Source organism: Petaurus breviceps, unplaced genomic scaffold (genome assembly GCF_028583685.1).
Source record: "Petaurus breviceps papuanus isolate PSGF00001 unplaced genomic scaffold, PetGlider_PUasm1.0 79, whole genome shotgun sequence".
In the NCBI taxonomy this organism is placed as follows: domain Eukaryota; kingdom Metazoa; phylum Chordata; class Mammalia; order Diprotodontia; family Petauridae; genus Petaurus; species Petaurus breviceps.
In genome coordinates, this window is record NW_027186523.1 from 12,223,674 (window position 1) to 12,295,762 (window position 72,089).

Genomic DNA, 72,089 nt, shown 5'->3' on the forward strand with positions numbered 1-72,089 from the left:
TTCCTTTATGCATGATCTCTTTGAGATACAGACCTAGTAGTGGTATTGCTGGATGAAACGGTATGCACATTTTGCATAGTTCCCAACTGTTCTCCAGAATGATTGAATCAGTTCAGAATTCCACCAACAGTGTATTAGTTTTCTCATTTTCCCACATCCACTACAACACTTATCATTTTACTTTTTTGTCATATTAGCCAATCTGGTAGGTATGAGGTGTTACCTCAGAGCTGTTTAAATTTGCATTTCTCCAATTAATAGTGATTTAGAGCATTTTTATATGACTATAGATAGCTTTGATTTCTTTGTCTGAAAACAAACTTGTTCATATCCTTTGACCATTTGTCAACTGGGGAATGACATGATCTATCTTCATGATCTAACTCCTTATAGAGGTTCAGGGACAAAGTTATCTCTTCTGCAGTTAAGCTGTGCACTAGGCTTGTTCAATAGCTTCATTTTGGAGATGCTCTCTCCTTTAAGGCTCAAATGGATTTGAGATGAAAATGGTCCTGTCCTGTCATAGCAAAGAGCTCCTTCTTTGAATCATTCACATGGTTCACCAATATGTCCCCTTCTAAAATCTTTGATGCTGAGAAAAAAAAGTATATTCCTTACTGTTCTCATTCAGTTTTCTCCAAAGGTCTGTCATACCTAAATTTTCTAATATACTATTAAGATCATTAATTTCTTTCTCGCTTATTTTTGGCTTGATTTATTAAATTCTGGAAAGCAACAGTTGAGGTCACCCACTGGTATAGTTTTTGCTGTGTATTTCTTCCTGTAACTCACTTAACTTCTTTAGGAATATAGATTTTAGGGAAACAAGATGGTGGAGAGAAGCCAGGAAGTTGCCTGAGCTTTCCCCAGTTACCCTAAGAAATGTTAAGTCAAGTCTATAAATTGATTCTGGAGTAAAAGAATCACAGAGACAGAGTGATTTTTTTTTTCTATCTTAAGATAACTTAGAAGGATGACAGGAAATGTCTGTCTTACTAGGCCAAAAAGGGAGCACAGCCTAGCCAGATGATGTCCAGGTGAAATACCTGGGGACCTTAGATACAGAACTGATTAGAAACTGAGGCACCTCTGTTCTGGCTAAACAGGCCAGCAGGGAGGCCTTGAGTCCCAGGGCAAAAAATAAATTGCAAGCCCTGAACCCAGACACAACAGGTATGACTAGGCCAGTTCAGTGAGCAAGTTACAATCACCTGAGGCCCCAGAGTAGCTCCCAGCATAGGAGGCTTGGGACAGTTTCCCCTATGCCAGAAGCAGGGCACAACTTTAAAAGTCATGCAATAGGCTTAAAAATGAGTAAGAAACAGAAGACAGGCCTATCTACATAAATCCTCAGCATTCCTATATATTTCTAACAAAGTTCAACAACAAGAAATAGAAAGCAAAATTCCATTTAAAGTTACTGTAGACAACATAAAATATTTGGGAATCTACCTGCCAAAATAAATCCAGGAATATGAACACAATTACAAACTACTCTTCACACAAATAAAGTCAGATCTAACTAATTGGAAAAACATCAGTTGCTCATGGCTGGGTAGAGCTAATATAATAAAAATGACAATTTTATAGAAATTAAATTACATATTTACTGCCATACCAATCAATCCACCAAAAAATTATAGAGCTAGAAAAAATAGTAACAAAATTCATTTGGAAGAACAAAAGATCCAGAATGTCAAGGAAATTAATGAAAAGAAATTCTAGGGAAGGTAGCCTAGCCATACCAGATTTTATAATTTGTATTATAAAGCAGCAGTCATCAAAACCACTTGGTACTAGCTGAGGAGTAGAGAACAGGATCAGTGGAATAGATTGGGAGCACAAGATTCAGCAGTCAAAGACCATACTAACCTACTGTTTGATAAACCCAAAGACCCCAGTTTTAGGGATAAGAACTCACTATTTGACAAAAACTACTGGGAAAACAGGAATATAGTATGGCAGAATCTAGGCATAGACCAATATCTAACACCGTATACCAAAATAAAGTCTAAATGTGTGGTGATCAAATATGACAGATTTAGCACTTCTCAGTAATAAAATGATCCAAAATAATTCCAAAAGACTCACAATGGAAAATGCTAACCACATGCAGAGAAAGAACTGTGGGAGTCTTAATGTAGAATCAAACATGTTATTTTCCGCTTTTTTTTCTTTCTCATGGTTTTTCCCTTTTGTTATGAATTTTCTTTCATTCCATGACTAATGTGGAAATATATTTAACATAATTATGTAGGTATAACCTATATCAGATTCCTTCCTGTCCTGGGGAGTGGGTAGGGAAGGGAGAGATTAAGAAAAAGTTGGAACTCAAAATCTTAAGAAAATGCATGTTGTAAACTATCTTTACATGAAGTTGGAAAAAAATAAAATACTGTTAAGAAAAATGTAATACAGGTAAAAAAATAATATGTATCCATATGTAGAGTAGACAGAAAGATAGACAGACAGACAGAAAGACAGACAGACAGAAAGACAGACAGACAGACAGATAGATAGATAGATAGATAGATAGATAGATAGATAGATAGATAGACAGATAGACAGATAGATAGTTACATAGATAGATTTGTGCATACATGCTTAGTATTGATATCATTTCATTGTCTATGATAGCAGGAAAATATATTTAGAAAGATGTAGACTTTTTAAAATTATATCTATTTTTGCTTTAGCTTTGTTTGAGATCAGGATTGCTGTACCTGATTTTTTTTTTTAAACTTCAGCTGAAGTATAATAGATTCTGATCGAGTTCCTTACTTTTACTCTCTGTGGGTCTCTCTGCTTCAAGTGTGGTTCTTGTAAACACCATATTGTAGGATTCTGATTTTTGATGCAGTCTGCTATACACTTCCATTTTACTGGAAAGTCCATCTCATTCACATTCACCATTATGATTACTATGTATTTCCTTCCATTATTTTTTTTTCCTCCTCCCAGTACACTTCCCCTCCTCACCTGTATTTTGCTTCTGTATATATTTTTTCTATTTTTCAAATGCTTTATTAATTTCTGATTTACATAATTCATTTACACCAGATTTTGAGTTACAAATTTTCTCCCCATATTTCCCCTACCCACCAAACCAAAATAGCAGTCCGACAGGCTTACCCTCCTCCAATCTTCTCTCTCCCATATTTTCTCCAATACCCTTTTCGACTTTTCCAGTACAGCATGGTGAGTCTCTATGCTCTAGTGCCTGTATATCTTATTTCCCAATTACATGTAAAATAGTATTAATAATAGTATATATGTAGGCATATATATATTTAAATATATAATTTGAAAATTTTGAATTCCAGATTCATTCCCTTTCTCCCTTGTCACCCACCCTTACTGGGAAGGTAAGCAGTTCAGTATAGGTTGTACATGTGTAGCTAATGCAAAACAGTAACATAGTAGATATATGGTAAAAGACTGACTATATTTCCCTCCCTTCCATCCCATCTCCCACTTAATTCTATTCTCTACTTTGATCCCATCCCTTTTCTAAAGTGGGTGCTTCCAACTTCCCTCCCCCCCAGCCTGCCCTCACTTCCATCATCCCCCCTCTTATCCCTTCACCCCTATTCTCTTGTAGGGTGACATACTCTATTTAGTGTGTATGTCCTTCCCTCCCCAAGCGAAATTCAATGAGAATAAGGTTGACCCATTCCCTTTTGCATTCCTATTCTTCCACTCCATTGTAAAAATTTTCCCTTGCTCCTTCTATATGAGATAGTTTACCTCATTCTGTCTCTCCCCTCTCATTACATTTCTCTCTCACCTCTTAATTTCACCTTTTAAGTATCATCCCTTCCTATTAACTTGGTCCTGTGCCCTCTATCTATGTGTACCTGTAAACATATATACCCACATTCACATATGTTCTTATAAGCCTGTATGCCCTCATATATAAACATATATATGTGTGTGTGTGTATGTATTCATATTCCCTTCAGCTATTTTCATACTGAGAAAAGTTTCATAAATTACAATTATTGTTTTTCCATGTGGGAATGTAAATAGTTCAACGTTGATGAGTCCCTTATGATTTCTTTTCCCTGTTTACCTTCTCATTCTTCTCTTGCTTCTTGTATCTGAATGTCAAGTTTTCTACGCAACTCTGGGTTTTTCATCAAGAATGCTTAAGTCCTCTATTCCACTGAATGACCATATTTTCCCCCAAAACAATACTCAGTTTTGCTGGGTAGGTGATTCTTGGTTTTAATCCCAGCTTCTTTGACCTCCGGAATATCATATTTGAAGCCTTTCGATCCCTCAGCATAGAAGCTGCCACATCCTGGGCTATCCTGATTGTGTTTCCACAATATTCAAATTGTTTCTTCCTGGCTGCTTGTAATATTCTCTCCTTAATCTGTAAATTTTGGAACCCGGCTAAAATATTCCTAGGAGTTTGCTTTTTGGGATCTTTTTCAGGAGGTGATCTGTAGATTCTTTCAATCTCTATTTTGCCCTATGGTTCCAAAACATCAGGGCAGTTCTCTTTGAGAACTTCCTGGAGGATGATTTCTAGGTTCTTACTTTGATTGTGGCTTTCAGGTAGTCCAATAATTTTTAAATGATCTCTCCTTGATCTATTTTCCAGATCAGTGGTTTTTCCCATGAGATATTTCACATTGTCTTCTATTCTTTCATTTGTTTGGATCTGTTTAACAGCATCTTGATTTCTCATAAAGTCATTAGCTTCCATTTGCTCCAATCTAATTCTGAAGCAATGATTCTCCTCATTGAGCTTTAGAGATTCTTTTTCTATCTGGCAAATTCGGCTTTTGAAGGTATTCTCCTCATTGCCTTTTTGAGCCTCTTTAGCCATTTGAGTTAGTCTATTTTTAAGGTTTTATTTTCCTCAGTCAGGCTGTTGACTCTCATTTCTTAATTTTCTCGAATCTTTCTCATTTCTCTTCCCAATTTTTCCTCCACTTCTCTTATCTGCTTCTTAAGGCCCTCTATGGCCTGTAACCAGCTTGTATTTTCCTTTGAAGTTTTTGGTGCAGGAGTTCTGACTTCCCTGTCTTCCTCCTGTTCCATGCTTTGCTCCTTTTTGTCCCCAAAATAGGAGTCTAATGTTGGAATCTTCTGTCTGCTTTGTTTCCTTTGCCTGGTCACGTTGCCCCTCAGTCACTTGACCCCTGGGCTTTTTGCCACAGTAGGACTCTGCCACCACACAGGGGATCTTTTCTCCCAAACACTGGGGTTTTCTCAGCTGCCATAAGTATTAGATGGGTTCCCATTCTGAGGCCTCCACACGCTCTGGCAAACTGGCAAACACCCCAGGACCTCCACCCTAGACTGCAATCCAGATCCAAGCAGTTAAAGCAAGAGAAATTACCCCCTCAGCTGGTTGCTTGGTCCCCCTACACCCTGCAGGCCAGGAGCTGAAGCTACCACATGTTTCTGGCTGTGCCAGGCATCTCAGCGGCTTCTTGCCCAGGGGGCAAAAGCTGATGCACTCCCACTTTCTGGGTCCCAAAATCCAGACTGCAATGACCTCTCACTTTGTCCTTAGCATCTTTGTGTTGATAAGTCTGGAAACAGCCACAGCTGCTGCTGATCTGGAGGCCCTCTGGCTGGTTGGCTAGTCAGGCCCACCAAGGGTCTAAAACTTCTGGCTCACACGGGCCTTGGCTTGGCTCCCAGAGCACTGTGTTGGCCATTTCATGCTGGCCTGCCGGGCTATCCTCAGTGGGAGCTTAGCTTCTCTGTGTCATTTTGTGGGTTCTGCAGCTTCAAATTTTGTTCAGAGTCCCCTTTTTACATTGATTGAGGAAAATGGAAGCCGTAGCCTCTAAGAGGTCCTGTTCCTACTCTGCCATGTTGATTCTGCACTGGCTTCTGAATATTGACTCTCCCATCTGCCTTCTCTTCTGTCAGTACCAACCCCATCCCTTTTATTTAATCCTCACTCCACCATGAACTTCTTTTCAGGTATACTAGATGACTTTATTCAATTTATTGCATACATTATTCACTCGTTAAGCCAATACCGATGAGAGTAAGGTTCAAGTGATTCTGATATCCCATCCTCTCATATTGCCTCCCACTGTAACAGGTTTTTATGCCTCTTCTGGTGAAATAATATACCTCCTTTCTAACTCTCCCTTCTTTCTGAACCCAGTATACACCTCTTACATTAATATTTTTGTCATTCCTTCAAATTCCAGGATTTGTTTGGGGGCAATATTTTGTGGTTGGAGGTGACTATGGGAAAGCTAGACTGATGTACTGTTTACTCTGCCGTATTGGCCCATGGAAGTCAAGTTTTCTCATTTTTAAAGCAATACTCAAAGGGTAGAGCCAAGATTGTGGCATGGAAGCAGGAAAACTCCCTGCTCTCCCTCCATAACCACCTCAAATACCTATAAAAATGATTCTAAACAAACTTTAGGGCTTCAGAACCCACAAAGTGACAGAGAGAAACATACTTCCTGCTTAGGCAACCCGGCAGATGTACAGGAAGGGTTTAACGCAGCAGAGCAGAGCCCTGTGCAGTTTTAGTCTCAGGGCTGCTGACCCTGGAGCACACTTTAGGAGAGCGAATCACTGGCAGCCATGGCGGTTTACAAAATTATCAACCCATGAATGCCAAAGACAAAGTGAGAGGTCAGAATGGACTTTGGGAAAAGGGAGTCCGGGAGTATGGTCTGGCCTCTGCTCCCTGAGGGAGAGGAAGCTGAGGTGTGGTGGCCGCCATTGTGTGGGTGCTTCAGAACTCCTGGCTTGCAGATTGTAGGGGGACCCAGAAACACTTCTGAGGTGTAGTTGCTCTTGCTTTAACCTGCTTGGATCTGGATTGCTTTCTAGGTTGGATGTCCTGGGGTGTGTGAACAGTGAGACAGAGCCAGTGGAGGCTTCAGAGAGGGCAGCAAAGTAATAACTCTGGCAGCTGTGAAAACCCCAGCAATTTAGAACAAAGCTTTCCTCTCTGGAAGCAGAGTTCTACTGAGGCAAAAAAAAAAAAAAGCTCAAGTCAAGTAATTGAGTGGCAACATGAGCAAGCAAAGGAAGTAAAGCAAGCACAACAATCTGACTTTGGATTCAGTATTGGGGACAAAAAGGATCAAAGCGTAGAACAGGAAGAAGACAACAAAGTCAGAACTCCTGCACCAAAAGCTTCCAAAAAAAGTATGAACTGTTTACAGGCCATAGAGGAGCTTAAGAAGGATTTTGAAAACCAAATAAGAGAAGTGGAGGAAAAATTGGGAAGAGAAATGAGATTGATGGAAGAAAATCATGAAAAGAGAGTCAGTAACCTGAATGAAGAAAATACCACCTTAAAAAACAGAGTAATGATTATTCTTTAGGGGGGTGGAGTCAAGATGGCAGAGTAGAAGCAGGACCTCCCCGCTTCTCCAGGTTCCACCTTCCCCAATCCATGTGAAAAAGGGACTCTAAACAAACTTTGGAGCTGCAGAACCCACAAAATGACACAGAGAAGCTAACCTCCCGCTGAGGACAGCCCACCAGGCTGGCAGGAATCAGCCAGTGCAGTGATCTGGGAGCCAAGACCAGCCACCTGCCAGAGGGACTCCAGATCAGCAGCAGCTGTGGCCAAGTACAGATTTATCAACACAGAGATGCTAAGGACAAAGTGAGAGGGCAGTGCCGTCTGGACCTTGGGACCTAGTAAGTGGGAGTGAGTGGCTTTTGCCCCCAGGGTGAATGGCCGCAGAGACGCTGGCACAGCCAGGCTGTACCATGTGTCAGCTTAAGCTCCTGGCTTTCAGAGTATAGGGGGACTAAGCACCAGTCTGAGGGGTAATTTCTCTTGCTTTAACTGCTTGGATCTGGATTGCAATCTAGGGTGGAGGTCCTGGGGTGTTTGTCCAGCTTGCCAGAGCGTGGGGAGGGCTCAGAAAGGGCAACCATCTAATACCTACAGCAGCTGAGAAAACCCCAGTGTTTGGGACAAAAGATCCCCTGTGTGATGGCAGAGTCCTACTGTGGCAAAAAGCCCAGGGGTCAAGTGACTGTGGGGCAACGTGACCAGGCAAAGGAAACAAAGCAGACAGAAGATTCCAACATTAGACTCCTATTTTGGGGACAAAAAGGAGCAAAGCATGGAACAGGAGGAAGACAGGAAAGTCAGAACTCCTGCACCAAAAACTTCAAAGGAAAATACGAGCTGGTTACAGGCCATAGAGAACCTCTAGAAGCAGATAAGAGAAGTGGAGGAAAAAATGGGAAGAGAAATGAGAACGATTCGAGAAAATTAAGAAAGGAGAGTCAACAACCTGACTGAGGAAAATACAACTTAAAAAATAGACTAACACATATGGCTAAAGAGGCTCAAAAAAGTAATGAGGAGAATGCCTTCAAAAGCCGAATTTGCCAGATAGAAAAAGAATCTCAAAAGCTCAATGAGGAGAATCTTTTCTTCAGAATTACATAGGAGCAAATGTAAGCTAATGACTTTATGAGAATTCAAGATGCTGTTAAACAGATCCAAACAAATGAAAGAATAGAAGGCAATGTGAAATATTGTATGGGAAAAACCACTGACCTGGAAAATAGATCCAGGAGAGATCATTTTAAAATTATTGTACTACCTGAAAGCCATGATCAAAGTAAGAACCTAGAAATTATCCGCCAGGAAGTTCTCAAAGAGAACTGCCCTGATGTTTTAGAACCATAGGTCAAAATAGAGATTGAAAGAATCTACAGATCACCTCCTGAAAAAGATCCCAAAAAGAAAACTCCTAGGAATATTATACTCAGGTTCTGGAATTCCCAGATTAAGGAGATAATAGTACAAGCAGCCAAGAAGAAACAATTTGATTATGGTAGAAACACAATCAAGAAAACCCAGGATCTGGCAGCTTCTACACTGAGGGATCAAAGGGCTTAGAATATGATATTCCAGAGGTCAAAGAAGCTGGGATTAAAACCAAGAGTCACCTACCCATCAAAACTGACTATCATGTTTCAGGGGAAAATATGGTCATTCAGTGGAATAGAGGACTTTCTTTTTTTAAATTTTTTTTTAATTTAAAAGCAATCGGGGTTAAGTAACTTGCTCAAGGTTACATGGCCAGTTATTTCTGGGTGTGGTGCTGAGTATCTGAGCCCGGATTTGATCCAGGTCATCCTGACACTGGAGCCGGTGCTCTTACTCACTTATCCACCTGGCCTCCCCTAAGCAATTGGGGTTAAGTAACTTGCTCAATGTTACAGGGCCAGGTGTTTCTGGGTGGGTGCTAAGTTTCTGAGCCTGGGATTCGATCTCCAGGTCGTTCTGACACTGGAGCCTGTGCCCTTACTCGCTGTGCTACCTGGCCGCCCCAAGAATAGAGGACTTTCAAGCATTCTTGATGAAAAAACCAGAGTTGCCTAGAAAACTTGACATTCAGATACAAGAAGCAAGACAAGCATGAGAAGGTAAACAGGGAAAAGAAATCACAAGGAATTTATCAAAGTTGAACTATTAACAAGCCTACATGAAAAAGCAATAATTGTAACTTATGAAACTTTTCTCAGTAGTTGAAGGGAATATATATGAGGGTATATGGGTATATGAATACATATGTGAACGTGTGTATATATGTTTACAGGTATATATATATAGAGGACACATGATCAATTTAACAGGAAGGGATGATAGTTAAAAGGTGAAATTAAGAGGTGAAAGGAATATAATGAGAGGAGATGGGGACAGACAGAATGGGGTAAACTCTCTCATATAGAAGAGTCAAGGGAAAATGGTTACAATGGAGGGGAAGAATAGGAAGGCAAAAGGTAAAGGGTCAAAATTATTCCCATTGAATTTGGCTTGAAGAGGGAATGAAATACACACTAAATAGGGTATGTCACCCTACAGGAGAATAGGGGTGAAGAGGATGAGAAGGGAGATGATGGAAGTGAGGGCAGGCTGGCGGGGGAGGGAAGTTGGAAGCACCCACTTTTGAAAAGGGATGGGATCAAAGTAGAGAACAGAACAAGTGGGAGGTAGGATAGGAGGGAGGGAAATATAGTCAGTCCTTTATAATATATCTACTGTTTTGTTGTTTTGCATTCGCCACACATGTACAACCTATACTGAACTGCTTTCTTATCTTCCCAGTAAGGGTGGGTGACAAGGGAGGAAGGGAATGCAATATGGAATTCAAAATTTTTAAATCAAATATTCAAATATATATATATACACACACACATATATGTATGTATATATATATATACATCCATACATATTATTAATACTATTTTACATGTATTTGGGAAATAAGATATACAGGCCCTGGAGAATAGATATCCACTGGAAAAGTCAAAAGGGGTAATGGAGAAAATATGGGAGAGAGCAGATTGGAGGAGGTGATATCCTGTGGGACTGCTATTTTGGAGCAGTGGGTAGGGGAAAAATGGGGAGAAAATTTGTAACTCAATATCTGGAGGAAATGAATGATGTAAATCAGAAGTTAATAAATCATTAAAAAAAAACATAGAAACTCAAATGGCAAAAGAGCCTCAAAAAGCCAATGAGGAGAAGAATGACTTAAAAAGCTGAATCTGCCAGATGGAGAAAGAATCTCAAAAGCTCACTGAAGAGGATCATTCCTTCAGAATTAGATTGGAGCAAATGGAAGCTAGGGACTTTATGAGAAATGAAGATACTATCAGAAAGATCTAAACAAATGAAAAAATAGAATGAAATGTGAAGTATCTCACTGGAAACACTACTGACCTGGAAAATACATCCAGGAGAGATAATTTTAAAATTATTGGACTACCTGAAAGCCATGATCAAAAAAAGAACCTAGAAGCCATCCTTCAAAAAATTCTAAAATAAAATTGCCCCAATGTTTTAGAACCTGATGGCAAAATAGATGTTGAAAGAATTCACTGATCTCCTCTTGAAAAAGATCCCAAAAACAAAACACCTAGGAATATGATAGTCAGCTTCCAGAGTTCCCAGATCAAGGAAAAAATATTACAAGCAACAAAGAAGAAACAATTTTTATATTGTGGAAACACTACCAGGATAACACAGGATCTGGAAGCTTCTGCATTGAGGGATCGAAGGACTTGGAATATGATATTCCAGAGGTCAAAGGAGCTGGGTTTAAAACCAAAACTCATCTACCCAGTAAAACTGAGTATCATTTTTCAGAGGAAAATATGGTCATTCAATGAAATAGAGGACTTTCAAGCATTCTTGATGAAAATACCAGAGTTGAATAGAAAATCTGACATTCAGATAAAAGAAGCAAGAGAAGCATGAGAAGGTAAACAGGGAATAGAAATCATAAATGACTTACCAAATTTGAACTATTTACATTCCTACATGGAAAAATGATAATTTTAACTAATGAAACTTTTCTCAGTATGAGAATAGTTGAAGGGAATATAAATGTATATATATATATGTGTGTGTGTGTGTGTGTGTGTGTGTGTATACTTACATAAATGTCTATATAGGAGGGTATATGGGCATATGAATACATATGTGAGTGTGTGTATATATGTGTACATGTATACATAAATAGAGGGCACAGGACCAATTGAATAGGAAAGTATGATATTTGAAAGGTGAAATTGAGAGGTGAGAGAGGAATATAATAAGAGGAGATGGGGAGAGGCCGAATGGGGTAAATTTTCTCATATAGAAGAGGCAAGGGGAAAATGTTACAATGCAGGGGAAGAACAGGAAGGTAAAAGTGAATGGGTCTACCTTACTCTCATTCAATTTGGCTTAGGGAGGGAATTACATACACACTAAATAGGGTATCTCTCTCTACAACAGAGTAGAGGGGAAGGAGATGAGAGGGCGGATGATCAGGGAGGATAAGCCGGGTGGCAGAAAAGTTAGAAGCACACACTTTTGAAAAGGTACAGGGTCAAAGTAGAGAATAGAACAAGTAAGAGGTGGGATGGGACGGAGGGAAATATAGTCAGTCTTTCACAATATATCCACATTTGGAATGTTTTGTGTAGCTACACATGTACAACCTGTATTGAACTGCCTATGTTCCCAGTAAGGGTGGGTGACAAGGGAGGAAGGGAAAGAATTTGGTATTCAAAGTTGTAAAATCCAGTGTTAAAAACAATTATTATTATTTACATGCAACTGGGAAATAAAATATACAGGCGCTGGGGTATGGGGGAAGATATAGGAGAGACCAGATTGGGGGAGGCGCTATACATTGAGATTGCTGTTTTGGGATAGAGGGTAGGGAATAGACGGAAAGAAAATTTGTAACTCAAAATCTTGAGGAAATGAATGATGTCAACTAAAATTAAACATAAAATTTTTTATTAAAAAAACAAAAAATAAAAAAAAGCATGGCTTCTATCCATTATTCCATGCTAACTCTTGAGGAATTGGAAGAAAGAAAAATTGAAGAAATTATCCCAAGGAAAGTTGGTAAGATGAAAAGGGTATTTCATTTGGAGTCAGAAGACCATTTTCAGAATGGCAGCTCGCCACTTTCTACTTGTATAAACATGTAAATATCACTTAACCGCTTTGAACTCTTCAGATTCCTCACCTGAAAAAATGGGAAAGGTCAGAATAGATAGGTTCTATGATCCCTTTCATATATAAATCCATAATCTTATGATTTTTCTTATTATCCTTTTTTCCGTTTCTATTATTCTTTGTGACCTTTCTCCCTTCCAAGACAAAACATTATGCCTTTGTCCATAATTCCATCTTCTGATTTTTCCCTTGGGAATTTTCCCCAACAATTATTCCATTGCTTTAATTTACAACTTCTTCATATCTACACTCTATCAAAGTTATGAACAAACCCAGATTTCCCCAATCCTTAAAAAATCCTTTATTTAGGAAATAGCTTCAGGAAAAAAAAGAAAAAAAAACATGGGGAAGTATATATTGATTGATGAAAAGTCAAGTGAGGGAAACCAGGAGAAAAATCTACACAGCAACAGCAATATTGTAAGCATAATCAACTGTGAAAGACCTAATAACTCTGATAAATATGATAGAATGATCCAGAAGAATTTGAAAGAACTAATGAGCAAAACTTCTATGTACCTCAAGGTAGAGAAGGGACTGATAGCCTCAGAGTTCTGATTAAAACTTTTTTTTCTCAATTTTCTTCATTTATCTTTTCTTTCTTTTTTATTTTCTTTTTTCTGGAACACAGATAATGTCAGAATGTTTCCCATGACTTTACATACATAAGGCTCACTTTATTTCCTGCTTTCTCAATGGGTTAGGGAGAAGGTGAGGGGAAGGAGAGACTTTGAAACTGAATGAAAAAATTATATTGAATTTAAATCAAGAAAAATTATTTTACTTGACCCTGTCGTTTTCTCAAGCTACCATCCTATTCTATATTTCTTTCTCCTCTAACTAACAATCTCTTCTCATTCTGACTCCACCAGCTGGACACAACACAGTGCCTAGTAAATTAGCTTCCAATCTTAACATACTTCCAAAATTTCTTTCTGAAAGTAGCAGATGATCTCTTAACTGCTAAATTGGAATTTTTTCCCCTCAGTACTTCTTTTTGTTCTTTTTGAAGCTAATTACCACTCTTTCTTCCTCGAAAAAAAAAAAAAACTTACTCCTATAGCTTCTATGACACTGCTTTTTACCACTGTATGTCTCCTTCTGTATTCATGATGATCTCCAAGACAAAGAACTAGACCCTATTCTTCTCTCTCTCTTCCCCCTCCCCTCTTTATATATTTTCCCTTGGTGTTCTCATATGGCAGCAAAGTTTCACTCTCAAATCAATATATCTAGCCATAATTTCACTACTGAATACTATTGCTATGTCAGTTATTGTCTGCTGGGCATTTCCACCCCCATGTCCCATTGACACCTGAGTCTATAAGCTTAACGTGGAAGTCATTGTCTAATGCCACCCCAGCCACTGTGAGTAGATCTTTCCTTCAAATGTTTTTATTTCTCGTGGGGGACCATCATCCTCTCGGTCATCCAGATTCACAAGTTCAGAGTTATCATTAGTTTTTCTCTTTTTTTCACTGCTTGTACATATATAAACTAATCGAGTCTTGTAGATATCACCTTACATAACAATTGCTTCAATTATCTCCTCTCTACTTAATACAGACTTTACCAACAGTTTTTTTTTTTACTGATTCTTTCCTGAGCTTTTATAATAGCCTCACATTTTGTGCCTCTGGTCCTAGTCTCTTCCTCTTCTAATTCACTATGTACACAGAGCTTCAATTATTTTTCTTTAAGTAAATATGATTATGACACTTGCTTCCTCCAAAACCTACTCTGGCTCCCTGTTGCAACTACAATAAAATATAAATTCCTCAGCTTAGATTTTAAGACTCTCCATAATGTGGTTCCAATTTACCACTGTAGTCATTTCATAGAACATACTTTATGTTTCAGTCAAATTGAACCACTGTTCATTCTTCCTCAAACTTCACTGTCCATATCCCACCTGAGATCATTCATATAAACCACCCTCCTGAAGTGTACTCCCTATTCATCTTTAGCCTTCAGAATCTGTGTTTTTTCAAGGATTAACTGAAATGTAACACCAATCTTTAGGAAGCACTCTTAACCTTACCACCTTGTTAATATGCTTTGCCTCCCCAAATTACCTTAAATTTATTTATGTAAATGCATAAAACTACCACTAAGACCTCCTTACTGTTGCAAGATTTAAGGAATTCTGTTGGAAGAGTGAAAGGATTACGAAATCCCCATTTTACTAGATATCAGAACTATTAACTAAATGTTTTCAAGCACCCATGGTACCATTGCTACCCTTGTGCTGAATATTACAAATTTGTCACTAAAAAACTTCCTCCTCTGTCCTTTTGATTGTATCTCTTCATATTTTGTTTCACTGTTACTATAAATGTTAATTGGGAATTGCTTTAGGCAGAGCTCACATGACTGTCAGGGGAAACTCTGAAGGCTTATGTCTCTCCCTGCAATTGCTTGTCCCTCTAATTGCTTGTATCATGAATAAAATGCCTTTGACAGACTTTAACTAAACTACTGAGTGAAGCATGTTTTCTTCTATTCTTAACTGTATGCAATTTGTATGCTCCCAATCAAATATAATCTGTATGTCTGGTGCTTTGTACAGTCCCTAGTACCTAGTAGATGTTTAGTATATGGCTTTAAAATTCAATCAAATTGAACTGAATTGAGTACAGTGATTGTAGGCACTCTTCAATATCATGAATAATAAGTGGGGCTGCTAGGAGTTCATAATGGTTTCACCACCTTCAGTTTCTATACAGTCTGCAGACTTTGAAGGCATAAAATATTGTTGCTTCATGGAGTACAGAAGAGAATTGGAGTGAGAAAGGGAGAAAGATTTGTGAAGAAAGGAATTTGATTCAATATATGGTCATTTTATAAAATCAGAGATATTTACTTAATAAGTAAAAATTACCTAGGTAGTCAGGCCAGCAGAGTTCACATGAGAGCTTAAACAATGGATGAAGAAAGAAGTTTACTATATATATAATCCAATTTTCATTGTCAATATCTTAGAGAAAATGAAAAACAATGTATTAATATTAGTTAGAACTAGTGAAAACTTGATTCACAAGGAAGAAATTCAGTGAAGACTATTTGATCTATGGGAGAAGAATCAGAAGTAGAATAAGTGAGAGTGACTGGTGAATGAAAGAATTTGACCTCTTGTTTATGATGACCTCTGAGGGAAGGTTAAGCAGACCATAATGAGTTCCCAGGATCATAGGATTGTATATTTATAGTTGGATGACACTCTAGAAATCATCTAGCATCTCTAATTAAGAAACAAAAAAACTGAGGCCAAAATACAAGAGTGACTTTTCCATATAGCTAGCACATAGCACCACCATTATACATCATTTAAAAAAAAATTGTTGACACCTTTTATATTTTGGTCTGATTCTGTGGGACCATTGACTTCATTGACACAGGTGACTACTGGGTAAGAAACCTCCTCTACAAGTATAGATAGGCAACTACCATTGAAAAAAGAACATTGGATCAGTTAGGTAATTTGCTTAAGGTGATGGAGCCAATACCCATCAAAGGCTGACCTTAAACCCAAATCTGTCTCTGAGGCCATCTTTCTAGCCACTACCCAGTGATTATTCTCTCTTAGTTTTAAATGACAATTACTTCTAGATAGAGAGAATACACAATGTAGTGGTTTGAGAGCTCACCTTAGAGCCAAGAAGAAATGGATATTAAGTCTTACCTCTGGTACATTTTAGTTCATGACCCTAGGCAAATCATTTAAACTTGCAGGACCCTAGGCAACTCTCTAAGATTATAAATTGTTTAGAATGTGCTAACGTATTCAAAATGGGAATTTCTTTATCCAGGAACTCAGAAATCACAAGTGCAATCCCTATCCTAGCTTCTAGACATTAAACCCATCCCAAATTGAACTGTCCTATAACAAAGAAAAATTGTTAAGCCAAAATGACCAAATTTGACAACCTCCAGAACAGAGAAATGTATTTGTGTTGTTGTTGTTTTCTGAGGTCACAAAAATTGCTTATTGCAGTTATTCATTTAGGCTTCCTTTTGGTCCTTTTCATTACTGTAGCTTTGCATTACTATAGCAATTGTCTATATCACTCCAAGTAGCACAGATTTAGAGTGATTTTGATTGAAATTTTTAGTTAAATTGACTCTTGATTGTCAGTGATACTAAAGGAAATTGTACATTAGGAAAAATGAAAATTAAATTCACGTGAAGTCCTCAAATTTCATCTCAGCCTAGAGTTTCTACCTATTGTTCCACCAAATTTTAGAGGAAGGCTATAACTATTAGTATACAAAATAGATTTTTGCTCCTCCATACCTTGAGTAGAGGCTTAAAAGAAATGAAATAGGTTAAGAAGCAGAGAAGTATAAGAAATATTAGCAAAGTTTATGAGAAATACACAAAATAAGTAATACATTACCAGCATGGTTGAATTCAGGTCAAGTCTAACATTTATAACTATATGCAATGTAGGCTCAGCTCCTTCTGATTGGAGATTTTGAAGGGATTTGCTGAAAGCCGTGAAAAGGCTGGTTCAGGTAATATATAACTCCTGTGTGGCAGTATGGGGTCCCTTCAAGCCAGCTTTCTCTTATGATTTGATGAAACCCCTTATTTTTTTTTGACCTCTAAGCAATGTAAAACCAAGTTGTTCACCTGCTGAATACAAAGTTTCACCTGCCTACAGATCTCTGAAGAGAAGCCTGTTGGGGCCTTTGAATCCTTTCAGGATGTACGGAGACCTTTTATAATAAATTGTGTTTTTCATGTTAAAAGAAAACTTCAAAAGAAGGTTTAATATAATTGAGGTATGATAAGTTTGACAGTAAGTGTCATTATCAGAGTTCCACTGGCAGGTTTTTAAAGTCAAGAAAAAGTCTTCCTACATAGAAATGATAACTCTTACAATATTCAAACAATTCCAACAATATACTTTAATATTCTACTCCTGCCCCCTTCATTCTGCAGGTTATCCAAGTGAAATAGCATTCATGTTATTTGGATTTATGACTTATTGAGCAGAGATGGGATGTTTTATTCTATTCAACATAAACAAAGGACATTGGCCCTGAAATGTCAAACATGTTTGTTAAAACAAGACAAAGTTGACGGTTGGACAGTAATCTGAAACAACCTTTCCCCATCACTACCACCAAAAAAGCATTATCTTCAGTTGCTAATGTATTTCTTTGATAATTTGATAGAATACATATCGATCAGAACACTGAAGCAATTCAGCTAAAAGCAAAGTTGAGGGATTTTTTTTCCCCTTGCCTGAATCATCTACTACCTCTGTTGACATTTTTTTGAGTCTATTCTAATTAAGAAACTCACCATTTCTACTACTCAAAGGGCTTGTTTTCAGATGTGAATGTTCTGGAATGTTTTCTTTACTTTTTTCCCATATTCCTTCATGCTTACTTTTTATTTCTTAAAGTATTCATCTTTTTTTTCTTTATTCTCTCTCTCTCTTTTTTTTTTTTTTTTTGCTTTTTAGAGGGGGGAAGGCAGGGCAATTGGGGTTAAATGACTAGCCCAAGGTCACATGGCTATTAAGTGTTAAGTGTCTAAGGCTCCATTTGAATTCAGGTCCTTCAGACTCCAGGGCCAGTGCTGTATTTAGTGCACCACCTAGCTGCCCTGCTTTATTCTCTTTTATTAAAGAAATTATCCATTTCCAGTCTCAAGGAAGCAAGAAGTAAATTGAACAACCCGGTTTAGAGGTTATTTGAAAGAATAGGGAAGAAGAAACTTAATGACAGACAAAGACAAATGAAAGGAAGCTGTGGGGCATTGAAGCAAAAGAAAGATATAGATGATTTTCAGATCTCTAACCTTCCTTCGACTGGTAGCATATTCATCTGGAACTCTCTCTGCCCCACCACCTTTACTTCCTAGTTTCCACATTCTGCAAGAAGCCTTTCCCAATCCTCCTTAATCTTACTATTTTCTTTCTGAGAGTATTTATAATTTGCCCTCTACATACCATTTTTATGGGTAATAGTTTGCATATTGCTTCCCTGATTAAAGTGAGAGTTCCTTCAGAACAGGGTCTTTTTTTCCCTATCTTTCTTTGTATTCTTAGAACTTAGCACAGTGCCTAACACATAGAAGGCACTTAAAAAATGCTAGTTGACTGATAACTAGAAACAGAAAGACTGTTTGAGGGGAAGATAATCAGGCAGAGAGAAAGGAAAGGAAACTATTAATATTAAATATCGATAAATGTCATCTTTTATAATATGGCATTCAAAATTTGATCCATTATGTTAACTCACATAAATTTTCCCAGGAAATCTTCTGATTCAGCAAGAAAAAATAAATTGAATTAGCTTCTGCATAATTTTAGAAGTAAGTGAGAATATCATCATTTAGTTTACATTTATTTTCTGATTTCTGAATGGGATTATCTTTATTTCATTTTCAAGAAAACTTATTTTGTACTATCTTTGTAGAGATTGCTGATATGCCTATGAATTTGACTAATATGATTGTGGCTCATCTCTAGGACACCCTAAAAAGTTAGTATTTTCTATATTTTTATAACTATTATGCATTTTTCAGATAATTGGCATTGACTTCAGTCTCTGGTTGTTTTTCAGTGTAGGAAACAAACTGCACTAGAACCTAAAAATTGTGAACTTTATTCACCTTATCCTTCATGTACATATTTAAGCTGTATGTCAGGTCCAGATTTCTGACAAAATAAAGATCAAATTTTGGATCTTCCTATAACTAAACTCTATGGCTCATATCCCATGCCTAAGATCTCTATTGTGAGCATCAGAACTGGCTTAGGTCTCTCAAAAAGTCCCTGTGTGTCCTAGAAGAACTCAGAATAACAAAGCCATTATAAACATGCTGCACTTAAGACAATAAAGAACATAAAATAGATTACCATGTTTTATGGAAGCTAAAATTCTGAACTTTCCTTGAGAAAAAGTTAACAGGACAAGAAGTAAAAATAAACTACTGTGTTACCAAAAAATTAGGAAAGTTATCCCAATGAGATATTTTTCTTCCCTGAAGGATTTGGTTCACAGTTCTTACAAACAGATAGCACCAATTTGTGAAGTCCTTGAATGTGAGGGTATATCATATCCCCATTGCTAATATAGTTTCATTACCTCCGTTAGCCTCTGCTGAGTCTTCATGGTTCCAGTGAACAGTGACAACTCTTGCTCTCAATATGTGCAGATCCCTTAGTTTCATCTCAGTCCCATACACTTTCCTTTTTTTTTAAGCAATTGGGGTTAAGTAACTTGCTCAAGGTTACAGGGCCAGTTATTTCTGGGGGTGGTGTTGAGTGTCTGAGCCCGGGATTCGATCTCCAGGTCATCCCAACACTGGAGCCGGTGCTCTTACTCGCTGAGCCACCTGGCCACCCCTCTTCCCATACACTTTCAACATGACTGTCAAAGTCTACAGAGAACATTCACCCATCCCATTGAATACTCCCAGTTCCTCATTTGACAATGTGAGTGGAGTCCTGAAAATCTGATCAGTGCTTTCTATGTATCCCTCATGTTTTCCTTCTGCTCCTTACAAGGTAGAGAGAGGTGGCATCAACTTAATTTCTCTACATTTTCTCCCCACTTAAAAATAAATATTCCTGTATATTAAACTGAATGTAAATATTCAATCTTAGGCTTCTATAATTTCTTCCTACTCTTTTTGGATCAGATATGTGATATCATTGACAGAGAGAACTCCAATAGTAAGAACTTCCTTCACCAATGAAGATTAACAATTTGTTTATACATTATAAACTTTAAGAATTTCTGGGAACACCAAGAATTAACCATGGTTACTAGGATGTGTCAAATACAACATTCCAATTCAGGCCTTACTTACTTAAAGGGTGGCCCTCTGTCCAAACTGCTTAGAGACTTCAGTCTGAATCTCACTTCAAAGATTTATTATTTATGTCACATTGGGCAAATTACTTAACCTTTCTGAGCCTTATCATCTATAAAAAGAAGAATAGTAGCTACAAGGATCAAATGAGAAAATGATGCAAAATGACATTGTAAAATTTACAAAAAGAGTTATATAAATGTAAGCAATAGGTTGAGGTAAAAAGAGAAGGATTCATTCAGGTATCTACAAGTTGCACATATACCAAATATTTCCAATAAAACCTAAAGCACTCATTTTGAAAATTTACATAAACATAAACTGTATTTTTGATCTTAGCCCCATTTTTGCAGGGTCATATAAACATCAATTCTGTATTGGCTCTTCTCTTTTTCAGGGTAATCTTTGAGAATTTAGCTTTCTTTATTTCAAAGAATTGCTTATTTTGTCATTGTCCTTAATAATGACTTTTAAATTATGCTAATCCCAAATATTGGTTTAATTTTAGTAGCCTCATAATATATTTTTCAACCACCTTGGAGTTTGCCTGGAGGCCATAACAACATGAGAGTTTACTGAGCAAGAATTTAAGTGAAAGGAAATTTTTTTCTGGGCCTTTAGAAATATAGCCAAGAGAACAGCAACCATTTTCCTTCTCAATGGGAATTTTCCAAATGAACAGATGCTGTCTTTCCTGATGATGTCAATGCCAAACTTCTTGGGGATTTTTATGTTGCAGATGATTATACCATTCTGACACTATTGGCAATAATGAAATGGAAGACCAGAAATGGTTCAGGTAAAATGTTCATTTCTCCTGAACGTATTTCCAGGCCCTTTGCAAAATAAAGATAGAGGTATGTGAAAGAATATTTTTGGATGAATATATATGTATATGTTCTATAATTTTATATCAATTTAAAGTGTATCCATCATTCATTTCAATGAATGCAATAATCTTATACTTATTGGCTAGACTTGCAAAATGGAAACAGAAAAACTGAATTCATTATTGAAAACTGACTACTGAATATAGCAAAAATATAAGCCTAAGATTGTTTTAAAATAATTTTTAAAATATTCTTTGTAAGATAAATGGACTATGACCCACATATATGAGATATATAATCAATATTTGTTACACTTTGTGTACATAGCCATCCATTTTAATTAGAACATATTTAATAGTGCATTGTTCTGTACTGGAATAAATTTTTAAAAATTATCTTGCTGCTCTTTACCATCAAAAATTAAAGATTCATACATAGTTTCCAGAGAGAAAAGCACCAACATCGGAGTTTACAAAGCCAGGTGGCTCCTTAAGAGCTACCCAGAGTCTCATCTGGATACATCACTGAAGGAGTAACCCCAAAGCAAAATTCTAACCTTAGTGTGTGTCTATACATACTTCATCAGATTCAGAGGGCAACACAACCCTCATGACCCACTGCCTAATTACAAAGTAACCAAAGGTGTGTGCCTTCCTGAACAACAAGCCTTCTCTATTCAAGTTTCTCTTGTTGGGCTCCATGTGAGGCCTATTAATGGGTTGGGAAGATCTTTAACTCCCATTAACATTAAACTAACCTATTTGCAAACCTCTCCCTCAATCTTCACACTGATCTTGGGTCAGAGGCAAAGTTAACTCTTGGGTTCCCTGTGCTTGAAAATCTATAATCCCCATGTTCTCTTGAGAGCAGTGCTGAATGACCAACAGAGATATGCCAACTTGTCAAGCAACCAGAACAACACACATGGCCTTTGGTTGAACAGAGACAGAACCTTGTCATTGAGTGCCAGGATGACATGCTTATTGGGGGAGCCCTAGGAAATCAGGTTGGTGGTTTATTCCTGGGGCAAATGTTTGTATTATCTAAAATATAATATAAATTGTTTGTATGCATTTGTTTTATAGAGTTTTATCACTGGTACTGAGAATTTTGAGTGTAATTAGTATTTCCATCATACTAGTTAATATAAGTTATAAATCAATTTCATGTGAGCATTATATATTAGACAAGGGACACCTCTACAGGATCATCCCTAAGCATGCTACATCAAGTATGTTCCAATATAACTCCTGTTACCTCTGTATTTTTGGAAGATTCCACTCAAAAACAAAATTTTTAAGGAGTAGTTCTTTAGAAGCAATTTATAGTGTGCAAAGTCATTTAGAATTCTCTTGCTTCAGAATACGTTCCATTGTTTAAAGTAAATTTTAAATGTAATTAAGCACCACGAATGTAAATTTGAATGCAATGAAGTGTAGGGAATTCCTTATTTTTAAAATAATCTTATCAATGCAAATTGGGGACTATTTAGCAACTCATAATCTTAGAGTGCTGCCTGAGTCCACTGAGACTAGTCCAAGTTTGGATGACTGGAATGTGTCAGATATAGGACTTGAACCCACTACTTTCTACCTTACAGAAAACAACATTAGTATGTTTAGCTCTTTAAAGTTTCAGAACACAAGTTCATACATGTCATTTATTGAGGACAGGGGAATCTTACTGGGAGAAATTATTAGGATCAAATTTCCCAGAAGAGTCTGCACAGTGATTTAGTTAGGAAACTAAGCAGTAGTGGATGTTTAGAAATTCCTGTCAGATTCACACAAAAGGATCTAATATCTCAGGGTGGAAACCTGGGCAGAAGAAATATGTGTGGAAAGGAGATAGAAGAAGATGAAAGAGTAGCAACACAGAGAAAAAGCAACTGACATGGATTTGGTGCCTTGAACTTAGGCATCCCATAAGGACTGTGATTATGGCTGTTAGAACATCACCATGATTTTTCAGTGATGTAGGTTTACTATTCAATTTGCCACACCAAGCCTAAAGGGCAAGGTAAGTAGGTAGAGAATCTTTGGACTCTAAAATTAAAAGACAATGGAATGTGTTACATCTAACTTCGTGTATCTCTCCTGCTATTTTGGGGACATAGAGAAGTTAAATAGGGATTGGAGAAGCACTTCCCTATTAGAGCCATTTATGTATAGGTAGAGGAAACATTTATTATCTAATTCAATGTAATATTTCCTTTGCTATTTTATTTTAATTAAATGCTATTTGCCTTTGTATGTGGCTAGATAGACAGATAGATAGAAAAAATATATGAATAGATAGACATTTGTGTGTATCAGCAGGCCATTGCAATTGATCAGATATAAAGGGTTTGCACCAGGGTGGTGGCAGTATTAGAGGACAGAAGGAGTCATATTCAAGAGATGTTAACCATGCCTGAAATATACTTTCTCTTTATCTCTGACTCTGAGAAGCCTTAACTCCATCCTGACTCAGCTACTCCTTTTGCATAGTCAATTGAGGATAATTTTTATTGGTTTATTTCATGAAAACAGAATACTCTCTGTAGCCCATCATTGTATTAATTATTATGTACTTTACTGTTCTTAAAATTACTACTACAGAGGGTGCAAGATGCATGTTTTCTTTCAACAAGGGAATATATAAGCATAAGAAAAGCCAATGAAGAGAAAGTAGGTAGATGAAAACAAATGTGTGCATGCATGTGTATATATATATATATATGTATGTAAATATATGTATATATGTATATCTTATATGGTATGGACTGTGACATAGAGTTGTACTGATGCAGTTGAACAATGCTATCGAATAGTGATAACCCAAACAGTACTCTCTACCAACATCATGTTAAGGGATTTCCACATCTCCTGATTCTGCCCTGGTTACTTATGATTTTTAAAAATGCAATTCAACATTTTACTTCTGATCCAGAAAACCCATTATGTTTAGGGTCATGCTGATTTTAAAGTTGATCTCTTCCCTTCAGCACTATATTTTGTTTACATCTTGAATAGATTCCCAAATACAGTCTTTTTTTTTTTTAAAGCAATTGGGGTTAAGTAACTTGCTCAGGGTTACACAGCCAGTTATTTCTGGGTGTGGTGCTAAGTGTCTGAGCCCGGATTTGATCCAGGTCATCCCAACACTGGAGCCGGTGCTCTTACTCACTGAGCCACCTGGCTGCCCCTAAGCAATTGGGGTTAAGTAACTTGTTCAAGGTTACACGGCCAGGTGTTTCTGGTGGGTGCTAAGTGTCTGAGGCTGAGATTCGATCTCCAGGTCTTCTCAACACTGGAGCCAGTGCTCTTACTTGCTGTGCTACCTGGCCGCCCCCAAATACAGTCTTGAAACTGGACGGAAGACATTTTTTTATAGGGATTTACTTTCTTCAACAAACCTTGGTACAACCAGATATGGTTTTCGTGATCTTTAGGACACACCATCAGTTACATATTTTTGCAGGCTAAGTGAAGAAGGTTGTCTTTATTCTATACTTTTTTCCCCCTAAGGTTTGGTTTTATTTGAAAATAATTTTAAAAATTTTAAATGCTTTCAGTAAAATTATGCTAGTTCTAAATGTAATATAGTAATCTATATTTATTCTTCCTTTTCAAAGTTATTAAAAACAATTACAAAGTATTCTTGTTTATATTATGATTGTTGGGTATTTTGGTCTGGTCTAATGGTGTAAGGAAGTAAATTTTTTTTATCAATTTAAATTAGGTGAATTATATTATTAAAACATTGTCTCTTTTGCTAGCTACCAGGCTTTTGACAATTGAGAAAGCGCTTCCTGTGCCAGAGTAGCCATTAGCACTTTGATTTCCACAATGCCTTTTTTTATTTAATAGGCCTGAAATATTGATTAACATTTACAGATCCAATTCTGAGCATTTTACAGAGGTTAGGGAAAGCCAAAGTGAGATGCTTGTGCCAGTCAAATTCTAAGGTGTAATGAAACCACCTACTGTGTCTGTCAGCTTATCCAGTGTACAGGTCATTTCCCACAAGTTCTCTGGTATTGAAAGAAGTCATTTCCACTTCAAATATTTCATAGACAATGGAAAAAATATGATACAATTCTAATATTGTGCTTTTCCCCCACTGTGGGGAATTGAATAGGCTCCATTATGTGGGTGATGCTCTTTTTAAAAAGAAAAGATTTGGATCTGAAGGGATTCTGTGAAGTCATAGGAATGGCATTTCATATGGACAAAAGTATATGTTACTGTTTTCCTGCTAGTGCAAATTCTTTTTGTTTTTTTTTTTTGCTTTTCAGAGGGAAATTGGCATTAAGTGACTTGTCCTAGGTCACATGGCTAGTTGTGTGTGTGTTGTGTGTGTGTGTGTGTATGTGTTAAGTGTCTGAGCCTGGATTTGAACTCAGGTCCTCCTGACTCCAGGGCTGGTGTTCTATTCACTGCACCACCTAGCCACCCCTAGTCCAAATTCTTAAGGCATCGGGATTAAGGTTGCACTGGACTAGATTAATCTGTCTAGACCAGACTGGTCTGGATAGATCTGTATTGGGTTTGAGATGCTACGGTGGGGTAGTGAGGGGGGGAAGAGAGAAAAAGGGAAAGGAAAGGTCAGCCTCATTTAGTGGAAGAGTTATGACCTCACAGGACAAAACCTTTGAGATCTGATTGGTTGACTAAAGAAAGCTGACTTACAAGCAAGGTACTGCAGCCTCATACAGACCGGTGGTGGGTCTCTGCTGAGAGCAACTAGCTCAAAGAAGTCCAAGCCTTATACACAATAGAGACTCATTAGAATGCTAGTATTCAAGAGGTACTTGTTAACTGATTGATCCTTTACTAATCAACCAATCAATCAGCAAGTGTTTATTAAGTAACCTCTTATGTTCCAAGCTTTGTGATAGTGCTAAGTGGTACTAAGTCAAAAATGGAATAACTCTGTCCTCAAGGAGCTTACACTTTATTTGGAGAGATGATGTATACAAAAATACATAGAGAACTCATTCCAGAAGAATACAAGGTAAATTTTATGGGGAAGACACTATGAACTGGAAATTCAGAAGATTTCATATAAAAGGTAGCCCTTGACCAGTTTTACAGAAAACAGGGATTCTAAGAGTTACAGGTCAAGAAGGAGTACATTACAGGCATAGCGGAATAGGAAGCTGCCATGAAGAAAGGCAGGTGTCAGAGAGGTACTGTAATTATCTTTGTTACTTATTAGGGAAAACTAATCTCTTTGCAGGGGAAGGACCAAGGTAAATACTGATTCATTTATATACTCCATTCTTCCCATGGTTGCAAGGATATCCTAAATCAGTGGTATCAGAACGAAATAGAAATGGATCCTTTTGGCAGCATATTGACTTAGAAAACCACAAATTATCATTATCTATGTTGTAGTATATTTTTATTTATTTTGTTAAACATTTCCCAATTGCATTTTAATCTGTTTTGGCCACATTCTGGAATTTTGTATATTGGGTGAAACTTTAATACCTCTCTTCTAGAGAACTTTCACCATTTAAATGCTTTCAGGGTTTTTAATGGATACTTAGGCATACGCAATACTAATAATAAAAGAGAAATATGATTTCATTACATTCCACCCCGAAAGAGACACCACAAAGAAAAATGAAGAAAAATAATGGGAAGAAGAAAAGTCAAAAATCCTATGCTTTTCCTCCTCCATTCAGAAAACCTGGGTCTCAGGTCTCTATACGCTGATACATGTGATGCTATATCTTTGAAGTTCGTCTGATGAATTAAAGCAGAATCAGGAATAGAAGAGACAGAAGAAATGATGACACTTCTGGTATAGTGAACATGTATCAGTGTCATCAGTAGTAAAGAGGCTAAAGGCTCATAAGCCTTTTCCATTAAACTTGTCCTAAGAACTAAATTGATACAATACCCTTACCCACTCAATATTTCCTGGGTCACCCACCAAACCTCCCCCTAACCTGTGAATCAAATCAGGGGAAAGACAGGAAATATTTGTCTTTTCTGGGCCCTTTTGTAAAGGGGCTGGTACCTTCTTCAGGGGCTAAAGACTTTCCCTTACTCCCAACCAGGGATTTAGAATTGCCCCCAAAGTTAAGTATAGGATTCTCTTTCTTCCAAGTAAATATGAATTCATCATAGTTATATAGTGACTATTTTACTACCCACATGCTATCAGAAAGTAAAGTACCTATCAATAATAGCACCCCTTGTTCCCTCAAGAAAGAGTTCTGAGAAGGAATTGTCTGAACCCACCAAGAAAGGAAAAAATCAATTCACTCACTGATAGTGAAAGCTACTTATCCAGGGTGGATAGTTCCTTGAGGGGACAAAGACCTTGAGGTTGAAGGGACTGCTGGGTAAGGAATAAAGAAAAGCTAAAGAGGGTCAGCTGGAACTAAGTCCAAAAAATGTCAATCCTTAGCAATTAAGTCTCCCTGAGGACTTAGTCTCAGAATCCAATGAAACATATAGCCTTTCCCTTTATTAGAAAGATGTGGACTTGTGTTGATGTGGCTTAATAGAGGTTGCATACCTGAATGGGCAGTTAAGTGCATAATTATGCAGGTATTGATAGCAGGGGAATCTTCTTGCCCTGAGATGGGAGAGTGTTATTTTGGCAGTTGGGGACAAGGTAAAGACCTAATCCTAAGGGTTAGGTGGTGATCCAACTGGCTCAAGGAGTCTGGTTGAGTTGAATTGCTGTTTAATCCCTAGTTTGGGGAATCTCATGTCCTATGCACAGCACAATTTGACATTGCTCCATGGTCCATTTTGCCTAGTGATCCACTCCACAATATCTGCTGTTATTATAACAGCTCCAGTTGGTTTACTTAGCATTTAATGTCTCTGAGGGTGCTGACATGCCCCCACAAAAAGCTAGGTTAAGTGGGAAGCATCAGCAAAATTCCCCCTACGGAATTGATGCCAAAGCTAAGAGCCTTTGATCATCGCATCCCATAAGAGTTGGATGATAAGGGGATACCAAAGGTGGATGAGCAGCCCCAAAAAAGGTTGGCTAATCATGCCATATCTATGATCCTGTGATCTATCCTTTGTGCATTTTTCCAATAAATCTCACTGTGAAATGTAGTTGTTGCAATCTCTATTAAAAATCCAGAAGTGCAGCTCCTACCATCACCCTCCATGGATATTTGGTCCTTTATCAATTCATCAATACTTTATTAAATGCCTATTCAGCACTAGCTGCTAGGAGTACAAAGATAAAACAATAACAACGTAGTCTCTGCCCTCAATAAGACTGAAATCAAAGATTTACAATGCCGAATATTACATTTTTCTGTTTCCAACTTAGACACTATTCCTTGCGGATCTCCAATTATCAAGGGATGGGGGGAGTCATCTTCTTTGTTCAAATATTCAATTGATTATCATTAAGATAGAATTAAACCCTGAAATATTGATTTATTTCATTTAGTTGTTCAAGAAAACTGTAAACTTGTTCTGATCTCCTTGACCTCCCCCCATTCAATTAAAAAAAAAAACACCTTACCAGTAACACTCATCAGCTAGTCCTTTTGGATAGATTTACCTATAATGTATTCAATACAATTTTCAGTGTGTTGACATTATCAGAATCCAAGATACCTCTGGCTACAGCAATGCTATGGGCATGAATTCTAACATTTTTGCTGGGGGCAAAATTGTAAAGCAGGCTGTAATTGGGTGATTGGGCATAGCTACATAAATCAAATATGATGAATTTAAACTGTTACTGCTGAATGTATTTAGCTGGAACTAAGGAGAAAAGCCTGTGTTTTAAAATAATTTCAGCATTAATACCATCCTTTTCCCTGTTTTTTGCCTTTTTTCAGAGGGGCGGGGATGAATACGAATAGGGAAGGGACAAGGAGAAAAGAAGAACATGGTAAAGAAGGCTAGAACACAATAATTATAATCTTCCCACAGGAACTGGTTGGGGAAGTATGCTCTACAACCTACTCATTTGGCCATGAGCAAAGAGCTTCTTTCTTCCATACTTAAGTCACTCCATAACTAGTGAAAAGCTCAAGGGTCATGTTTTGGATATACAGGAAATAGAGGAGAAATAAATGAACCATTAGAGTTGCCTACTATTAGGAAAGGAACTATCTTCTGTAACTTTCCCTAATGCTAGAAGACTGCCTCTCAACCCTCATTGCAACCCCCTCCCATTGCAATCTGAAAGCACTGATTTGGTATGAAGTGAACCATCTTAAGCAAAATGGAGAGTGCTCCTAGCTCAAGGGAGATGGTCATGCCCTGTTATTTTACAACTATCTAGGCAGTAATTTTAACTCACATTGAAATCTCTAAAAGCTGTCCAACATGACCCATTATTCTGCCCCTTCAGTTAAACTGGTACTTATTAGTATAAGCTATAACTGAAGTGAAGTGGAGAATTAAAGGAATTATCTCTGTCATTCAAGCAAAGCACTTGCCTTCACCTATATTACCCAGGTAATTAGAATTCCAGAGTTTCAGGATTTCAGGCAAAAGCAAAGTTGTTTTTTTTTTTCCAAAATGCCCCAGTTATTTGTTTCTGTATGGCTTTAGAGTATGCTGTGCTAGAACTATACCATATTGCATTCATTTATCAAATATCTATTGGGTTCCTACTATGTGCATAGCATTTTGTGAATCCCTTAGGATCATAAGTTCAGAGCTCTAAAGCTGGGAGGGACCTCATAGACTATGTAGTCATTACTTTAAAGATAAGGAAACTGAGGCCTAAAGAAGTCAAGGGATTTGACCAAAATCACACAGGTAATAAGCAACAAAACTATTAACAACTGTAATAGTCAGGATTTTAACCCAGTGCCTTATACTCTTCAGATTTAGTTTGCTATTACTGTTGTTCATTCATGTCCCACTCTTCATGACCTCATGGTCTATGGTCCATATAATGCTGGTCTGCCATATGCTTCTCCAATGGATTAAGGTAAACAGAGGTTAAGGTCTTGTCCAGGGTCACACAGCTAGTAAGTGTCTGAAGCCAGATTTGAATTCAGATCTTCCTTACTCAAGGCCCAAGATTCCATCTGATGTGCCACCTAGCTTTCTCCAGACCTACTTCCCCAACTAGAAGAGTGCTTGCTCTTATCTGGATATATGGGATGCTCCACTTAAGGATCTGAAATAGGCTACTTTCATTATGGTTGCCCCTGCAGAGGTCCATCCATAAATCAGTTCTATAGCACTTGGGAGAAGTGATAATGTTAAGGTAGCATCATGAGAGAAGGTTTTCAGGCCAAGAAAAAGACAGGTAGGTGGTAAAGAAGACAGCACAGGACTTGAAGTTAAGAAGGCCTGAAGTTAAATTCTACTCCAAACACTTATTATGAGATCTGAGACAAGTTATTTAATCTTTCTCAGCTAATATTTCTTTATCTGTAAAATGGGGATAACAATAGCATGTGCTCAAAGAGTTGTGAAATTGATAAAATGGGATAATATATTTCAATACTTTGCGAACTTTAAAACATCGTGTAATTGTGAGCTATTATGATCTTTCCTCTATCCTGAGTCACAAAGAACTTTGTATAATAGCTTATCTGATCCTCATAACAACATTGTGAGTTAAATACTACATGCATTAGGATTCCTATTTTGTAGAAGAGGACCCTGATGTAGAGAGAAATGAAATAATATGCCAAAGTTTACATAAATCATTTTTGGCAGAGGTCGGGATGAAATCCAAGTATCCTAATGTCAAAACACAAGTTCTTTCCATAGAGCCATGGTGATTTATGAAGAGAAGTCAAATGGATCTCTTTTCTGATACTACCTGACAAGATTTTTAATGTTATTGCAATTAGGTGGTGCAGTGCATAACATTCTGATTTAGAATCAGAAAGACTGTGGTTCAAATCCTGCCTCTGTCAATTACTGGCAAATTGACGTTAACCTGTATCAGACTCAATTTTCTCCTCTGCAAAATAAAGGGGTTGAACTCAATGACCTCCAACTCTCTTCCAGCCTTAAATCTGTGATTCAAGAGAGGCCAACTTCAACTAAATGGCTTCTGAAGAACTCTGAGGGGTAAGGCAGGACAACATAAAACTTATACCATGTCAGTACCATGTATCAAGAGTTAGAAGGATAGTTAAAATTACTTTAATGTCAACAGATCCTTCATGCCAAGATAGTTACCTACGGTTATCTTCCTTAGCCATTTCATCTGTGTCCCACATATTTTTAGGTTATAAGAAGTATAGCTCAGTAGATGAAAAAGGTATGGGCATGGAAGTCTGAACCCACGGGTTATGATTCTGCCAATAATTTGTTATTGTGTGAGCTTAGTTGTCACTTTTGTTCTTTGGGTCTCAGTACTCTTATTTATCCAAACATGGGTATTGGCATTGTGGTCCAATATTCTACTCTGTATCAGTAAAAATAAACATATGATTAAAGGAAAAAAACATCCACAGACACATGGCATCAATTGAAAAACCTAGGTTATGAAAGTAAAAAAAACTGACATCAATTAGATTATCTAGGTTTCCATTTTACTTTGTATCCTATAAATTTAGACCCAACTAGCTAAATGGAGTCCCCCATTTACATTTTTAAATGGACAGAATTTGAATTGGAATATATCATTCAACTCAACCTAGAAGCCTATACAAATTTCTTTTAGAATCACAGAATCTGGGATTTGGAAGGCACCTTGAAGGTCTTCTAATTCAGAGATGTCAAACACAAAGCAGGCAACATCCCCCAGTGCATTGGAAACAGATTAGAATGTAACTGGAAAATATTTAATGAAATAGATAAAATACATTTGAATATATATAATGTTAACATGTGGTTTTCTAAGTAAATGTGTAGCCCACAGGGATACTTATGTATGGGTTAGAGGCTTCTATTTCTATTTGAGTTTGACCACTAGTCTAAAACCCCTACCTAATTAGGAATCTCCTCTCTAACATTCTCACTCTATGATTACTTAATTTTCATCTGAAGACTTCCAATGCAGGGAATTTGATAATTCCCAAGGTAATCTATTCCATTGGAGTATAGATTTAATTATCAAGATTCCCCACCTCTTCTCCAAGATTAAAATAGCTTTTATCCCTTGCTCTTCACTCTGCCCATCAGAGACAAACAAAACAAACTTAACCCCTCTTCTCTCCTGTAATAATTTTTCAAGCTGCACCTAGTATTCTCCTCTCTATGCTAAACATTTCCAGTTCCTTCAACTGATCCTCACAGAAGATAGATCTCATGTGGCCAAATTTCTCTGTAGAGTCCACAGTTTGTCAATGACCTTTCTATTATGTCATGTTGAAAACTGAACGTTGTCTGCCCAAGGAAGATTAAAGAACTATCACCTTTCTCTGGACATCACCCTTCTGCTAATATAGCTGAAGATCATTTTTGTCTTCCTTTTTTACTTTTGACTTATTTTAAGTTTTCCATCCACTAAAATGTCCAGTTTTTTTTTTCCACCTGGGTTGTTGACTAACCATTCCTCCATCATTGCATACTTTTGTGCTTGACATACATCTTCTTTAATCTGATATACATCTCTCAAGATGTGACTGCTGCAGGTGCTCCTGGGAATCTCTTTGGATGTCAGTGAAGGCTGCCAGTGTTCCAGGTAGAACAGAATGTTGCCTGATAAACAGAAGACAGCTGTGCTGTGCTTATGAGCCCTAGAGAGAACACTTTTTTCTGCTCCATTCATCTCAGTTAGGCAATTGTATATTTCCTGTTTGTCGAAAATGGTTTTGTTTTACAGTGAAACTTTTACCCTGCACAGCAAGATACATGTAAATAAAGTTCCTATGAGCACTCAGAAAAAAAGTTATTTGAAGGAAAAATAAGTTAAATGGTAAGAGAGCTAAGGTACCCCCAAACCATATTGACATCTATCAGAAGAAGAGACAGCATCTTCTTCAGGGAGAAAGAAGGTGCTTAGCTGACTATCAGGTGACAGAGACAGACATCTGTAGTTGAAGTCTTGAGTGTTGCCTCAGAACGTCTTTTCTTGGAATTTGTAACCATTAATCTGAGAATTTCAAAAGCTGCCCCTCCTTTACTCAAATTTTATTTAGGTGCTTGGATAAACTTTTTTAGTTTCTCAGCTAACCAAGAATAACATTTGTTCAAGTCCTATCCCTGACATTTCTCTGGTTGCAAGACTCTAAGCATGTGGCTTAAACCCTCAGTTTCCCAGGCAACTCTTTAAGACTATAAGTTATTGAACAGTTGGAAATAGGTATTGGAAGAAAAGCTTTCTCTATGTAGATATCCCTTACACTGATGAAATAACAGATTCAGGCCAAAAAAAATTTATTAATATATCATCTTATATACCTTGGAATTACTTAAAATAAATGAAAATGAATGGTTTTTTCAAGGGCTAAGGCAAAAGTGTTATCAATTATAACATTTTCTGCATCCCTCTCCCACCAAAAAAAAGTCCTCCAAAAGCAATTGTAAATTGAGGGGAAGGGATGAAAGTGTTACAATATGAATGTCTGGTCTTTAAAAGTTTCAAATGTTAAGAAGCAAACAAACTGGAACTTTTTCAGGCAATATGATACCTACCTTTGACATGCTCTTGTGTATTTGAATTACCTCCCCAGTGGAGATGGGGAAGTCAAGACCTCTCAGGTGGCTTAATAATATCACTAGGAATGGAGCTGCAAAAAAAATCCATGATGTTTTGAACAACGGTGGATTCAGAAAGAACTCAGAATGAGCAGACCCTTAATGAACTGCCCAAATGAAAGAATTGGAGCAGATGATCAGAAGGTCCTTTCTCACTAGAGGTCAATTATTCTATGCATATTCTTTCTCATTAAAGGGCAGATTTCTTAGTTTTGGAAATAAGTAGGACACAAGCGGTTTAGAAAAGCATGGCAACAGAGTACGTTTCATCCTAGAAGAGGTAGAGAGTAAAAAGACAAAAGCAGAATTAGAAACAACTCTATCTAAAAATTTTGGTACCTAGGTCAAATAGCAGGAAAAACACACTCAGATTACCTATAATTCATGATGCTAAAATAATATAAGAAGCAACTAAATGAAATTTGGCAAAGCAATGCTTAACAATAATTGGTTATTATAGGGTTTCACAGATGTGTATTTTTAGCAATTTGTTCCATCTGAGAGCTTTCCATTTGAACTAATTCTTCTTGCTAATGGGGTGCTAAACTCAGTTGATTCACTGCTACTGTAGATAGCATGCTGAAAACTTGTAACAGTTTCACTGTCTTTTAAAATATTTAATATATTAAATATGCAGAATGAGATATATATATATGTATCTATGTATATATTATATCATTTGAGCCTTACTACAATCCTTTGAGGTAGATGCTACAGGTGCTATTATCTTCACCATTTACAGGTGAGGAAGTGAGAACAACCTCTGCTGTCTTACCTTCCTATAATTGTATTTTTATCATGTTTCATTTTAGGCCCGAGGTCATAAACATGGAGGATTACGAAGACATAACAAAGAATTTTCCTTAGAAATGAGAATGAAAACATGAAGGTTCTGTGGGAAAAAAAAATGGTTTCATGTCTTAAACCTTGACCAAAATCATTAAGAAAGGTGAAAATATATGTATGGAGTATATTTCCACATTTGAACATTTGTACCCTCGATTTCTTCAAACTAAAAGAATTGCCATTCATTTGATAGGACTGTAAGGGTTTGTAATATGATGGATATATTCACCATCTGTGATAAAATTGGAATGCAATCATGAAAGAGGCCTTCAGAGTTAGAAAATGAAGAAAAGGTGAAACAAAGGAGAATCTTTGAAAAATAAATTCTTTCTCTGAAATTTTCAGTTGCAGTGGCAGAAAATTAACTAAGAAATGTGATGACAGGGAACCTGACTAGGGTTGTAGTGTCAAAATAAGCATGGGACAGCCTGGGCTTTGTAGCAGACATTAACACAGAGAGGTCAAGAAGGTGGAATAAAAGCAGGAGAGCTCTCCCAAATCCTCTCCAAACAACTCCAACAAATGCATAACAACACATTCTACAGTGGCAGCACCAACAAAGGAATGGGGTAAAACAATTGTCCAAACCAAGATAATGTAGAAGGTCAGCAGAAAATGTCTGTCTCATTGAGGTGAGAGTAGAGCTCAGTCCAGTGAAGGCTGTGCACCAGCAGCCAGGAGCAGGCATTGGGGATGACAAGAGACTCCATAGCTCTCAGCCCACACGTGGTCAAAAAAGAAAAAGAAAAGAAAAATTTAGACAAATGGTCTAAAGGAGATTAGAGGGGACCCTTTGCTGACACTAACTGCAGGACTCTGTTACATTGGCCATATGTGGTTCCAGGTCACAGTACCAGGGCAAGAAGGAGCACTAAAGCATGAAGCAGAGGGAGACAGGGACCCTCCTCAAAATTTCACACATTAAAAGAGTACTTGGGGTTAATCATAGACCAGATTACAGGCCAGAAGAGCAGTGACCATGATTTTCGAGAGATCATACCATTTTGGAAGAACTAAAAACCTACAGATCTCCCCTCCCCCAAGACTAGCTCTGAAAAAAGGAACACCACACACATGCACACAGACTTGCAACCTGAAGCTGGGGATAGTGCTGTCTCTACCATCAGAGCAGAACCCAATTTTAACATAAAGTTAAAAGTCAATAGGCTAGAAAAACGAGCAAGGAATAAAAAATAACATGACTATAGAAAACTACCATGATGACAAGGGAGATTAAAATGCAAATTCAGAAGAAAACAATAAAGTTAGAATAGATACATTCAAAGCCTCAAAGGAAAAAAAATGTAAATTAATCCCAGGCTCCAAAAGACTTCCTGTAAGAGCTCAAAAAGGATTTTAAAAATTAAATTAAAAAAGTAGAAGGAAAGTTGGGTAAAGGAATGAGAGTGATACAAGAAAATCATGAAAAAAGGGTCAAAAATTGGTAAAAGAGGTAAAAAAAATACTGAAGAAAATAACACCTTAAAAAAACAGAATAGGCCAAATGATAAAAATGGCACAAAAATCCACTGAAGACAAGAATGCCTTAAAAAGCAGAATTTGGACAAATGGAAAAAGAGGTATAAAACTTCTAAAGAAAATTATTCCTTTTTTTTGTAAGCAATTGGGGTTAAGTAACTTGCTCAAGGGTACACATGGCCAGTTATTTCTGGGTGTGGTGCTAAGTATCTGAGCCCGGATTCAATCCCCAGGTCATTCCGACACTGGGGCAGGTGCTCTTACTCGCTAAGCCACCTGGCTGCCCCGAAATTATTCCCTTTAAAAAAAATAATTTATTTTAAATTTAAATACTAAAACACACAATAAGGAAAGAAAAGAAAGATATTATAAACTTAATTACTGTTAATACAAAATAAGAAAAGAAAAAAAGTGTTGTCATGTGCACAGCAGAATGTGAGAGAGGATTCAAAATACATAGCAAAAATTTCCACTTCAAGAAAGCCTTTATAATAAATACTACACACTATGTTGAGAGCTATTCATCTTTTATTTGTTTGTTGGTGAATTTTCTTTTGTTCTCTTCTGTGCACTTTTTATTTTGTTCTTCCCCACCCCAAAGAAAGCTATAACTAAGTTCATATATAGAGAAATATATATATATATATACCTCTATCTCTTATCTATCAACATATATGTATACAAATACTTACATATATACATATACACAAAAATATATACATATATATACACTTACATATAAACTTAGATATCTGTAATCATATTCATATATAGACATATACTTTCATATGTATCTATGTATGACCATACTATACTTATTTGTCCTCTGTTTCTCTCAGGTTGGATAACATCTTCCTTCATAAGCCCAAGTCTTTCCATATTTTTCTAAGTCCAGTAACTTATAATTTCTTATACCACAACTATATTCCAACCTCATACTTTACAGTTATTTTAAAAGTCTAAAACAATATTGATAAATATGGCTAACATAATGTAGTTTCCCTATTTTGCTCTTTTGAATAAATCTATTTTAACTTTAAATGTGTCTAAGATCATGTTCTTTTTCCCTAATATATGCTAATATTGATTTTTATTTTATGTTTTTATATTTTATCCAATAGCTAGATGTAACTTTTACATTTCCTCATATAAAAAGTAAACATTCTGAACTTATTGAGTCCCTTGTAATTATTCTATGACATGTATTTTATATTTCTCTTAGATCTTGTAAGTCAAATTTTCTATTAAGTTTAGGGTTTTTTTTTTTTGCTGTTTTGTTTTTTTTTTTCCAACAAAATACTGAACGTTTGGCAGTTTATTGAATATCTTTTTTTTTCCCATTCAGGATTATTCTTAATTTTGCTGGTATGATTCTTTCAACTGAAATCCCAATTTTCTTGATCTTTAACGTGTAGTGTTCCAAGACCAGTGGCCTTTTCATGTCAGCACTATTAGGCCTTGTGTGATTCTAATTGTGACTCTACCATATTTGATTTTTTTTTTCCTTATTGCTCGTAATATTTTCTCCTTGAGTTGAGGGTTTTGGAATTTCACTATGATATTCCTGTAGGAAGGAAGGAAGGAAGAAAAGGACCTACATGTGCAAAAATATAGCAGCTATATTTGGAAATTATTCTCTAGAATGATTGGTTCAGGTTACAATTCCACCAAAAGTCCATCAGTGTCCCAATTTTTCTCGGCATCATTTATCATTTTTCTTTTCTGTTATGATCGTCCATCTGATAGCTGTGTGACGGTATTTATTTAAGAGTTGTTTTACTTAGTATTTCTCTAATTAACAATGCTTTAGAGCATTTTTATATGACTATAGATAGCTTTGATATTTTCTTCTGAAAACTGACTATACCATTTAACCATTTATCAGTTGGATAATATCTCATCCTCTCATACATCTGACTCAGTTTTCTGTATTTGGAGAAATGAGGCCTTTATCAGGGAAACTGACTGTTGTTGGTGTTGTTGTTTATTCCCTACAGTTTCCTGCTTTCCTTCTAATCTTGGCTGTATCAGTTTTTGTTTATGCACAAGCTTTTTCTTTTAATTTAGTGTAAACAAAATTATCCATTCTACTACTCAGGATCCTCTCTATCCCTTATTTTGTCCTAAATTCTTCCTTTATCCACATATCTGACAGGTACATTTTCCATGCCAAATGTTCTTACGATATCACCCCATATGTCTAAATAATTTATTATTTTTAATCTATCTTGATGTGTGGCATGAGATATTGGTCTATATGTATTTTCTGGAAAACTGATTTCCAGTTTTCACAGAAAGTTTTCTTAAATGGTAATATGTTATCCCAGAAGCTGGGATCTTTATGTTCACCAAACACAAGATTACTATCTTCATTTATTGCTACTGTATATTGTGTGCCTAATCTATTCCATTTATCTACTGGTCTATTTCATAGCCAGTACCAGATTGTTTTCATGATTACTACTTGGAGATCTAGTACAACTAGGTCATCACCTTTCCACTTTTTTCTCAATTCCTTTAATAATATTCACCTTTTGTTCTTCAAACCAAATGTAATTATTTTTTTCTACATCTAGAAAATAAATTTTGGTACATTGGTATGACACTGAATAAGTAAATTAACAGATATAATTGTAATTATTTTGGCTTGACCGATACCAAAGTAATTTCTATTTCTCCAATCGTCTAAATTTAGCTTTATTTGTAATAAAAATATTTTTGTAGTTGTTTTCATATAGTACCTTGGTTTGTCTTTGCAGGTAGACTCCTAAGTATTTTATTTTGGCTGCAGTCCTTTTAAATGGAATTTTCCTACTTTTTGCTGCTGGACTTTGTTGGTAGTATTAAAAATGCTGATGATTTGTGTGGGTTTATTTAATTTTGTTAAGGTTGTTATTTACTTCAAGTACTTTTTGGTTGATTCTCTGCCATTCCCTAAGTATACCATCATACCAGCTTCAAAGAACCATACTTTTGTTTTCTCATTGACAGTTTTTATTCCTTTAATCTATTTTGCTTGCTATATTTCTATAGCTAGCATTTCTAATACAATATTGAATAATAGTGGAAATAATGACCATCCTTGCTTCTGCTCTGATCTTACTGGGAAGGCTACTAGTTTATGCCCATTATAAATAATAGTTGCTAATGGTTTTAAGTAGATACTAATCATTTTAAAGAAAGTTCCACTTTTCCCCAATGTATTCAAGTGTTTTTAATAGAAACGTGTGTTGTATTTTGTCAAAAGCTATTTTTTCTGCATCTGCTGTGATAATCATAAGACTCTTGCTCATTTTTGTTTTTATATGTTCAGTCATGCTTATAGTTTAACCACCCCTGTATTGCTGCTCCCTCCTACCCTTAGTGTACAATCTTCATGATATATTACTGTAATCTCTTTGCTAGTGTTTTATTTAATATTTTTCTATCAATATTTATTAAGGAAATTGGTCTATAGTTTTCTTTCTTAGTTTTTCTCTTCCTGGATTAGGTATTAGCATCATATTTTATACTAAAATGTATCTATTGGACTAATTCTTTGATTATTTTTCCAAATAATTCATATGGTACTGAAATTAATTGTTATTTCAATATTTGTTAGAATTCATTTGTGAAACTTTTTGGTCCTGGGTATTTTTTTCTTAGGGAGCTTACAACTTCTTTAATTTCTTTGTCTAAGATAGAATTATTTAAGTATTCTATTTCTTCTAATTTTAATTGGGGTAATTTATATTTTTTTAAATATTCCATTTCACTTAAGATTGTCAGACTTATTGGCATATAATTGGTCAAAAATAGTTGCTAATAATTACTTTAATTACATCTTCTTTGGTGGTATATTTACCCTTTTCTTTTTGATATTAGTAATTTGCTTTTATTTCTTTTTTAATGAAATTAACCAACATTTATTTATTTTGGTTTTCATAAATTTGCATTCTAGTTTTCTTTGTAATTTCAAATTTATTAATCTCTCCTTTGATTTTTCAAGATTATCATTTTGATGTTTAAGGATTTTTAATTTGTTCTTTCTCTAGGTTCTAAAAAAAAATCATTCCCAATTCATTGATCCTCTCTTCTATTTTATTGAGGTAAATGTTCAGAAATATATTTGGAATGCTATCTCATCATTTTCTCCTTAATTAAATTACTGATTGTTACTTTTATTTGTTTTTTGACCCATTCATGCTTTAGTCTTAGATTAGTTATTTTCTAATTAATTTTTAATCTATGTTTCTATGGTCTTTTATTGAGTGCAATTTTTATTGCATGTGGTCTGAAATGGATAATATTTCTGATTTTCTTCACTTTTGTAAAGCTTTTATGCCCTAATATATGATAATTTTTGTGAAGATGTCATATACAGTTGAGAAAAATATAATAGTTTTTATTGACATTTATTTTTTTCCAGAGGTCTACAATATCCAATTTTTCTGAAATTCTATTCATTTCCTTAATTTCATTCTTATTTGTTTTGTGGTTAGATTTATCTAGTTCTGAGAAAAGAAAGCTGATTTCTTCCACTAGTATAGTTTTACTTCCTATTTCCTATCATAAGTCATTTAAATTTTTGCTTAAAAATTTGGAAGTTACAGACACTTAACACTAGCCCTGTGACCTTGGGTAAGTCACTTAACCTCAATTGCCTTGCCTTTCCCCTTGCTAAACAAAACAAAAAAACAAAACAAAAAAAATTGGAAGATATACCATTCATTGCATGTATGTTTACTATTAATGCTACTTCATTATCTATGGTATCCTTTAGCAAAATATAATTTCCCTCCTTATCTCTTTAATTAGATCTATTTTTGTTTATGCTTTATCTGAGATCAAGATTACAACCCCTGCCTTTTTTTTTTACCTCAGCTGAAGCACAATACATTCTGATTCAGCCCCTTACTTTTATGCTGTATATGTCTCTGTTTCAAGTGTGTTCCCTGTAAACAACACATCATTGGATTCTAGCTTCTATTCCATCCTGCTCTCCCCTATGAATGCATCTCAGATATGTTATAATATAACATTTATAGTTATGATTACTGTGTATTTCCCTCTATCCTATTTTTCCCTATTTATCTTTGTCTCTCATTCCTCTGTCTCTCCCCTGTCCTTTTTCAAAAGTCTGTTTTGCATTTGACCAATGCCTCTCTTCTTTCACCCTCCCTTCTATTAATACTCCCTTCTCTTGTTCCCTTCCCCTGCTATTTCCCTGTTGAATACAATATGTGTATACTAAAATGGGGTTCATGCATTGCCCTCCATCCCTCAGTGTTCCCCCTTCACTGAAAAAAGTTCTTCCTTCTGTGAACCTTTTGTGTGAGATATTTTTCCCCATTCTTCTGCTGCCTTCCCCATTCTCCCATCCCCCCTCCTATCCCTTAAATTTATTGTTGATATCAATTCACTACAATTAACTTAGAACCAGTTCATATATCTATGAAGACTCATTCTAATTCCCCTAATAATGATAAAATTCTTAGCAATTACAATTTTTTTTAATTTTCCTCATACAAATGTAAGCAGTATGGCTTTAAGAACCTTATGGTGTCTCCTTTACATGCAAATTTTTATGCTTTTCTTGAGTCTTGTGCTAGAATGTCAAATTTTCTACACCACACTGGTCTTTTTATCAGGAATACTAGAATATCTTCTATTTCATCCAATGGAAATTCCTTCCTCCCCCTCTATACCCCCTAAAACTCCCCCCCTCCCCGCAAGGAGCATAAACAGTTTTGCAGGATAAATTATTCTTGGTTGTAATTCTAGCTCCTTTGACTACTGGAAAATCATATTACAAGTCTTCTGCTTTTTTAATGTGGAGGTATTAAATCTTGCGTAATCCTAATTGCTGCTTCATGATATTTGACTGTTTACAATACTGTCTTCTTGAATTGAGATCTCTGGAATTTGACTATAACATTCTTGGGGATTTTCATTTTGGGAACTCTTTCAGGACATCATTGATGGATTCTTTTCATTTCTATTTTACCCTCTGGTTCTAGGATATCTGTACATTTTTCTTTCATAATTCCTTGGAATATGATGGCTAAGCTTATTTAGTTTTGTTTTCATCTTGGTTTTCAGGTAGTCCAATAATTTTTCAATTATCTCTCCTCAATCTATTTTCCAGGTCGGTTGCTTTTGTGATGAAATATTTCACATTCCCTTCTATTTTTCATCCTTTTGTCTTTGATTATTTCTTGATGTTTTATTGAGTACATTAGCCCAGTTCTAACTTTTAAATAATTATTTTCTTCTGTGAGGATTTGTAGCTCTTTTCCTATTTGGCCCAATTCAGCTTTTTAAAAAGTTCTTTCCTTCAGTAAACATTTGTACCCCTTTCTCCATCTCCCAAATTATTTTTAAGGCATTATTTTCTTCAGTATTTTTGTACTTCTTTTTTTCTTTCCATAATGTTCTTCTTTTTATTTCATTTTTTATTTTCCTTTACTACTCTTATTTGATTTTAAAAATCATTTTTATCTCCCCCACAAAATTTTGTTTAGCTTGTGTCCAATTAATATTTTTTCTTTGAACCTTACTTGTATATTTTTGAAGTCATTGTCTTCTTCTGAGTTGTGTATAGATCTTACTTATTATCATAGTAGCTTTTTGTGGTAAGGTTTGGTTGCTGTTGCTGTTGTTTGATTATTTTTCAAACGAATTTCTTGATGTTTTTATGTTAAAGTTGGTCTCAACTCCCCATGGAGAGTGGGCACTGCCCCAAGCTTCTGAGTCTTTTTTTTTCTGCTGCTGGGGGTCTGTTGGTTTTTAGTATTTCCAAGGTGGTATGATCCAAGGAGTGGTGTGGCTATTGCTCTCTTGGCCTGCATTTGGTTCTTAGGAAAGCTCCTTGTTCCCCTGTACTCACAGGTCCTAATTCTTCTTGGTCCTGGAACTATGAACAGGGTCCCTGACCCCCTGAAGTTGCAAGTACTAGAGCTCCTCTTTGCTAACATAGTGAAGCCCAGAACTGTGACCTAGAATTGCATATATTCAATGAAACAGGTTTCCTATATACCCCAGTGACACCAAAGGGTCCCTTGTCATCTTTCTGACCAGTTTTCTGACCCCATTACCATTTCTTGGCTGAGAGCTCCTGAAGGTGCTGCTGCCACTGTTGAAGCTCCTTCCAAGGCTATTGCTGCTGTTGCAATATGTGTGCTGCACTCTAGGTGAACCTCTACCCTGGAGTCCCAAATCTACACAAATCTAGTTGTCTTGGGCTGGAAAAAAATGTCTTATTCAAACCTTTCATTGGTTCTGTGACTTGAGGTGTCATTTTAAAATTGTTTAGAGAGGAATGTTGGGAGAATTCAGCTAAGTTGGTGTATGTATTTTGCCTTCTTAGGTCTCTGACTTCAGTTCTAATACTTTAAACCACTGTACCATACTGCCTATTCCCTGTTCATTAGTCTGAAAAAAATCATAGGAACATCAGTTTTGATTTTGAAGGGACATTGGAGATGATATGATGCAACCTCATTTTATATATGAGGAAAATTATTCCTAGGGAGATTAAGTAACTTTTTCAAGGTTATACAGAATGTTAATGAAAGACCCATGATTAAAATTGTGGTCATCTGACTCCATACCCAGAACTGACCTGACATTTCTTCCTACTACATGTATTCAGGTTATGATTTTGCAGACCTTTGTCATACTACCACACTGATCCAGTTTGTGTCTAGTCATAGCCAAAGAAACATCAATAAATTTCCATTTTTTAAAAACTGAAACACTGTATGATGGAAAGGAGACTGGATTTTGAATCAGACACCCTGTTACTTATGTCCTGTATGAGGTCAAACAAATTAACTAATCTCCTTGGACCTAAGTTTCCTCACCTATAAAATGAAGAGATTGGATTAGATGGCCTCAAAGTAATCTTCCATTTGTAAATATGTATAAGTGAGCAGCTGCAAAATAACTGTAATATGATTGAAAGGGTAACTTATTTTTTTTTACAGCTCAAAAAGGAAAGGCACGTGAAGTCACCACCAAAAATAGAAAATATTATTCCAACTCCCCAGTTTTTTTTCCCAACAAGTGGTGATTAAGTGATGATGCAAGAGTGGGTATGAAAGTTAGTGGCAAACAAAATTAAATTACTGTTTGCAGCCACCAGAGCCCTGTTCACCACACAGTACAGGGGAGCTCCCTATTGCCAGAGGTAGCCATTCAAATTTTGTACAGTTCTAAGCACAGGAATATTTAATTTTCTCCTTGTAACTTTCATCTACTAGTACTAACTCTGTCCTCTGGGGCCAAGAAGAACATGTTTCCCAGATGACATTCTTTCAAATATGTGTCATCTGAAATGATGATCACCCCTTTGTCCCCACCAGATCTTCTCTTCGCCCATCTAAACATTTGCAACTTATTCATCTATCAGAGTTTCCAGTTCATTCACTAGTCTTGTTGTCATTTCCATTTCATCAATTTATTTTCTAAAGTGTGAGACCAAAAATGAGCCCAGCACTCTAGCGAGAATATGAAAAGGTCAGTATACAGCAGGATGAACACCTTCCTGAACTGACCACTGAACCTCTCTCAGTGAGTCTAAAAGATTGAAGACATTGAATACTACACGCGTTTATCTCTTTTTCCTTAGCATTTCCGTGGTCATGACAATTTCCTTCACCTTCTGACATCCTGTCAACCCCAATGTGATCTTTAAGCAGCCCTCACAAAACCTTCTCATGAGTAGGTAGGTCCAGTTTTTACAGCTTCACAGGATCTCATTAGCTTGTCCACATGTTCACTTGCATGCCTCTGAGCTCCAGTCCCCGTTTCACTTAATGGGTCACTGTTTTGTTCCTGATATCTGATTATTTTGTCAGTTGTGCAGATTAAGTTCTGCAGATGGAAGGCAGATTCCTACTGGCGTGTTTTTTCTTCTCAAGCCTATGCCATTTTAATTTACTTTGGGAAGAGCTGTCTGCACCTACAATATGTTCTTTCACATTCCATGTCATATCCGGTTACTCAGGGCAAAACATGTTAATGTTTAGTTGTTTGGGGATTAGGGAAATAAGACATAATATGATCACCTGTTAGAGCAGCCAAGTCTGATGTACTATTTTTTTTCCTTTCCTCTTTTGAAAACCAGCTAATGTGAAGGCATTTCAAGATGAAGGCCTTTATTTTTGAGGGAAAAAAAACAGAGGGATTCTGTAATATCATGTGTGAGAGCTACATTTACCCTGAGGCATTTATCAAAAAATGCACTTTATTTCTGATTACATCACTTTGACAGCTGGGATGGGAAAGCGAACACACTGGGATGTTGTCAGGAACTATCACAGGCTTCTTTTGATATCTATCGGATTGTGTTTTTCTTCTGCTGACCAGAAAACTCATCTGGTTCAATTCCATCTGAATGTCAATAACAAAAATAAAATAAAATAAAATTTAAAAAACCCAGCTAAGGCTTTAAGACAAAAAAACAGAAAGAAAGAAAAATCAAAGCAACAGACCTTCCTATTTCTTTCTATATACTTGCCTAAAGACACACAGTTCTGTTTGATGTACACACACAATTTAATATGACCTTCTACAAAGATGCACTGTTCAGAATGAGAAAATCCATCACTTGAAAAATTTGAAAAAAAAAAAAGTTCATTATCATCCCTTTATTCTGCCTGCAACTTTTGAGAGAAAGGACATTCTTGGCAAATATAGAAAGAACACTAATCACTTTTTGGTTAAAATGGAAATCTAAAAAGGTGTAATTTAATTTACCTTTGTGTTGCAGTGCCAGGACACAAAGCATTAAGAGCTTTTGCTTACATAATTTCCCAGATAAAGTTATTATATAACAGTTTAAAGGAATCAATATAATGTTCCAACACTAATGTCCTATCTCTGTGCCTTGTGCTGATATGTGAGGTGCCCCTAACATCTGGTATATCCCATAGAGATAGAAAGGCTTTGGCAAAATGGTTAGGAGTTGCAAAGTAGCAACTTTAGGATTTTGATTAGGAATTGATTGACTTCCCATTAAGCAGAATTATCCCAAAGTAGAAGAGGGTGCTTCAGTTAGGTAATGTTTACCTTCTTCCTTCCCCTTACTTTCTCCAAGCAAATATTGGGTTATTACCGTGTTTCCCTGATAATAAGACCTATCCCAAAAATAAGCCCTCCCCTTACTGTGTAAGATTCCTCTAAAATAAGCCCTCCCCAGAAAATAAGCCCTATTGAGATTGCTACTGTAGTGAAGGTGATCCCCTGCTCTACACGCTACATTACGGCACCCTCTGTATGCACCATCCCCCTCGCCTCCCGGTTGAAACGCACGCCACGCTCTGAGCTGCATCCAATCAGAGCTGCAGCAGTGAGTGCGTCATCCTGTTCTTCCCCAGTGATTTGCTTGCTGGCGCCATTGAGAGCAGTGCCACGGAGGAGAGCTGAGGCAGGACAACATAAAAACCCGGTATGTAAGTGGGAGTGAGGGGGCATGATGGAGGATAAAAAGGGCATGATGGAGGAAAAAAGAAGAACTCAGGGGGCATGATGGGCATGACGGAATTCAGGGTATGGACACTTATGACGATGTTGAAGAAGATGACATGATCATTATTGAATAAAGGTACATTTTTTTGTTCACATTAACCTGTTTATTAAAATTGCTGTCAATGTTCATTAAAATAAGCCCTCCCCTGAAAATAAGCCCTCTGGTGTTTTTCTGTCCAAAAAAATAATAAGACAGTGTCTTATTATCGGGGAAACACGGTACTTGTTAGCTATGTTTCAGAGGTGATTCTTTGGGGGCTAAGGGTTAAACTAGATGGCTAATGTCCCTTGAAGTTTTGAAAGTCTGTGATTTTAAGCATTGTGACAGAATATATGTTTGACATTCTAGGATCTCCTGAGTTACATATACAGAGTCTAGTTAACAGGTGCAAAATATTTTTGGCTACTGTGGCCCATGAAGCAGCCTTACTGAGGGATAGTGGGAATGAATTTATATTGGTAGATGTTGGTGGTATTCACACTAGTGAAGCTAAAGGCCTTTCAAAATATCAAAGAAGTAAATACAAGGCCATTCCTCATCTCTAATACAGAGCTTTCAAGGTATAATGATGGCTAACTCTGTTTTACAGATGAAGACACGAATCACAAGCAAGGAATTAGACCAAGCTGTCTCATAGATCTGTAACTCATTTCAGATTCAAAATGTCCAAGAACTCATTGTATTTACCTACAAATCCATACATCTTCTGAACTTCCCTGTCTCTACTGAGAGCACCACTATCCTTCTAGGAACCTAGGTTTACAACATCAGAACCCTCTGAAGATTCAATTCCTTCCTCTGTTCCCTCACCCAACATGTTCAATCATCTACCTGCCAAGTTTTGTTTTCATTTGTCCTTTTCTCTCCATACACATGAACATTATTCTACTTCATGATCTCATAAGTCCTCTGGTAATAGGTCTTATTTCATCTTCTGACCTCAAGTATCCCTTCTCTTCAAACCATCCTCTACACAGCTGCCAAACTGGTAGGATGTTCCTGAATTGCCACTCTGAACATGTCTCTACCCAACGAATTCCAGTACTTCTAGGATTAAATACAAGTTCTTCTGGTATTTAAAATCCTTTACAATCTGGCTTTCTCCTTTTTCTCTAGTCCTATTATATGCCACTTTCCTTCACACACTTTATGTTCCAACCAAATCAGTTTTCCTGTTGTTCCTGACAATATTCCATCTCCTATCTCTGATTTTGCATAGGGTGTCTCTCCTGCCTGAAATGTCTTGCCCTCCCTCTTCACATATGTCTCAGAACCCTGAGCTTTCTTCAAAGCTCAGCTTAAGGGCCACCTCCTAAATGAGACTTCTCTTGACTACCACCCCTATGGTAATATCCCTCTCCAAAACAAACGAACAACAACAACAAAAAAACAACTTCCTTGTATTTATTCTGTATAGGCAGCTCTTTAAAAGCCATAAATGGCAAAAATAAATGCCCCTCTACATTGACAGAGGAAGTACCTTACACAATGAGATCATAGATCTGATTTAAAAGGCTAATTCACATACATATCATCTATATGTATATATACATATATATATATATATTTATAACTACATCTCATTCTCTGTCTTTATCTCTGTTTTACATGAAACTAGTAACTATTGAAGCATGGTACCTGTGAATGTGTGTTGTGTATGAAGGAGAGAAGTATTAACACAAAACCCAGCATGCTAGGGTCTGTGTTTGGCACTTATCCACAATGTCATGCCCTTCTAACACATATAATAATGAAATTTTTATATGCACTTTTGGAGCATATGAAAAGTGTGTAACTGGTTGCTGTATATCAATCATTAGGTGAAGAAATGAACTTTTGACTGGTTGCTGAACTAGAGCAGAGTATGTCAAAAAACCACTTAAGTGAACAATGTAGGCCTCTTACATTGTTGTCCTTGGCTGTGTTTGGCTGTAGAGGCCAGTGATGGTAGAAGGCTCTTAGTGTGGGGGACCCAGGACCTTTGCCTCCCCTTCGAGGATACTACTTTTTGGCCTGAGTGACTGCCTTGTTATTGCTTCTTCTGACTCTCATGTCTGTTATTTTTCTACTGTATGTAAAGGAGTATCAGATGATAATGTGTTTGTGTGCTTCAAAAGTTTGGCATGACAAATCATCAAAATGTCCATGCCAGAGTTCATAGACAGCCAAGACTGGTCCACCAATGTAACTTTGTAATGGGTTAAGCATTGATGCCAGGATGTTAGACCTGAGTCTATGGGTACTGAGTATGCTGAATTTGGAAGTGAACTTAGTAGGATGAATATTCATAGCAGTTACATCCTGAATAGTGTACATAAATGAATCCCAAAATTTGAATTTTACATGTCCATTGGGCTGGAAGGAATTATCAGATTTTACATAATTGTAATTTCAAATTGTATGAATTCAAATATATGAGACCACATCATGGGTTTCACTATTTTTATTAACTGCCCATTACCCCTGCCCAGAGGACAAGGTCATATAATGGAAAGTGCCCCCCTAACCCCACTCCTAATGGTAAAGGTAATTTGAAGATCTTCCCTGCCCCCTAATATGCCTAAGGGAATTTGAAGACCTTTAGTACTTTGAAAATTAACTCTGCCCCCAACAGGCTGAATGTAATCACATGGAGTCTGTGGTGGGAGGAGTTTGCTGAAGAGTGGAGCAGAAGCTGGGAGTCAGAGTTAGCTAGACTGGGAGGAGGAGAGGACACATCCCAGGGAGTCAGACAGGCTTGTGAGTAAATGTTGGTTTGTGGGAAAGCTAAAAGATGCTCTGGCTCTCTGTGCTGTTGTGGCTTATTAACTTATTTGCTACTATGATGAAATCAAGTTACTGGTTTGGGGATTTGGTTTTCTGGTGTCTGAATAAATGTTTTGCTTCTGTTTTCTATATAGTGAGTCTGTTATATTTTGCCATTGAGCTCCATGCAGGTATTTATAGTGATCATGGGTGCTGTCATTATTGCATTGGCCCTACACCCCCCAATCCAGATTTGGGGAAGTAACAATTATAGATTTCTTTATATAAGCTAATTGATGCTTTTGGTTAAAATTATACTGTTACACTAACCACCAAGGATTGATATTGGGGAGTATTCACCCAAAGAGGTGTGTGAGATAATAACATTACAGAGAATCATTCCAATTTCTCAAGAGTAGCTCTAGAATCCTGAAGGGGAATTGGAGCTAGTCTTGCTAGGGAACCAACTTATCTGTGAGAGTTGCAGTTTGATAAACATTCTCTGAGTTAAAGTGGCTACATGATATATACATATATGCTTTCTCCAGTATGATGAAAGCTCCTTGACAACGTAGGCTAATTTATTTTTCTCTTTATATCCCAATATGGGGACTGATATAAAGTCATCACTCATTTCAGTTCAACCCAACTCTCCATGACCCCATTTAGGGTTTTCTTGGCAGAGATACTTAAGTGGTTTGCCACTTCTTTCTAAAGTTAATTTTACACATGAGGAAACTGAGGCAAACGGGGTGAAGTGATTTGCCTGGGGTCACATAGCTAATAAGGGTCTGAAGCTGGATGGCACATAGTAGGTATTTAATAAATGCTTGTTAATGGTTCAATTACAAATTTCACTATATTGTTACTGATTTGAGTCTTAATAAAGGAAGATTCCTTTTGGTTCTTTAATTCTTCAGCCAGTTTTTATAAGCATTATATATATATATATATATATATTTTTTTTTTAATTTAGCTGTAGCTTAGATGACCACTTTTTTTAATATTAAAAAGAAATGCCAGGGCATACAACCTAGCAGGGCCTGAAAGTGATTAGACCCAAGTGAAGCTCCATTAGGAAACAGAAATGTTTTAGAATGGCATGACATTTTGAATGAGTGCTGAATACAGACCCTAGCGTGTTTGGCTTTGTGCTTGTACTTTTTCCCTTGATATTTAAACCTTTTTTCTCCTTGCAAGAAAATGTGCCTCCCTGAGACAACTAATAGGATGCTTCAGAGGTCACATGCTATTTTCAGTACCAAAGAAGAGAAGAATATGTAATGGATGGAGGGAACGAGCATCAATTCTGCATTTCCTGGATTTTGTAAGCCCAGGTCAAAACATTACCTCTGATTTTACTTTTCTGTTGTTATTTAGTTTCCTTTCCTTTATTCTCTTTAGTATAACCAAAAAAAACTCTTCAATTGATGGAGAGTTTTCTCCATCAATCATTCTTGATGCATTTATCCACAATTGAGATGTAAATGAACTGCCTAAGGCGATCTTTCTAATGTTTGTAATCTGTGGATCTGGTTTTGGGGTGACTCCCCTGTACTTCCACTGCATGTGTCTATTCAGGTACATGAACCAGAACACTTGTAGGCCTGATAACCACGTGTTAAAATATCCTAGACATAAGAGTGAAAATGATTTTGTGAGAAGGTTGTCAGTCACCTACCCCACTTCTTTAAGTGCTTCTACACTATGGAAAATTTTCTTTCTTCCTCAGCTTAGAATCTTGGGCCTAGAATAACTGAAGAATTGTTTTGAGTCATTTGCAGAGTTACTTATACCATACATTGGGTCCTAATTCCCTTAGTAGTGGGTTCCCCATCCATTGCAACCCCACTATTGGAATTTGGTGTGTGTGTGTGTGTGTGTGTGTGTGTCTGTGCATATGTCTGTGTGTCTGTGTCTGTATCTGTGTCTGTGTCTGTGTGATTTTTCCCCATGATAGGGTAAAATTGAAGTTCTCATTGGAGGTAGAGAGTTTTATTTTATTTTTTTTTTGTCTTAGCATTCCCAGCATCTAGTGGAGTTCCTGGTACATAGTAAGCATTTAAAAATACTTTGTGGTGGATTGATTGGTCTTTAGCCAGTCAGCATTTACTGAATTTTGAGCAACATTAAATTCATATTGTCAGTCTAACTGCTGTCATTCTAAAATACATGAAATGAAAGGTAGTTAATAATAGCTTTGCATTTTCTTACCAAATCACACATGCACTGAAGTCCTCTTATTGATGTTTGGAGAAAACTGTGGGTTCATGAAGGTAGTACCAGTTGAGGGCCAGCCCTGGCTGGTTATACTGAGCTAAAAAGTTTTAAAGTACAAGAATTGTGATGTACTATATGTTCTTATACTCATAAACAATTCAATTAAGTGTGTGGAAGCTTCCCACTAGACTGACTACAGGGTAATGGGTTTCAGTCACAACAACTTTCAAAGACCTTCTAATAAGTCATAGAAAAAATGTCTTCTGCAGGTGACCTGAATGGAAAGAATCACAGGTAATTAATATATCTTTGCTAAAAGTAAAAACTTCACTAACTAGCTATTCAAAGAAAATATATCAGATACATTAAATTCAAATTATATTTTCTTTCTTTCAAAGAGAAGCAAATACAGAAGTTCAGAAAGGTTGTCTAACGTAATATAGCTAACCACTAAGAGAGTTAAGACTAGAATATCATGATATTGACTTCATGTTCACTATTATTTCCAGTGCACTACCATTGTCCGTATGGCTAAGATATTGGTACATATATATTGACACTTTTCACAGTATAGATGTTGCTATTCTGTAGAGCATGTGTACATTAAAAAAATAGTATCTTTATCACTTTGAATTTTGTTTAAAATGTGTATACTATGTTCCACATACATTATATTCAAAGGAAATAACTATGGAGAATGTAATAATTTTTACTCTTAAGGAGCTTATATTAAAACTGGGAAGAGAAGTATATAGTTATATAGATATGCTGGAGATAGTTGTGTATGTATATATATATATATGTTTGTCTACATATATACACATATATATGTATACATGGATGTACATCTATACAGATGTTTATGATATATGTATAGTTCTCTATATAATTATATGCATCTATATAGATTGCATAATGACATCTACATGTCTATATATTTATATATTTATATACAATATATATATTGTATATCTTTATAGATATGTTAGAGATGTCTCTGTTTATACAACTATATATCATGTCTACATAGTTACAAATGTACATATATAAAGATATCTCTAGCATAACTATATAGACAGATACAGAAAAGATAGATATGTGCACAGAATGAACATAAAGTGAATCATTACAAAAATTCAAAGTATATAAATGTAAGCTGAGAGGAAGGTCACTAGATGAGATAAGGAAAACTGATAGTATTTCAACTTTATTTTAAAGGAAGAGGGAAATCTACATGGCAGAAGTAAAGAGAAATAGCATTCCAGACATGGGGAAAGGTCAGTGAAAAGATACAGAGAAGGAGGAGAGAGCACAAGAATGAAGAATAGAGAGCCCAGTTTAGTGCATGATCTTAGAGTATAGGGCAAGGAGTAGCATACAACGAGGTTGGTAAGATATGTTGAGACCTATTAGGGTGGACTTTTGAAGCTAAAGCGAAGAGTTTATGTTATATCTCCAAGGGGATAGAGAACTTCCAGAATTTATTGAGTTAGGGAAGTTATATGATCAGGTTGCTGATAAAGGAAAATCACTTAGGCAGTTGTGTGGAGGATATGTTGGTATGAGAAGAGACGTGAGACAGAGAAATGAATTGGGAATCCACTGAAATAATCTGGGCGAGAAATAACGAGAGCATGCACTGAGGTGTTGGTTATGTCAGTGAAGACACAGGATGCAAGGGTGGCAGAGGTGAGGAGAGTTGGCAAAAGAGTGCAAGTTAAGAGAGAATAAAGAGCTAAGGATGATACCAAGGTTACAAATCTGGAAGACTGGAATAATGATAGTGTCTGCAATAGATATACACAGGTTTGGAAAAGGGGTGAATTTAGATGAAAAGAAAATTAACTCGAACCTTAGTTAGAGACTGCATATTGCCTTTGCAATGATTTGAAAAGTCTAATAGGCAATTAATGATATGGGACTGAAGCTCAAAGGAGATACTGAGACTTGTCTTTTAGAAGTTTTGGTCAGTTGTATATGGATGATAATTAAACTCATGTGAACTGATAAGAATACAGAGAGAAAAAGAGAAAAGAGTTTATTTAGGACAGTGCTTTGGGCAACAATCACCATAACTTAGTATGAAATAGACAATGAGCTAGGAAAGGAGACTGAGAAGAAGCTAAGCAGGAGGGAATAACTCTATATAGGAAAGGAAAGACAACAGGAGAGAGCTTTCAACAATTTCCAATGCATCATAGAGGTCAAGAAAGATGAAAACTGTAAAAAGACAATGAGATATGGCAATTAAGAGATAATTGGTAAATCATTTGTAGAAATGATCCTTTTTTTATAGTTTCTGGATAGAACCATGGTCATTTCACATATATAAATATGTACATAAACTTATAGATGGAAGAGATCTTAGAGTATGCCTAATCTAACTGTTAGGGGCAACTAGATGGTGCAGTGGATAGAATGTCGGGCCTGGAGTCAGGATGACCCGAGTTTAAATTTAGCCTCAGACCCTTATTAGCTATGTGACCTTGGGCAACTCACTTAACTTCATTGGTCTCAGTTTCTTCATATGTAAAGTGAACTGGAGATGGAAATTGCAAACCACCATAATATCTTTGCCAAGAAAACCCCAAATGGGGTTGTGACAAGTTGGACATGACTGAACAAATCCAACACTTTTATTTTTATTAATAAGGAAACTAAGGCCCGGGCAGCTAAGTAATTTATCATTGCAAGTTGGGAGTCAAACCTGGGTTCTCAGACTTGAAATTGAGTGACCTTTTCATTGCATTATGCTTCTTTGGTTAACTCATAACAAATCAAAATTGTTTGATTTTGAGCAACACTTATAAGGTGTATGATCCTGGGCAAGTCAATTAACCTTCTCTCTTTTACTTTCCAGCACATCAGGGAGCTACTTGCTGAGCAATGTGATATAGCAAGCTGTTACCAATAGTCTGTATAATCAGGATAATAATAACACCTAGATAAGAGGTTTGTTGTGAGGATCAAATGAAATACCATGTAAATCTTAAAGCTCTAGATAAATCAGCTATCATCATCATCATCTCAAAACTCTTTCTAGTTAACAATTGAAACGTTAATGTTTAATAGGATTGCCATGCTGTCATATCTGAGGAACATATACTATTCCTGTAACTAAGAAAAAAGTATCACATATGTATGGAAAGCATGTAAGCTAAAAACACCTCAAGGCTTTGTTCCTTATTTCAACTGGATGTACATGAGCAGTTGTTTATTTCAACATTTCATGAGTTGAAATACAGTATATTTGCCCTAAAAGTAAAAGGATAGCAGATGAGATGACTAGGAGAGTGAACAATGAAATATACAGTCTTATCAGAGTTGCTGCAGAAATAATGCCAGGCAAGGAGAGTTTATGAAAAGAATGAATAGCAGTAATACTTGCTGATGCATAAGTTGGGCTTCCTTTCAATTCCCCTTTGAAGGCTCACTTCTTTCATAAAACCCTTCCGGAGCCATGATATAGCAGTGGCCTTGATCACTACAATGCTCAGGGCATAACAGTACAAGAGAGAGAGAGATTGAAGAGGGTGTGCAGCTTTAAGATTCTATGATTCTGGAAACATCAAGGTGATGATTTGTCAATGGATAAGAGCTACACTTTCAGTAGGCCTACATAGAAAGCACAATAGGGAGCTACTTGCTGAGGAAAATGAAACAGCAAGGTATTCTCATAATAGGGCAGCAGGCAAGAATGGATGTGAGGAGTGCCACGATTTCAAGCTCATGGTGGCCACCCAACTGTGAGGATCTTAGGATGCACAGGCTTTGTCCCAAGAAGTTTGGCTATGTCATAACCATGTATATACACAAACGGAAAAAAAAGGCTAGGATCCTGAAGATAAAAGAATACAGAAATCTTTCTGGGTATGCATAATATCTATTGGGTAAATAGCAAACACCCATGTAAAGAGACTCAAAATATAACGAGGGTCATCCTAGGGACTCTCTGAATCAGACAAAATACTAAGAGACCCTTATACAATTTTTAAAGAAAAGAAAAAAATCTAAGGAAACAATTTGTGCATTGTAAATCTATACTAATCATACAAAGCTGATAGGACCAGCTAAACTGGGAAATGGGCATCATTTCCTAATAGGAAAGAGGAGGGATCTCTGATAGTTGTGGAAATGTTCTGGGGAACTACTGCAGGGGCCACAATCAGTGTTGAGCCAAAATGTTGAATTCTTCACTTCTTATAATTACTACCTGTTTTCTATCATGTTAAACAATATACAGGTTTAGGATTAAAGGAAAATAATTATTTATTTTCAGCTGTGTGATATGGGCCAGAAGTAAACTAGGAGCCCAAAATATCTTCTAGCCTGATGCCCAGCATGCCCTGTACTTATGCCCACAGGGCCAAGAGAGTCCAGGTTTATGCAGGACTAAATGGTGCCCAAATGAGTGAGTCAGCTGATAACCTTTTCTCTTTCCTTTTCCCCCTTAGCTCAGCTATGTTTTCCAACTTTGTTCAGGTCAGCATCCCTCCTTTTCATAAAGGAAAAAAATTAGTCTATCTCTAAAAGGATGGGAATGTATATCCCTAAATGGGAAAGAGCAGGCAATAACCTATTTTACAGGCATTAATCAAATAAAAGACACCTAAACACTAACACAGAAATGCATTTTCTTCTAGAAAGGAAGTGGATAAGGCAAAAAAAGGGGAAAAGGGAAATCAAGTTCAGAGACTTAAATTAGAATTCTAGGTAAGAGAAAAATATCAGCGCAGCACCTCTTAAATTAAACTTAATTGAACTAGATTAAGCTGAATTAAAATTGATTAGCCAGAACCTGACATCATTATGAATATGAATAATAATAATTAATAATGTTTATTGAGTACCAACTGGATATAGGGTAAGACACAGTTCTTTCCCAGGGGCTTATATTCCAAATTAGGGAGACAGACAAAAGGTACACTGAGAAGAATTAAGAGGAATAGACTCTGAGGAGAAAAAGGTGCCCATAGGGAAAAGAGTACCTAATAGCACCGAATCTAGTAGGAGATTTTTTAAAATGTTCTTGGAGAAGGTTATAGAAGAATTGGTTGCTCCAATGAGATCCATGTAAGGAAAGAGGGAAATTGAACATTATTCAATATACACATATAGTAGGAAACAAAGAAAATGAGGACCGAAAGGATCTCAAAGCATCAGATGCAGATTATTACTGAGCATCCAATTAAGGTGAATGGATGCTTCACTTGACAGAAAGAACAAACAGTTATCAGGCAATAAATATAGCTTTTTAAAGTACCTACTCTTTGCCAGGAATTAAATACCTCTCACTTTGTCATCACTCATATATGCATGTCATGTCTCTATTAAAACATAAGTTCCTTGATGGTAGGGATTATTTCATCTTTGTATTTATGTTCCCAGACCCTAGCATAGTACCTGGATCATAGTAGGGATTTAGTAAATTTTTACTGATTGATTGATGCATTAAATATAGTCTTTCATACATTATATAGGTTTGCATCTATAGGTAAGCATGAGATAGCCCCAATCAGCATCATTTTGTGGTAATAATTTAATGTATCTTTAGCCAAATCACTCCATATCATTGTGAAACCCATTGTGCTGTCATGCTGATTGCCAATTTATAACATTGTTCCTATGGAACTACCCACCCAATGTGATGTCATTTCTCCCATGAACATGTTTTGTTAGTACCAATCAATAGTATTAAGTGGGTCGTGCCTCTATTCAATGATAACAAATTATTAATGTTTTCATGTGTTTGGCTTAGGTTTTTAGTCTTATCAATAACATGCAGTACAAATTAAGTGATTCGCTTAGTTTCAGATTCTGCTATGAGCCAAATTTAGAATTATGAAGGGGACTCTAAAGAGATTGATTTTCTCATGTGGCTCATAAATTGAATCCAAGAATAATTTCAGAAGAGGGTTTCCATAAATGTTGTCAATGAAGCCAATAACATTGAAACAAATGTGTAGTCATGTTATTATAAATATGTATCTAATTAATTGACTGGATACATTTAAGAAATAGGCATCATTACTTTATTATCTAATACTATGAATAAGGACCATAAACTGCTCATAAATGTGCATCTCATATTACAACTCAGCCATTCATTGCCTAGTCAAAAAGGAAGAGACCCCTTCTCAATACTAGTCTTTTTCTTTTCTTGACTAGCAATGAGGACCAGGTGATCTTCAAAATCTTCCTAACACAATTCAGATGGAAGCAATTCAGTTTCCTGGCATGTCACTGGTATAATGATCACATCTGATGGGCATACAACAATGAAATCAGCACCACAGTTTGTAGAACTTCAGTTTGGTTTTCAGTCTAATACCTCTTCTCTCTCACACTTTCTTCAGAGCCTCCCAAACACTGATCTAGTTCTTGCAATGAGTGTATCAACCTCAAAATTGATGTGTACATCCCTGGAAAGTACACTACCAAGGTGAATGTATTTATCCACAGAATTCAAAACTTCATTTGCTGTAACTGATGGTTCCACATATAGATGGTGTGGTGGTGGCTGATGCTGAACCTGTATTTTCTTGGTATACATTGTTAGGCCAGAATTAGCACAAGCAGCTGAGAATGGATCCATATTTTGCTGCATCTAAAGTTCAGAGGCTGCATTGAGTGTACAATTATCTGCAAACACACCCTCCACTTTGGTCCTGGTTTGTAGTCTTTTAAAGTTGAAGAATTTACCATCAGTGTGTTAGCTGACCTTGATGCCATGTTCATCCTCACTGAAAGCATTTGAAAACATGGCTGAAAACATCATATTAAAAAGCATGGGAGCAAGCACACAGTCTTGTTTCACTTCACTGGTGACTGGGAAAGCATGAGAGCCTTCTGCATTATATAGAACCTGGGTAAACATGCCATCGTGAAACTGATGTACAATGCTGATGAATTTCTCTGGGAAACCATTTTTAAAAATTTTTTATTAATTTATTTATTTTTAGTTTTCAATATTCATTTCCACAAGATTTTGAGTTACACTTTTTTCTCTACCCAACTTTCCCCTACCCTCCCCACCCCAAAATAGCACCCCTACTAAATAACCCTTCCCTCAATCTATTCTCTCTTGTATCTTCCCCCTTCAGTCCCCTAACTTTCTAGTATGGCAAGGTGGGTTTCTATACCCCAGTACCTGTATATCCTATTTCCCAGTTGCATGTAAAAAAAACCAAACATTTAAAACATTTATTTTTAAAACTTTGAGTTCTGGATTATGTTCCCCTCTTCCCTTCTCTCCCATCCCCACTGGGAAGACAAGCAATTCTTGTATAAATTGTACATGTGCAGGTACCCAAATCATTTCCAGAGTAGTTATATTGTGGAAGGCTAACTATATTTCCCTCCATCCCATCCTGACCCCCATTTATTCCACTTTCTCCTTTGACGCTATCCCTTCTCAAAAATGCTTGCTTCTAACTACCTTCTCCCCCAATCTGCTGTCCCTTCTATCATCTCCCCTCTTATTCCCTGCCCCCTTTTTTTTCCTATAGAGTAAGATACCCAATTGAGTGTGTATGTTATTCCCCCCTTAGGACAAATTCAATGAGAATCAGGTTGTCCCGTTCCCTCTCACCTTTCTCTTCCCCTCCTTTGCAACAGTTTCTCTTGCCTCTTTTATAGGAGATAATTTACCCTAATCTATTGCTCCTTTTTTCTTTTCCCAATAAATTCCTCTCTTAGCTCTTAATTTTATTTTTTAGATATCATGCCTTCATATCCAAATTGACCTGTGCACTCTGTCTATGTATACATGAATATACAAATGCCCACACTCACACATATATTTATGTACACATACATCCTCCTATACATACATATGTTTGTATACATACATACATATATATTCCCTTCAGCTATCCTTATACGGAAAAAAGTCTCATGAGTTACAATTATCATTTTTCCATGCAGAAATGTAAATAGTTCAACTCTAATAAGTTCCTTATGATTTCTTTTTCCTGTTTACTATCTCATGCTTTTCTTCCTTCTTATATTTGAAAGTCAAATTTTCTGTTCAGCTCTGGTTTTTTCATCAAGGATGCTTGAAAGTCTTCTATTTCATTGAAGGACCATATTTTTCCCTGTAGCATTATACTCAATTTTGATGAGTAGGTGATTCTTGGTTTAAATCCTAGCTCCTTTGACATCTGGAATATCATATTCCAAGCCCTTCAATCCTTTAATGTAGAAGCTGCTAGGTTTTGTGTTAACCTGATTTTGTTTCCACAATACTCAAATTGTTTCATCCTGATTGCTTGCAGCATTTTCTCCTTGACATGAGAATTGTGAAATTTGGCTATAAAATTCCTAGGAGTTTTCTTTTGGGATCTTTTTCAATAGGTGATCAGTGAATTCTTTCAATATCTATTTTGCCTTCTGATTCTAGAATGTCAGGGCAATTGTGTTGATAATTTCTTGAAAGATGATGTCTAGACTCTTTTTTTATTATAGTTTTCAGGTAGACCAATAATTTTAAAATTAGGTCTGCCAGGTGGAACAGTGAGTAAGAGCTCCTGCCCCAGCATCGGGAGACCTCAGATACTTGGCACACACACACACGCAAACACACACACACACACACACACACACACACACTGGCCATGTAACCTTGAGCAAGTTATTTATCCCTGATTGCTTTGAATATAATAATAATTTTTAAATTATCTCCCTTGAATCTATTTTCCAGGTCAGTGGTTTTTCCAATGACATATTTCACATTGCCTTCTATTTTTTCATTTGTTTGGATCTGTTTTACAGTATCTTGATTTCTCATAAAGTCATTAGCTTCCAGTTGCTCCAATCTAATTATGAAGGTGTAATTATCTTCAGTAAGTTTTCAAAATTCCTTTTCCATCTGGCAAATTTGGCTTTTTAAAAGCATTCTTCTCCTCATTGGTTTTCTGGGCCTCTTTTGGGCCATTTCAGTTAGTCTCTTTTTTAAAGTGTTATTTTCTTCAATGTATTTTTGGGTCTCCTTTAGCAGGCTGTTGACCCACTTTTCATGATTTTCTTGCATCATTCTCATTTCTCTTCCTAATTTTTCCTCCACTTCTCTTACTTGATTTTCAAAATCCTTCTTGATCTCCTCCATGTCCTGTAACTAATTCATACTTTCCTTGGAGGCCTTTCATCCAGGAGTTCTGACTTGGGTGTCTTCCTCCTGCTCCATGCCTTGATGTGTTTTGTCCCCCAAAAAGGGTTCTATCGTGTTTGTGCTTCTGTTGCTTGCTCATATTGGCAGCCAATTACTTGACTTTTGAACTCTTTGCCACAGTAGAACTCTGCTTCCAGAATGGAGAGAGCTATGCCCCAAATTGCTGGGGGGTTTTCAGCTGCTGGAGCTATTAGATGGGCACCCTCTCTACAGCCCCCATACACTCTGGCTCACTGGTCACACACCCCAGGACCAACACCCAAGACCATGATCCAGATCCAAGCAGCTCAAAGCAAGAGCTGTTACCCTCTGAATAGTTGCTTGGTCCCCCTATAATCTGCAGGCCAGGAGCTCAGAAGCAACCACGTGGCAGTGGCTACAGCCACCACACCTCCTCTGCATCTTTCTCTGGGGTAGTAGCCACACCTCACTCTTCTATCCTCCCCTGGACCATCCAAGTTCCACACTGACCTTTTACTTTGTCTTTGGCATTTATGAATTGAGAATTCTGGAAACCACTACAGCTGCTGGTGATTTACTCTCCTTAAGTCTGCTCCAGCAGCTACTGGTTGGGGCTGCCCTGGGGCTAAAATCACGGTTTAGGTGGGACTGTCATGGTCTCCCAGTATGCTGTGATGGACCCTTCCTGCCAGCCTCCCAGGCTTCCTTCAGTGGGATATTTGTTTCTCTCTGTCACTTTATGGGTTCTGTAGCTCTAAAGTTTGTGTAGAGTCATTTTTTACATGTATTTGAGGAGGTGGAAGCCAGAGCTGCATGGAAGTCCTGTTTCTACTCTGCCATCTTGGCTCTGCCCCATGGGCAATCAAATTTTGACATAATTTTCCATAAGCCCACATGACTGCCAGTATCAAAGGCCATGGTAAAATCTAAAAACATTGTGTCCAGACCTCTGTTCTGCTCCTGGTATTTATCCTGGAGTTGTCCAACAGCAAACACCATATTTATTGCTCTTCCCCCCTTTTATTTCAACACTTGAAGTGGGAAGGACTTTTAAGTCCAGCACATTTGGTAGATGAGACTGACTTCTTTTATAAGGGAAAAGCATTTTCTGGGAAGATTTGCAAGGGATCTAGAAGTGGCCAATAGGTTGGGGTGACAGGGAGGTAATAGAGAATGTGTCTAGATGGGATTAAGGGTGGAAAGTGGCATGGAGTGATCTGGAGGTAACAGAAAATGAACTTCTGGGCTAGCTTAGAAATGACAAAGAGTCAAATTCTACTTCCAGGAACCAAGATTGCAGAGTAAGAAGTAAATGGCTCTCACTCTTCTTTATTGACCTCTGAAAACCCAGAAAATATCACCACAGGAAAAACTCTAGAATAGCTGAGCCAGCAGAAAGAAGAAGCATAGCATTCTTATAGACCAGGAAGCTTGGGGAAATAATGGGAAAGGGCCCTCTTGATCAGAGGAATAAAGAGAAGCACAGGATCAGAGGTGTCCCAGCAAGCCAGCAGTAAGCCCCATCTCAGCAAACCAGGGAAAGATCCTGTATACCAATGTGGTGGATCAGGCAAACACCAACACAAAGGATGTCCATAAAACAAGAAAGAAGGTAAGGAGATGAATAGAATTTTAGAAAAGTTAGATATGGTTGATTTCTTGAGAAAATTGAAATGATGAGCAGGCAGAATTCAGAAAAACCTGGAAATACTTATATGAAGTGATACTGAATGAAATGATCAGAACGAGAAGATCATTGCACACAGTAACAACCTTGTGTAATGACTGACCTTGACAGACATTTTCAGCAATGCAAGGATCTGACACAAATCTAAGAGACTAATGATGGAAAATTCAGTCTACATTCAGAGAATGAACTTTGGAGTCTTAATGCAAAAGGAAGCATACTATTTGCTCTCTTTTTCTTTTTTTTTTTATTTTGTTCTTTGTTTTTTGTTTTGTTCTTTCTGATGGTTCCTCCCATTAGTTTGAACTCTTCTTCATGTCATGACTAATGTGGAAATAAGTTTAATGTGAATGTATAAGTAGGGCCTATATCAGATAGCATGTTGTTTTAAGGAGGGGAGAGGAGAATGTGGAGGAAAAAGTCCAAAAGTCAAAATCTTATGGAAGTAAATGTTAAAAGCTAAAAAGAAATTAATTAACTATTTAAAAAAAAGAAAATCTATGAAGCAGAATAATAGCTACACTTGAGAAAATGGCTGTGTTTTCAAAGGTACATTTAACATCTAAAAAATGCAGTTTCTTGATGAAAAACTAAAGAATATACATCCAGGTAGCACAGCAAGTAAAGCACAGGCCCCAGAATTGGGATAACCTGGGATCAAATCCGGGCTGAGACACTTAGCACCCACCCAGAAACACCTGGCCATGTAACCTTGAGCAAGTTAATTAACCCCAATTGCTTTAAAAAAAGAATATACATCCAAATCTTGTTAATTCAATTCCAAATCATGGAAAACACATGATTGTGTCAAAGGGATACACATTTAAAATTTTCTACATTGTTAAAAATAAATCTAGAGAAATGGATATTGGGCATGGTCAAAGACACAAAGCAAGGAAAGTTGAAAGGATGATTCTGGGATGAGCCCCAGGAAAATGCCAGGGTCAGGTGAGAAGATTCAGGGGAAATTCAAACTGTATGTGTGTTTGGGGGCAAGGGTTCCAAGGCCCATTCCCATCATTGAGATGATTAAAAAGGTTCAAGAGACATAGTTTCTGGGTAATGTAATAATTTTATTAATAAGGCCAGCAGGTTATTAATAAAAAGATGGCCATTTGACTCTCTCTCTTAGATCAGAGATAATTATTGTTGTGGTCTCACAGGCTGTTTACCCTTCCAATGAGGGGGTGATGTTACCCATTATTATTTCATAGGAACACAGATCTAGATCACTCTTAGCTATATCAGACCATTCCCAGCATTGGGCTTTCTAGACAAAAGGATCGGTGTCTACCTTCAAGGAATAAAATCAACTTCCCTATCTTAGGATAAATTCATTCTAAGGTTAGGTGGGGTCTGACCAATATGGGGAGAATTAATGAAAATCTTATTTTCAGTAATGTCGTTAAGTTAAAATGAAAAGTCCTGATTGAAAACAGGACTTCCAAAGAAGGGGAAGAAAATCTGTGAATCTTCCTAAGATATTGGTTATTAATAATCATTTTTCTCAAGGATTTCAATAAGATTCAACTCTTTACATTCTTACATGAGAGAAAGACACTTATGACATGCAAAATCTTTCTCATCACTCGGGCAGTGAGAAGTAGCAAATACAGAGGGCACAGGTGTATGCTGAATATGATGTGACAATTCACCTAAAAAATAAAGTTAAGAGAAAGAAGTGCGCTGGGAAAGTGGAAAGGGAGAGGCAAAATGGAATAAATTATCTCATATAAAGGAGTCACAAAAATATCTTTTAAAGTGGAGGAAGAAATATGGGAGGTGAGTGGGAGTGAGTGAATCTTGCTCTCATCAAAATTGGCTCAAAGAGGGAATAATATGAATATTCAGTTGGGTATAGTAATCTAATTTGCCCTCCAAGAAAGTAGTAGGAAAAGGGGATAAGAGAAAGGGGAGGGGTGATAGAAGGGAGGGCAGATTAGGGTATGTAAAAGACAATACTTGTGATGATAAACAGGGTGAAAGGAGAGGAAAAAGTTAGATAAATGGGGGAAAATGGATGGAAGGAAATTCAGAGTATTAAGAATTCTAAAAAATTTGAAGCAAGTTTCAATGATAAAGGCCTCATTTCTCAAATATATGGAGAACTGAGTCAAATTTATTAAAGTAAGAGTCAGTCCTCACATGATAAATGCTCAGGGAATATGGATGGCAATTTTCAAAGTAATCAAAACTATGTATAATCACATAAAAAATGGTCTAAATCACTATTGATTAAAGAAATGCAAACTAAAACATCTCTGAGCTACCACCCCACATGTTAAATTGGCTGAGAGGAAAGAAAAGGAAAATGACAAATGGCGGAATGGAAGTGGGGAAATTAAGATACTAATGCAGTGTTGGTAAAGTTGTTTACTGATACAACCACTCTGTAAAGCAATTTCAAACTATACCCAAATGGCTATAAAACCATGCATACCCTTTTTCCAAGTAATACCACTACCTGGTGTATATCCCAAAGAGATAAAAATAAAAAGGAAAAGGACTTATACGTACAAAAATGTTTATAGCATGTCTTTTAATGGTGGCAAAGAAAAGAAAATTAAGGGGATGCCCATCAATTGGGGAATGGTTGAAGAAGTTGTCATATATGATTGTGATGGAATACTATTATGCTGTAAGAAAAACCTCAAAAACTTCAGAAATTCCTGAAAAAAAACGTACATGAACTGATGCAAAGTGAAATGAGCAGAAGCAGGAAAACATTGCACACAATAACAGCAATACTGTGTGATGATCAATTGTGAATGAAGCTCCTCTCAATAATAAAATGACTCAAGACAATTCCAAATGACTTATGATGAAAAATGCTATCCGTCTCCAAAGAAAGAACTAATGGAATCTTAATGTAAAATGAAGCATACTTTTTCTTTTCTTATTTTGGTCATTTTTCACAACATGCCTAAAATGGAAATATGTTTTGCATGCCTTCACATGTATAACCCATATCAAATTGCTTGCCTTTTCAATGGGAGGTGGGGAGAAGAGAAGTAGGGCCAGAGAGAACAGTAGGTATTTTATGGTAGGATTAGTAAATAAGTTTTAATGAATTCCTCAAATTGTAACATTTATCATAAAAGCTGGAAAAGAAACATCTAGATCATCTAATCCCAAATATTTATTTTATAAATAAGGAAACTGTGCTGGAAGAAGGTTTGAAGTGACTCTTTTTTTTATTTTTATTTTTTGAAAGCAATTGGGGTTAAGTAACTTGCTCAAGGTTACACAGCCAGTTATTTTGTGTGGGTGTTAAGTATCTGAGATCGGAACTGATCCCAGGTCTGGAAACTCTGGGGCCAGCGCTCTTACTGAAGAACTTTTTTTTTTCTTTTTGGAGGAAAGTTGGGGGTAAGTGACTTACCCAAGGTCACATGGCTAGTAAGTGTGTCAAGTGTCTGAGACCAGATTTGAACTCAGGTCCTCCTGACTCCAGGACCAGTTCTCTATTCACTGAAGTGATTTTATCAAAGTATCATAGGTTAAAAGTAGAAAAATCTGGACTCAAACTATGTCTTCTGACTCCAAAGGCACTTTGCACTACCACTAAAAGTGGTGTCAGCATAATTGTAGTGCTGGTTAGGACTGTCTCCTGCAAGGCTTACTTGCAGATTCAAAGTTATAGCATATAATGCATGGAGAGAGTACTGGGCACAATGTCAGAAAATCCTGGGGCAAAATCCTGCCTCAGACACAAAATCCAGAAACAGAAACTGAGAATTTCCATTAGCCTTAATTTCTTTATCTGCAAAATGTAGATTATACATATCAACTAGCCAGTCACTCAATAAATATTTATTAAATACTTACACTGTGATAAGCACTAGGGTTATACATGTGAAAAACAAAACAAAACAAAACCATAGCCCCTGCTCTCAAGGGGCATATGATGTAATAAAAGATGACAATATACAAAAGAAAGCTGAAAATGGGTAGAAATGGAGGAAAGTACTGGAATTGGAGCATGGTAGAGTGATCAAAGTTCAAAATAAATTTCTGCCTCACACAGTTCTATATGGCTCAAATGAGATACTGTGTGTAAAACATTTTGCAAAGCATAAAGTTCTATTTAAAAATGAGTTGTCAACATTATTACTACTATAATGGACACTGAGATCAAACAGGACAGCTAGGCCAATTATAATTTGATAGGAGTGTTTATTAACCGGACGGGACTGCCTCTCAGTCCAAAAGACAGTATCGAGCCTTCTGTTAGACGTAATTTTATAGACAATGTGATTGCTAGTAACAGAGTACCAACATTTTGTTCATTCAAGCAAAACTTCCTCAGTATTATTCTATTAAGACAAATCATTCCCAGTATTATTTGGGTTCAAGCAAAACATTCTCAGTATTATTCTATTAAGACAAATCATTAATATTATTTCTACTGAAGCAAAGTAAAGCCATAGTCCCTTAACAAAGCTTTGAATACAAACATAAAGAGACCTGAATCCGTGGGAATCTGTGGCATGTTTTAGCAACACAGGTGAAACATTTCTTTATTATTGGAGCCTATTAGGTGGTTTTCAAGGAACTCAGTAGGGGTCCCCTCTAACAGGTTTAAGGAGGCTCTAGTGTATAATTTCTGGTGGGTACTTCACTACCAAGCTAATTTTGGGGGAACAATAAATTAAGAATAAATCCACCCACTATGCTGTTTTCATCAATATCAACATCAATAAATTTCTAAAACATGTCTCCCTTTAATAATCTTAGCATCCTTCTCTTCCTCCTCCTTCCCCGCCTCTTCCTTCTTCTCTTCTTCCTTAGCATCACCACCCCTTCTCCACCTGCCCCTACTTCTCCTGCACTACCTCTTCCTTCTCCTCCTCTTGCTCTGCAACTCTTGCTTTTTCCATTCCCTTGGAGAGGAACATCTTTGTGCCTCTTTTGGGAAGCAGTGGCTGAGGAGAACCCCAGACTTGCCATGGCCAATAAAAAGCCAAGGGAAGGAGTCAAGACTCAAAACAACGACCACATTAATTTGAAGGTGGGAGGGCAAGATGGTTTGGTGGTGCAATTTAAGATTAAGAGGCACCCATCACTTAGTAAACTAATGAAAGACTATTGTAAATGACAGGGTTTGCCAGTGAGGAAGATCAGATTCCTATTTGATGGGCAAACAATAAATGAAAGAGAAACACCTACACACCTGGAAATGGAGGATGAAGATGCAATTGATGTATTACAGTAGCAGACAGTAGGTGCTTACTAAAAAAAAAGTATCTACAACTCTACTCCAGAACTGTGCTCCCAAGGAAAACAATACATTGACAATTAGAAAACCAAGATTTGGTTGATCTGTATCCTGACTCCTGCAGTATATTTTTTCTCTCTTCTTTGATTCCCTTCCTCCATTCCTTTATTGTACATAAAGTCATGGTTATGTATGCACAGGCATAATGTGTAGTTTATGTTTGTTTTTGTTCTTAACTAAATGGTGGGTGGTATGTTTTAATCAACATCAAATGGAGAGAGGGAGGGAAAAAACAAACTGGCTCTGTTAAAATACTCCTTTTCTCCATTAGTGGAATGCTCATTAAACATTAATTATTATAATTAATTAATAATTAATTATCTTTATATTCCAGTAAGTTATTTTGCTCTCACCATTTAACAACAGCAGCAACAAAAATCCTTGTATACCTTGATTGGATAATTTCACTGTTTCCTTTTTCTCATTGTAAAAACAAAGGCAATTTTATAAGTTTTTTGTATATAGCTGTTATATGTAGGGCAATCTCTATTTCTCAGTAGGGATAAATTACTACAAAGAAATTGATCCTAAATAGTTTTCCCTTCAGATCAAACATCTTGTTGTTTAAACAAACTTCTTGTTTGAAAAAAAAAACTTGTATCATGGTTGTTACTTGATTGACTTATGCTACAACCTACACAACACTGCTATATGTCTAGAAAGAAAATGTCTCCATTTTGTCCAGACATACATATTCTTCAGAATACTGCAACTTGTTTCCCATCCCTAACATTCTCCTGAAATTTTCCTCTCAAACGCCACTTATGTTTCCTTTTGGAAAAAAGATTTTGTTAAACATTTCATAACTGTATGTTAAAAAGAAATTAGCCGCCCTTTATAATTGTTTTTTGATTTCCAAATTCTCTCTCTCCTTTCCACCCCTCAGCAAGCAATTTGATATTGATTTTAAATGTCATGAAATGGGAAACATATTTCTCCATTAGCCATGTTACAGAAGAAAACATAGACAAAAAGTGAGAAAAATAAAGAACATACCTTGAAAAAGTATGTTTCATTCCAAGTTCTCTCTCTGGAGGTGAACACAGTTTTTTTATTACCAGTCCTTTTGAATGGTTTTGGATCACTATCTTGATAAGAAGATGTAATTCTTTCACAGTTGATCAACCTTACTGTATTGCTGTTATATGCAATGTTCTCTTCCATCTGTTCACTTTACTTTGCATCAGTTTCTTTAAGTTTTCAGAAAAGCTAGTAGCTCAATGCATAGAGCATTGGCCATGAAGTCAGGAAGACCTGAGTTCAAATCTGGCCTCAGACACTTAACACTTATTAGCTGCATGATGTTGGGCAGGTCACTTAAACTTAATTGCTCTGCCTTCCCCCCTCCAAAAATAAAAAAAAAAAGTTTTCCTGGATTTTTCTAGAACCATCCTGTTTGGGGGGTAGAGTCAGATGGTAGCACAGAAGCAGGAAATTCCATGAGCTCCCCCAACAACCACCTCAAATACCTACAAAATATGACTCTAGCTACAGAACACATAAAGTGACAGAGAGAAACAAATCTCCCCCTGAAGGTAGCCCAGCATGCCTACAGGAAGGTGTGATAGTAATGGCATTTAAAGATTCCCCTGTATTGGCTTTGTTTTTCAAATTAATTGTGTTAAAACCCAGAGCTTGTTAATCCCACCTGTGGGATGGACTTGTTGATGTGAAAAGAGAGTCCTGAACTGGGAGGAGCTGGTGACATAGATTTGGAGAGACAAGAGAGAGGCAGAAGAACTTTTTGGAAGCAGCACCTCGTGGAGGCAGAGAGACTGAGAAGGATTGCTGGGGGACACTTTGAATTGCCCTGGACTTTTGAGACCTGCCCCCAGAGCTGCCAAGGACTGAGGAGACATGGGTGTTTTGCTGGTACTTTGTCTGTCTGTTTTGATGTTGTGTTGCCAGATTTGTCCACTGGTGAAAGACAGTCCTGTTGTTGAAGAAGTCCTGGAACCTGGCTTTTAGTTAAGAAGCCCTGAGACTGTCCTGCACACAGAGAGTGAATACTGTCCACTGGTGAAGGACAGTGCTGTTGTTGCAGGGGTCCGGAGACTGTCCTGCAGACAGAATGAATACTGTCCACTGGTGAAGGACAGTGCTGTTGTTGCAGGGGTCTGGGAACCTTTCTGTTGGTTCAGAAGCCCTGAAGAAGGATTTTCTTGTTGTATGTTTACAGAAATCCTGGGAGAGGGTTTTGCTAATGTTTTCAGGGGTTCTAGGACTGTTCTACAGACAGAGGATGAATTAATGAAGGGACTGGCAATGTATCTTGTGGCCTTGCTAAGCCTTGTCTCCCCAGGAACTAAGATTGCTGAGAACTTGCCTCATGTCAAGATGAAGAAAAGACCTCCATTTGGGTATTAAGTGCTGTGCTTAAACTTGATGTAACTCTGGGGTAGATTCAATTGTGATCCAGGGGTGGGGAACTTTTGACCTTTTTGTGTTCTATGATTGAAGAAATGAATATACTTTACTTATGTTTGGAAACTAATCTCCATTTGAGAAGAGGGGCTTTGTGGTGGTATTTAGAACAGGGACTTTGTAATTGATTGAATGATTGGAAGGTCCTGGGGTGGGGTAGTACTTGGAGATTATTTAATCAGGCTTAGTAAATGCTGTATTTTGAATGGTGTCGTGTTTTGATCTTCTCTGTTCTTGGTTTGTCACTGAATAAAATGGAGAGCACCTATGCTGGTATTTTGAACCTTGGGAAGTTGCCTTTCCATGGCATTACATTACAGAAAGGTCCATCACAGCACACTGGGAGCAGAGCATAGTCCCTCATTAGTGGTGTGGTTTTAGCCTCAGAGTGGCCCTGACCAGCAGCAGCCAGAGCAGACTTCAGGAGAGTTAATCACCAGCAGCTGTGACAGTTCCAGACTACTCCAACCATAAATGCCAAAGAGAAAGTAAAATGTCAGTTGGGAACTCTGTTGGAAAGGAAGGGTGTGGTCAAGCCCTTGCCCCCAGGGAGAGAGGTGGCAGAGTTACAGGGAATGCAATTGCTGCCATATGAATGCCTCCAGAGCTCCTGTCCTGCAGATAGTAGGGGGGACCAAGCAAACATTCAGAGGGCGAAAGCTCTTGCTTTAACCTGCTTGGATCTGGATTGCTCTCTTGGGTGGAGGTGGTGGGGTATGTGGCCAGTGGGCCAGAGCTCATGGCAGCTGCACTGAGGACACCCTCCTAATAGCTCTGGAAGCTGCAAAAACCCTAGCAATTGTGGACAAAGCTCTCTTCTCTGGAAGCAGAGTTCTACCATGGCAAAGAGCTCAAAAGTCAAGTAATTGAGTGACAACATGTGCAAGCAGAGGAAGCAAAGCAAACAGAGCAAACAAACCTTAGATTCCTTTTTGGGGGACAAAAAAGATCAAAGCATGGAACAGGAGGAAGACAATGAAGTCAGTATTCCTGCATCAAAAGCTTCCAAGAAAAATATGAACTGATTATAGGACATGGAGGAGCTCAAGAAGGATTTTCAAAATCAAGTAGAAATGGAAGAAAAATTGTTAAGAGGAATGAAAATGATGCAAGAAAATCATGAAAAGTGAGCAACAACCTGACTGAAGAAAATAACACTTAAAAAAAAGACTAAAAAAAGAGGCCCAAAAAAGCCAATAAGAAGAAGAATGCCTTAAAAAGCTGAATTTGCCTGATGGAAAAAGAATATCAAAAGCTCACTGAAGAGAATCATTCCTTCAGAAATAGATTGGAGCAAATGGAAGCCAATGACCTTATGAGAAATCAAGATAATATTAAACATAACCAAACAAATGAAGGCAATGTGAAATATGTCATTGGAAAAACTACTGATCTGGAAAATAGATCCAGGAGAGATCTTTTAAAAAATGTTGGTGTACCTGAAAGCCCTAATCAAAAAAAAAAGTCTAGACACCATCTTTCAAGAAATTATCAAGCAATATTGCCCTGATATTATAGAACCAGAGGACAAAATAGAAATTGATAGGATTCACCATTCACCCCTTGAAAAAGATCCCCAAAAGAAAACCCTTAGGAATATCATAGCCAAATTCCAGAATTCCCATGTCAGTGAGAAAATATTGCAAGCAGTTAGGAAGAAAGAATTTGAGTATTATGGAAACACAATCAGGATAACACAAGACCTAGCAGCTTCTACATTAAGGGATCAAAGGTCTTGGAATATGATATTCCAGATGTCAAAGGAGCTAGGACTAAAATCAAAAATCACCTACCCAACAAAACTGAGTATAATGCTACAGGGGAAATTATGGATATTCAATGAAATAGAGGACTTTCAAGCATTTTTGATGAAAAAACCATAGTTGAATAGGAAATTTGACATTCAGATACAAGAAGCAAAAGAAGCTTAAGAAGATAAACAGGAAAAAGAAATCATAAGGAGCTTATTAGAGTCGAACTATTTACATTCTTACATGGAAAAATGATAATT